Source organism: Helianthus annuus, chromosome 15 (genome assembly GCF_002127325.2).
Source record: "Helianthus annuus cultivar XRQ/B chromosome 15, HanXRQr2.0-SUNRISE, whole genome shotgun sequence".
Lineage (NCBI taxonomy): Eukaryota > Viridiplantae > Streptophyta > Magnoliopsida > Asterales > Asteraceae > Helianthus > Helianthus annuus.
Window position 1 is genome coordinate 17,378,105 of NC_035447.2, and position 71,877 is coordinate 17,449,981.

At 38.4% G+C, this 71,877-nt stretch overlaps 5 protein-coding genes across 18 annotated transcripts; 3 read left to right on the plus strand and 2 right to left on the minus strand.

Annotated features, from left to right (window-relative positions):
- Window positions 1-4,107: 4,107 nt before the first annotated feature.
- On the minus strand, window positions 4,108-8,129 carry LOC110910923 (trafficking protein particle complex subunit 12). Of its 8 annotated transcripts, none has more exons than XR_002576583.2 (5): window positions 7,729-8,129; window positions 6,783-7,576; window positions 6,323-6,377; window positions 5,405-5,453; window positions 4,919-5,157 (listed from the first exon to the last, which is right to left on the minus strand). XR_002576583.2 is itself a non-coding variant. In XM_022155501.2 (3 exons), exons 1-2 carry the CDS (start codon window positions 8,013-8,015, stop codon window positions 6,784-6,786), a joined length of 1,080 nt encoding a protein of 359 aa, XP_022011193.1. In that variant the 5' UTR covers window positions 8,016-8,129; the 3' UTR covers window positions 4,108-4,763; window position 6,783. The 8 variants fall into 8 exon arrangements, 4 of the variants coding, with proteins under 4 accessions (XP_022011193.1, XP_022011194.1, XP_022011195.1 ...); XR_002576585.2 differs by having other exon boundaries at window positions 5,400-5,453; XR_002576584.2 differs by lacking the exon at window positions 6,323-6,377.
- Window positions 8,130-26,409: 18,280 nt separating this feature from the next.
- LOC110910922 (short-chain dehydrogenase ptmH) lies at window positions 26,410-29,614 on the plus strand. The gene is made up of 3 exons (XM_022155498.2): window positions 26,410-26,851; window positions 28,793-28,952; window positions 29,091-29,614. The coding sequence occupies exons 1-3, from the start codon at window positions 26,512-26,514 to the stop codon at window positions 29,425-29,427; spliced, it is 837 nt and encodes a 278-aa protein (XP_022011190.1). The 5' UTR covers window positions 26,410-26,511; the 3' UTR covers window positions 29,428-29,614.
- A 1,450-nt stretch (window positions 29,615-31,064) lies between these two features.
- Window positions 31,065-38,121, minus strand: LOC110910921 (calponin homology domain-containing protein DDB_G0272472). Of its 6 annotated transcripts, none has more exons than XR_004881737.1 (6): window positions 37,740-38,121; window positions 36,162-36,765; window positions 35,801-36,061; window positions 33,739-33,936; window positions 33,483-33,634; window positions 31,065-31,876 (listed from the first exon to the last, which is right to left on the minus strand). XR_004881737.1 is itself a non-coding variant. In XM_035984207.1 (6 exons), the coding sequence occupies exons 2-6, from the start codon at window positions 36,747-36,749 to the stop codon at window positions 31,439-31,441; spliced, it is 1,692 nt and encodes a 563-aa protein (XP_035840100.1). In that variant the 5' UTR covers window positions 36,750-36,765; window positions 37,740-38,121; the 3' UTR covers window positions 31,065-31,438. The 6 variants fall into 6 exon arrangements, 3 of the variants coding, with proteins under 3 accessions (XP_035840100.1, XP_022011188.1, XP_035840099.1); XR_004881738.1 differs by having other exon boundaries at window positions 36,162-36,780; XM_035984207.1 differs by having other exon boundaries at window positions 35,801-36,505; window positions 36,551-36,765.
- Window positions 38,122-38,655: 534 nt separating this feature from the next.
- LOC110913361 lies at window positions 38,656-39,983 on the plus strand. Its single transcript, XM_022158198.1, has 3 exons — window positions 38,656-38,992; window positions 39,128-39,861; window positions 39,975-39,983. The coding sequence occupies exons 1-3, from the start codon at window positions 38,656-38,658 to the stop codon at window positions 39,981-39,983; spliced, it is 1,080 nt and encodes a 359-aa protein (XP_022013890.1).
- Window positions 39,984-63,859: 23,876 nt separating this feature from the next.
- Window positions 63,860-69,931, plus strand: LOC110910920 (autophagy-related protein 13b). 2 transcript variants are annotated; one of them, XM_022155492.2, is made up of 4 exons: window positions 63,860-64,128; window positions 64,662-66,049; window positions 67,798-67,982; window positions 69,345-69,931. In XM_022155492.2, exons 2-4 carry the CDS (start codon window positions 64,706-64,708, stop codon window positions 69,673-69,675), a joined length of 1,860 nt encoding a protein of 619 aa, XP_022011184.1. In that variant the 5' UTR covers window positions 63,860-64,128; window positions 64,662-64,705; the 3' UTR covers window positions 69,676-69,931. The 2 variants fall into 2 exon arrangements, with proteins under 2 accessions (XP_022011184.1, XP_022011186.1); XM_022155494.2 differs by having other exon boundaries at window positions 64,666-66,049.
- Window positions 69,932-71,877: the final 1,946 nt, after the last annotated feature.

The following is a 71,877-nucleotide window of genomic DNA, read 5'->3' on the forward strand; positions in this document are numbered from 1 at the left end:
GACAGGTTTTGCCCTTTATAAGGAATTTTGTTGCACGTTTTGTTCTTTAACCCTAACTCAGTTAGGGGCTGTTTGGTAGCCTCTGAATGGTCATTAAGAGGCTACCTCTTAATGGAACCATTAAGAATTTTACCAATGAGAAGGTAGAAGAATGTGACATGTAATGATTTACCATTCAGAGGTTACCTCTTAACCATTCAGACTTGAGGTTACCTCTTATTCATTCAGAGGTTTTAAACCATTAAGAGGTAGCATCTGAATGGTCATTAAGAGGCTACCAAACAGCCCCTTAGATTTTTTTGTTAAATCTGGTTACCCAATGATATTTTAGTCTTTTTACCCCTTTATTTAATATTATTTAATAAATAAAACAAAACATTTTTAAAAATTATATTATTATTATATTAACTCTCTTTCTCTCTCTCTCTCTCTTAGTCTCTTTACAACGCGCTCTCTCTCTCTACCACACACTATCCCAGCACCACCTCCCACCTATCACCACCATCAACCGACTGCAACCACCATCAACACACCTGCCACCGCCACCATCATCAACACCTCCACCAAAACCTTAGATCCGCCTAACCACCACCGGACTGAAACCCCAACCTAGAAACAACGGCGGCGGTTCACCACCATCTTCACCGCCTTAGCGCGCCACAACAACCACATACTTACCCTCAATTCTCATCTTACTTGTTAATTGATCATTTAGGTATTGATTAACGTTTGTTTGGTGAATGAAATTGAAGGATCGAAAGCCATGGCAAAAGAATATTGAAGCCTTACCAACTGATATCTGAGTTTCAATCCATTGTTCTTCCAATTTCCGGCCTGTCTTCTTCGTCCTCTTTTTTCTTATCCTTCTGTAATTGTTTTGCCTCTAAAATGTGTCAAGAGAATTGGTAAGAAACTTGATGTTTGTAGAGCAATGGTGCAACAGACTAAAATGTGTCAAATTTCAACCTTGTTGGTTTTATAATATTTATGATTTATGGGGATATTGGAATTTGTTGATTTTTTTTTGTATAGAGGAGTTGTTATTTAATTCGGTTATGTGTAATTGTGAAAATTATGTGATTGGTAGTTTGTTTATAAACCTTATACAACTGTATGATATAGAAGAAGGGGTCATGTTTATATGTCGCAGAGGGGTTTAGGTGTGGCGGAGGTTTCCGATGCGGCGGGGTTTCCGGTGGAAGTTGTGTCAGGGTTTCAGGTGCGGCAGGGGTTTCAGGTAGGAGGTTGCGGCAAGAATTTGGTGGCAGTGAAGGTGGGTGTTGTGGTAGTGATAAGGATGAGGTGTTTAAGAGAGAGAGAGAGATAGAAAGATGAGGGTAAATTGACAAAATTACCCTCATGTGCGAGTCATATGACTAGATTTAACAAAAAAAAATCTAACTGTGTTAGGGTTAAAGGACAAAACATGTAACAAAATTGCTTATAAAGGGCAAAACATGTCAAAATTCGTTGAAAAGAACACCGCCTGAAAAGAGTATCAAGAAAAAAAAGGATAAAACGTGTAATTTTTCCTAAAATCAATATAAACTCAAAATCTCAACAAGAAATACTATGAACTTATAAGTAATCTTATGTGGTTCAAAAATTACATTTTAAAGTATGTTCATCTTTATTTTTCTTAACAAGTTTATGTAAACTTTTAGTTTATACAAAAGCTTATGTAAACTTGTTTACATATTTTCAACACTTTATTTTTGTAACATGATTTTTATGTAAATCCATTTATTACATGTTTCATGAAAACTTTTTTAAGTGATATTACAAGTTGATAATATTTATGTTAATAGATTTTGCTAGATCTAAACATGCGTGCGTTTAGATCATACTTCAAAAATCTTCAAGAATCATAAAAAAACAACATATAATCATATTAATTTGTTTAGTTTTTGGTATTGTTTCATGTAATTTTTAGATGAACTTCAAGATGATTACTTGTACATTTATGTTTAAACATAAATCACAAAAGTGTAAGTACAAGATTTAGATCTTACAACTAGCTCTTGAATAAGATCGTGAACCAAGAAAAAGATGATGAAAAGATGAAGATGTTGATGAAGATCATAAGCTCCTAATGCTTCCTTCCATGTAAATGTTCTTGATCATCCTTCTTTAGCCATGCATGAGTGTATTTTTAGTGTGTAGGAAATATGAAGATGAATGTTGAAGACAGTGTTCTTGAAGATATGAAGGTTTGAAGATGTTGGTGATGAAGATGAAGAAAGTGTTATGAAAAGATGAGTGGAAGGTGAAGTAATTTGTTTAGGTGTCGTTATAATCTTCCATCCACGTGTCCATACACTAACAAAAGTTATAATGTTACAACACATTCAACAAACATGGTTAGTTGGGGGGGGGGGGGGTTGGTTTTTGTTTTTTTATGAACGATGTTATATTTTATAACTTTTATAAACTTGTTGGGGGGGGGGGGGGGTTGGTTTTTGTTTTTTTTATGAACGATGTTATATTTTATAACTTTTATAAACTTTAGTTTTTCGAGTATTGCGTTTTTATAATTCAAGTGTATAAATGGTAAATTATATAATGTCCGGTATGCGAAAACACGTTAACTAGTTCACTAGACTAGTCGTTTTGTTGTGTGGATAAGAGATTCGGCTCATGTTTCGTTATCGGGTCAATTACCGGCAATTTATACCACTTACACCAAAATGTATACATATTCATCTTAAAGATATTTTTGATGTCCAAAATCTATTAACAAGTTCGCTAGACTAGTAAATTTGCTATTTTGGTTATAGTTTTTGTACCGGTTTTGTTATCGGATAATTACCGAAATGAGTTGTGTTGTTTAAACGGTAAATGTTTATATAGGGATTTTTATGTTGTTTTCAATAACCCATATATGGTTTATGATAAATAACATTTATTTTTGGATTTTAGACATTACTGAATTGTTCTGCGGAGTGTTGTACACTTCTGCAGAATTATTGAATTTGTCTGCGGGCAAGACAATTACATGTTTATATAATTTTTCCGGAAAGTATTATTTATAAGTTATTCATAACTAATGTTTTTATGAATAAATTGATGTGGATATGTTTCCATATATTGTTTTTGCTATTTCGAGTTGTACCACAAGTAGCCTGGCATGAATAGTGTGTTGGCATTTCTGCCGCCAGTCTAGGATATAGTTTTGTACTGTTTTGAATTGTGACGAATTTGTTATCATACTACACTATGATATTGTAGATTCCTAGACTAATAAGACTAAAATAAAAATTTAGTCTTAAGCGGGAAAAATATATTAATTTAAATATTGATAAAGTTGTACGAAATTACCTAATATATTTTGCCATTTATCACATCAACAATCACACAAGAAGAAGCGGTTCAAGCGACGTGGACATCATAACCGCCGCCCACAACGAATATAGAATGTATCATGGGCATCCGTTTACGATGATACCTTCGTATGAGCTTCTTCACAAATCTCCAAAGTTGTATCTTGTACCACCATCTGACCCTACAGCCCATAGGTCAAAACGGTCCAAATGAACGACTAGCGAATCATCCGAGTCTGATGCTCGTACCACTATTAACTTAAACGACGACTTGGATATATTGCATTTCGAGGAACCGCAAGAGCTGCCACGACCAAGGGAAAGGGATAGAAGCAAGGCGGCAACACGAGCACGAGACACCTCCTCTTCGACGCCATCGGAAAGCCCAACAAGGTTGGACGAGTTCGATGATAGACTCATTCGGCTTCTCTCGATCAAGGAAAAGGAACATGAACTTAAAATGGAGAACAAATCGAGAAAGATATGAAGTTTCTCGAGAAAGACTTGACCCACCTACCGGAGGAGGACCGAGTCATTTTAGAGGCTCGTAAAGCAAAAATCCAAACAAAATACATGTAGTTTTTTAGTAGGTTTTTATTTTTATTTTTAAGCCGGTTGTTTTTTAAGTAACTTTGTAGTTTTTATTTTTAAGTAGTTTGTAATCTTTTATTTATTTTAGTGATATAATGTTTTTTTTTAATTTTGTTTTAAATAAACATGGTATATAAATTAAAAAAATACAAAATAAAAAAATTAATAATTAGATAATAATGAAGGGGGCTTTAAACCAATGCATGCAAGTTAAAGGGATGGGCTTTAAAGCCCCCTATGTGACATGAAGCCAACGTGACGCCGAAGTGGCGTGATAAAACCCCTAGGGGCCTTATACCACACCCACTAGCCTTGGGGTTTGGAGGGGGGGGGGGGGAGGTGTTCAACCCACATACTCTAAGTCCCCGCCAATCCCATTACGCGACATCACTTGGTCCATCCATTACCCGATTTAGTGACACCCCCCTCCCTCCGTCTGGCGACAGCGTTTGGTCTGCAGGTAGGGGGTACCCGAAGGCAGGGGACTGAGCACCCCGACCACACATAACAAATTCAAAAGTAAATCATTGCAGAATTCTAATGTGACCCTGCAGTTAAATGTTCTGATTCCACCAATGCACGCACAATCTGATCTCACCTAGTCTCTTCCTTTTTCCCTTCTTTTTTCTTACCTGCAACTCAACACCTCCATGAACATGCAACTCAACACTCCCTAATGTTTCAAAGAATCAAAGGTCTGGGAGCTCAAAAATCCAACCCAGTTCATATTGCGCGCAACAGACCGCATCATGCGATGGGTCACATTATGCGATTTCGCCACATCAATGTCGCATAAGGGAATCTCAACGAATCGCTACACTTGATGTGTTATCAGCATCCCATCATGCGCATCTGCATGAAGCGTACATTTTTTAGAACCAAGATGTCTTTGATGTAAGTATGCACCGACAACATTTAATGATAAACATCCTCATCTTCTACTCAGTTGATAAGGAAAGAAAAGGGTAGAAGATAAACAAAAAACCTTTATAAAAAAAAAATAGAGCTGACATAAAAAAAATGTATAAGAAAGTATACTATAAACAAGCAGACATGGTTATCATGCTCTTACTGATTTTGGAGCTGACATATCATAAAATAAATAAAAAACCAGCAATTCAACACTTATTCACTAGATATCCTCTAAAATTCACAATCTTAGTTGAATGTTGAAGGCATTATTTGATCTAACTTCTAACAGCAATTTCGACTTGTGAAAAAACAGCATCGTAGTGATAAGCCAAACCTATATCGAATAAACATAACTTTAGTCTACCATCAACAAGAAAATTGTACAGAAAATATAGTTATGACATTAACCCTTTGCATGTTTAAGATACTTTCAGCTATCCACCCTTCTACTGGATTATGTTCATATGCGCACAAGCGCGCACACAAATGGTATTAGCCATTATGCTAAAAAAACCTAATTGTCTTGGAACAAACGACAACAAATACCCAGTATATTCTAGTGGGATGTAGACAAACCTTACCTCTCTCTATCCATGGGGATCGAGAGGTTGCTTCCAGAAAGACCCTCAGCTACAAAAAAACAGACAACACACAAGCAAACAACCTTAACATTGTAGCACCATTTCCAAAATGGCTAGGGAGTAGCTAGAGAGGGTAATACTCCCTAGAGACTTAGTTATAGGTGTATTTGGACTTTTAATGTAAGAATATGGGATGTTTTGGGTTAAACATAGATTTTAAGGGGTCTAACTAAGTAAGAGAACACACTGATTTATATTTTTATTCCTCAAATATTGGAGTGTGCGTAAGCCACTGAGACTGATAGTGACCAAACTGAAGCAAATCAGCAGGTGCAAGACTTATACAGTTCGTTTCACGGTTTAATAAACAGGGTTTAACAGTTTGATTCAGAGTTTGGAACTAGGAACCGAGTGTGTAAACCAAACCAGGCGTTCACCTTTATTATTTTAATTTTAATTTTCATTTTTTGAATATGTAGTTATCCATATGTATAACATTCATCTCTGTCATTTACTAAGACTTAACACAAACTGCAGATTTTAAATTTAAGAAAGAAAACCGGTTCAAACAATTAACCCAACCCAACCCAAACCAAATCGTTTTGTCCGGTTTTGGTTGGTCAGCCTAACCCATCCGGCCGATTTGATTTGTCGTTTTTTGAAACCATAGTTAGTGATTCGGACAAAGATTTTCGTCAAAACCAGCCAAACTACCTCTTCTCGGATAATCTTCTCTTCTTTGTGAATAAGGTTTTGAGTTTATTTCTTTCATCTTTGCCCTAGTTAGAAATCTCTTTCTAGGTGTTTCTAGAGCCTCAATCTTACATTTGGAGAACTTTCACATTTTGGAGAGTTCTCTGATTTTGCAAAAAGAACTGATATATAAAAGCACCCTTTTCAAATGAATTAGGAACTAACCTTTTGCCATCTTATTAATGCTCATCACCAGTCCAGTTCTCACTTTCCTACAGTCCTGTTTAATTATACAGGTTTCTTTATTTCAATCTAAATCAACCCAAAACATGCATTGTGTGTTGGATATATTAATATTATCCTTAGCTGTGATTTGTAAGATGTATAAAATAATATTGTCATTGTTAAACCATAAGTCATTCAAAACTAATATATTGTTAACAAACAGATATTTTGCCAAATGTGTTTTAACAAAATACAATAACCTATCCACCCTCTTGGTTCTTACAACATCTTTTGTAACTTCCAAATGTAAGTTTCTATGCAGTACTTCCTCCTGAAACCACTAACTTTTATTCAGGAATTCGAGTTGCTCCTAAAATGCTAAAGAAATCAAGAGAGATTGCATGTGAGATAAAGGATCTTTCTTAAATGTATTGGCCAAAGAAAGAAAGAATGTAAGTACCTCATATTCGAGTGCACGAAGTATCAAAATCATCAGGCGCAACACGAGCAATCCAAGTACCAAGCGTTTTCTTAATATCCGAGTGATTAACATAAGCCAACTCATACATACTACACAAATTCACCACAAACGTCTCATTTAACGCAATCGTCGGTATCCTCTCCAAAGCATTTTCCATCACCTTAATAGAATCTGACAAATCACGCATATACATCAAACAAAGCGCCTTATTATTAATCGCAACCACATCCTCACCATCTCTATCAATACACGTCTGATACTCCCTAACCGCCGACGCATAATCCTTCTCAACCATAAACACCAACGCCTTATTCCTATTCACAAGATTCGCCATCTCAATCTCAATCTCCCCTTTCATTTCCCTCACAATCCCCTCAATCACACCGAACGTCCCCTTCGCACCTTCCAAATCCCCAAACTGCATCTGAACATACCCTAGCTTCGACATCAAAACCGCTCTCGCAACTGGACTCAACTCACGGTTAACCAAATCCTTCATCAACTCCAAACACACACCAAACTCCTTATAACTCAGATGATGACTTATTATCGAATTAATCACCAAACACTCGCGCTTTCGCCACACCTGACGCGCCTCATCCGCCAAATTCTTACTCAACTTCTCCTTAATAAACTCTAACAACATATAGAACCTATCTAGAGTCTCCTGACGCTTACCTAACCTAGCAGGCAGTTCAGCATGTAACCAACGGAGCACGAACGGCGCCATAGATCCATGACAGTTAGGATAATGATGCGGATAAGTTTCATACCTGTAAATAGAGGTGAGAAAATAACCGAATTAACTGACTTAACCGAACCGAATGAACATAATCGAAGCCATAACCGATAAACCAAAAATTGTGGTTCGGTTAACCTAAAACCGAACCGAACCGTCTCTATATTTAAAACCGAACAAAATTACCTGTAAATGTTATCAAGACCTTTTTCGACTAGATCTAGCTCAGCAACGGCTTCAGAGAAACGACGTAGTTTGGTGAGAGCTATAGCATTATAAGACAAATAAACAAGATGTTCATGAGGTTTAGATAGCAGAGATCTGGAACGTGCTTGAGCTACTTTATCGAGAATGGATCGCCAGGCGCCGCGGCAGGCGAGGTCTTGGAGAGATGATAGATCGTAGCAGAGATCGTTGTATAGTTTGACGGAATCTATAGTTTCGCCGGCGTTCATCCGTTGCGATGCGGACATTGTTTAACGAAAAACAAACGGAGGGGAAGTTTATTGTAAATACGAAGGAGATTATTTATTTGCTTACGGACGTAGTGGAAGGAAGAATGGATGAGTTACTCGCGGGAAAGGCTTGGTTGCCGTGTCATCCCATGGCATTTGTATAAATACCAGTGTGGTGCCCCGCACGCGTTGCGGGGCGATAACCGAATAATGAGCGAGTGTTAGTCAGCTCATTGATACGGGAAACAATTAAATCGAGTCAACCAATTAAAACAAAACACTTTTATAGTTTTGATAAAAAAAAAAAACTAAAACAATGGCAATATTGTAATTTTTAACTCAGGGAAAGTTGTATTTTTTGACTGTGATAAAATCGTAATTTGACAAAAGATAAAGTAATGGTAGTACTGTAAATTTGAACCTGAGGCAAAATTGTAAACTTTCACAGGGGCAAATTCATAATTTTTAACTTGGGGGTAACAACGTAATATAAATTTGCACTAAGGGCAAAAGCACAATTTTATTTTGAATCGAGGGAAAAATCGTAATTTTGAGGTGGGGGCAAAAACATAATTTTCTTTTGAACTGAGGAAAAAACGTAATTTTGAATTGAGGGCGAAATCACAATTTTTAAACGGGGAAAAATCACATTTTTGAACAGAGGGCAAAATCGTAATTTTTAAGTGGGGGGAAAAACAAAATTTTATTGTAAACTGGGAGTGAAAAGCTAATTCTGAGCTGAGGGCAAAACCACAATTTTATTTTGAATGGAGGGAAAAATCGCAATTTTGAGCTGGGGACAAAAGCGTAATTTTATTTTGAGCTGGGGGCAAAACCGTAATTTTAGAGAGGGACAAAAACGTGATTTTAGAATGAATATAAAATAATAAACTGGTTGGTCCAATGGGAGAGTGCTAGACAAAGTCGTAATTTTGAATTGAGGGCAAGATCGTAATTTTGAGATGAGGGCAAAAACGTAATTTTATTTTGAGCTGGGGCGAAAACGTAATTTTATTTTGAGCTGGGAACAAAAACGTAATTTTAAAATGGATATAAAACAATAAACGTGTTGGTCCAATAGGGGAGTGCCAGGCAGCTGCCTGCCTGGCACTATTCCCCCACTTGGTTTTTGTATATGTTGGAAACTAGTTGATGCCCCGCCCGCGTTGCGGGGCGATGGCCGAATAATGAGCGAGTGTTAGGTAGCTCATTGATACGGAAAACAATTAAATCGAGTCAACTAATTAAAACAACACTTTTATAGTTTTGATAAAAAAACTAAAACTATGGCAATATTGTAATTTTTAACTGAGGGAACGTTGTATTTTTTTGACGAGGTAAAATCGTAATTTGCCAAAAGTTAAAGTGATGGTAGTACTGTAAATTTGAATCCGGGGCAAAATTATAAATTTTCACAGGGTCAAGTTCGTAATTTTGAACTTGGGGTAACAGCGTAATATAAATTTAAACTAAGGGCACAATCGTAATTTTAAACTGGAGGCAAAACCATAATTTTATTTTTAACCGAGGGCAAAATCGTAATTTTGAGTTGGGGGCAAAAACATAATTTTATTTTGAACCGGGGAAAAAACGTAATTTTGAACTGAGAACGAAATCATAATTTTTTAAACGGGGAAAATCACATTTTTGAACAGGGGGCAAGATCGTAATTTTAGCTGGGGGCAAAAACAAAATTTTTTTGAACTCGAGACGAAAAGGGAATTCTGAGCTGAGGGCAAAACCACAATTTTTTTTGAATCGAGGGAAAAATCGTAATTTTTAGCTGGGGACAAAAGCGTAATTTTATTTTGAGCTGGGGGCAAAAACGTAATTTTAAAGAGGGGCAAAAACGTAATTTTAAAATGGATATAAAATAATAAACTGGTTGGTCCAATGGGGGAGTGTCAGCCAAAATCGTAATTTTGAATTGAGAGCAAAATCGTAATTCTGAGATGGGGACGAAAGCGTAATTTTATATTGAGCTGGGGGCAAAACGATAATTTTAAATGAATAAAAAATAATAAACTGTTTGGTCCAGTGGGGGAGTGTCAGGAAGCTGTCTGGCACTATTCCCCCATTTGGTAAATGTATGTATAGTTGTCTGGCACGATTCCCCCATTTGGTAAATTTATGTATAGTAAATTTTGTTTGTTTTTTTTTTTTTTTTACATTTCATTTTATTCAAAAATAATATAAGTCTTTATGCACCCTTCAACTTTTTGTCAATATAAATTAGGCAAAACATGCCTTGTGTAGTTAAATTAGTTCCGTCCGTGTTGCGGGGCGCTAAGCCGAATATTTCTTAGTTTCATAATATGTATGTTTGTATTTCGGTTATTTGTACATATTACTTATAATACGATCTCAATAAAAAAAATATATCGAGTCAACCAATTAAACTTAAACACTAACATAGTTTGTTAAAATAAAAAGTAAAACCATGGCAAGCATGTAATTTAGAGTCGGGGCAAAACAATAATTTGTTTGTACCAATGAGCGAGTGCTAGGCAACTGTTTGGCACGAATAAAAACTATATTGAGTCAACCAAGTAACCAAAGTTTTGCAAAAAAAAAAAAACAAAAAAAAAACCCTAAACTAAAAGGTTTTATATCCCCAATGATATCGATAATGTTTCGACCGGTGTTAGAAAAAAAACATTTTCGTTTCTAGCTTTCCAAATACTCAAACACATAACGATGGCCAAACCGTGAACTGTCTCTTCTTGTTTCTTATCCAACCTTGAACCCTAGTGAAACTCCATAAGATCTCTAAATGGAAATGCTTATATTGGCGGAACTTTGCACCAAACACCAAACTGGTGCCAAACCTCCGAGGTGCAATCCGAGAACAGGTGAACAACCATCTCTAGGGAGTCTTCACAAAAAAACACAAGAGATTGATGGGACTAGGTTTTTTCATGTATTGAGTCTTTTTAGGGATGTCCGTTAGTTTGACACTAACCATGATCAATCGACATTGATATTAACATGAGTGGTTCCGACGTTGGAGGCTCCGCTCACTCGATTGCTAAGAGCCCTCAGACCATTAGAGGTAAAAACGATGCTGATTCTTCTACGACAACTGTGAAAATTGTTTTTGAGTGATCCCACACGAATAGAACCATATAGATTCCGCTAGTTTAACACGGAACTTAATGTCCTAACATGTTCACCGTACAATTTCTTTGTTTTATTGAAAGCTGACAGTCATTTTTAGGAACTATTATATTTTCTCATACCTAAACAATTAGTATGGTATAGGAGTTGCATCAACGATAGGTGATGTAACAACTGTCACTAAAATCCATAATTCGGATAGTAATTAGCTATTAAGGAAACCCTAATTGAGAAACCCAAATAATTCTGCACTAACCCTAAAATTGTCGTAACAATCGGAATCAGGATCAGGGCCCCTAAAACTCAGGGGGGTTAAACCCTATTGGATATTTATCTTGAAATACTTGCTGGAGAAGTAAAATTCGTTTGAGTAACAACACATCCAAGCTACTGGGACACGAAACAACCTAAGCTACGAAATAGACCCGTCGCGCCACGCGACGGGTACACAGGTCTTCTTCGCGTGGCGCGAGGGAGGCCAAATTCCAGCTATAAATAGAGGGTCGTGGGACTTAGTTCTGTGCTTTACTTCGACGTCCAAATTCTAATTGAGCTCTGAGTTATAGCAAATATCGTTCACACAAAACACACACGATCACAAACGCTGCCGCAATCAGGGTAATAACTCGATCGCTATTACGATTCAACGTCCGATCGATTATAACTATCCAACGATAGTCCATGTGCTGCTCAATTGAGCTTGTACTTTGATTAATCGTCGTGATTTCAACTTGAATATTAGAGTGCTGTTCGAATTCGGACTATGCTCTGTTATTCGTTGTGAATCCGATTGAATTATCGAGTATTGCACTGATTAATCGTTGTGAAGGTTTAATCTCGTGAATTGTCGTAACTGCTGTATTAGTTACTAACCTGTCTGTGTGTGCATTGTGTTAAACTAGGTGTAATCAAGGCTAATCAGTAGGCTTATATCTATTGCTCGTTAATCTGCAATGTGAGTCATTCCTCTTTTATAAACTGTTTTCTCACAGTTTGTGAGTAAGTATTACAATACCTCAAATTATTTTCAAGGTTATAATTACAGGGATTAAGTCTTTGTAATCACCAAATTACAGCTGGTATGTGGGGTATTGTGCACATTACTATTATTATCACTCTATGTGAGTGAATATTACTCTATGTGAGTGATTATTACTCTGTGTGAGTAAACCGTCACTATTAGGGCAACGGGACCAATAGTGATATGACCACAGTCACAGATCCGGTCGAGTGACAAATACCCATTCTTGATAATTGGTTGATAGAAACATTGTAATCGCTCTTAATACTGTGATTTATAACTAACGGGTCGTTTTAGAAAATGGAATGATTCACTCAGTATTTCCCCGCTGACAAAACTATTTTTCAAACATGTTTCAGGTGATCTGTGTGATCCAGGAAAAGTGCAGTAAAGCACTATCAAGCTCAGAGAAGTGGCTCAGTGTAAATAAATGAATAAAACATGTTTTGGAAAATAAAGATTTCTGTGTGAAATCAACTTATTGTAAATTATGGGATTTATCCCTTAAACTTTGTGTAATATATTAAACGAGCATTTTCCGGTGAAAAGATCTTGTTGTAAAAAGACTTCCGCTGTCGCATAAATTAAATACCACGGGTACCACTGAAATCTGCATCGCGGGCCCCGACTCCGTCCAGGGTGGGTCGAGGGCCGCGACAGAAGGTGGTATCAGAGCTAATAATTAAATTGAGCCACTGATCGAGCCACTGATAAAGCCTAAATTAAGTATTTTGTCCAAATGCTTAATTTTACTAATTGTTATTCGGTGATTATATGTTGTATTAACTGGTTATTTTAGTTACAGTATGGGTAAACAAAAGCTGTCTGTTATCTACCACAAACTAGATGTGGCATCTTCTTCTAAAAACCCAGTAAACTTAGAAGAAGGAATATTTGTCCGCAAGGCAAACTATGAGAATCCTCTTTCCCCAGAGAAAAGGGATTCGATACTTAAAAAGAGTCAGGAGAAAAAGAAACCCCGAACTAAGAGAGTTAGGTTTAACCCAGAAGTTCAAGAATTGGGTAATAGTGCACCTTGGGAAGATAAAATAGACAAGAAATGGGCAAATCTCTATATGCTAGCTACTGTAGCAGAAAATGTTAATCTCTAAATATCCGATAAGTTGGGTCTAGTAAGAGAAATCACAATTCCGTAAATAAATAAAATCCCAGTGTGTTTATTTCCGTTATTTCTGTACAAAAAGTAATACGCAATAAAACTTCAGTGTTTGTTTGTTAAACTTTGTTCCAAAGTTTTAACATTGCCTTTTGCATATATGCTATGCAGCATGAATGAGATGTCGGAAGCCTTCCAGAATCTCAACTTATATCCAGTGCCTATCGAAGTCTCGCATGACTTTACTGGTTACATTGCTGACATAGAAGAACCTGTGGAATTCAAAGCTCCACCGCTGGAAAAAGCCAAACCTAAAAAGAAGAGAAGATACGTAGGATGGAGGAAAGTACGCCGTAGGAAACCTGCCACTAGGAGACTCCCTAAAATAGAAAATCCTGTGAACGTGAGCAAGGGAAAGGAAATAGAAACTGGAGAAAGTTCAAAACCACCCGAAAAGGAAATAGGAATAGATCTGAAACAAAAGGGAATAGAGATTGGTGAAAGCTCTAAACAGTCTGAGGAAATCACGTTCCAAGACGAAATAGATCGCCTACTGGAAAATTGTGATGTTTTAGAGCCTATCAACGATAATCTCTTCTCTTACCCGGCTACAGTGCAATTCCCACTAAACCTAGGACCAGCTATTCCAGACCCACTAGTTCATACCAGACCATTAGGCCAAATGGAGGAATGGTGGACCAATGACTGGCAATTCCAAAACATAGTCAACAGTCCTTATAGTTTCCTTCCACAATTTGACCCAGAACCACTCCCAAATCCTCCCATGAGTAATGAAAACCTAGCTGAACTCCGTCAGTTCGGTGAAGAACTGATAGGTACAGGTAATAGGATCAGGGAAATGGGGGAGCATCTAACTTGGAAGTACGATGAGAGGGAGCATCGTTACTAGAACAGTCAATTAACCCACAGAAAGACGTATTGTATGATAGTAACTTAAAATTCTGTAAAATGGGCAATAAAACTCTGTAAAATACGGTGTGTATGGATGCATATACAATATACCATAACAAAGTAAAAGTCGAGAAATCGACAATTTTGGTTATGCTTGTATGTTGTGATAATCTATGTGTTTATCTATGTGAATTTTGTCATTGATAAGCTAGACACTAATAATTTTTACCAATTAGCAGATGGAAAACGCTAATAATGAACCAATTAATGAAGTAAATCAATCTGAGCAAGAACAGGAAGATCAATATATAACTCGACAAGATATCGAGCACTTTATCGCCCAAGGGATAGCTCATGCTATTCCAGAAATTGTAGCTGCTGTTCAGAAACCTGCCGAACCACAATTAATTCCTAGTAAACGTATTCCAGAAGATAACGGCAGTAACAGCATAAATGGAGGCGGCAATCATGACAATCATGATCCGCAACAGGCCCCACTCCCTAAAAGAATGAAAGCTGCAACACCTGGTTGCACTTACAAAGAATTTCTTGCTTGCAAACCCGCTGAATTTGCAGGTAACGAAGGGGCAACTGCAACACTGCGTTGGTTAGAGAAAACCGAGGCAGTAATTGCAATAAGTAAATGTGCTGAAGAGGATCAAGTGATGTATGCATCAAATCTGTTCAAAGAAGGAGCACTCGAATGGTGGAACACGGTCCTCCAGGCAAAAGGAAGAAGGATAGCCTACGCCATAGGTTGGGAAGAATTTAAGAGTTTGGTAGAAAGAAAATTCTGTCCCGAATACGAGAAGGAACAGATGGCAAACAAGTTCCTGAGTCATCGTATGCTAGGTGTAGATTGCCGGGGCTATACTTCGACATTCTTTGAATACGCAAGGGTAGTGCCATCACTGGCTTCGCCAGAACCGGTACTTATCTCTCGTTACATCTGGGGGTTAATTAGTGAAATACGAAACATCGTTAAAGCTGCGAGACCTCGTACTATTGACGATGCGGTAGAATTAGCTAATACCCTAACAGATGAATTGGTACGCACAAGAGAGGAAGATCGCAAGAAGGAATTAGCTCAAAAGATTACCCAAGGATTTCGTGCGGGTAATACCAAGAAAAGAGGAACAGGGCAATCCTCATCATCTCCTTTCTGTAAAATTTGCAAAAAGAAGCATTATGGACAATGCAACATGGTTTGCAATTTTTGCAAAATGAAAGGACATCGAGAAGAAGACTGCAGGAAGAAAACAAGAGTTTGTTATAACTGCAGAGAACGGGGACACTTTCAATCTGAATGTCCTAAGTTAGCTAAACCTGTAGTTAATCAAGCCAAACCAGCTGAAGGAACAACCAAGAGAAATGCGCGAGCATTCCAGCTAACCACTCAAGAGGCCGAACTCATTCCAGATGTGATAGCCGGTACGTTCCTAGTACATGACGTATTTGCAAAAGTATTATTTGACTCTGGTGCAAACCAAAGTTTTATTAATACTTCATTTTGTCAAGCTCTTAAGTTACCTTTAACCACTCTTAGGCAAATTTTCACAGTTGAAACCGCAGAAGGAAATTCTGTGAACATAGATAAAATCTGGCACGAAGGAAAAATAGAACTATTAGGCCATAAGTTTTCTGCAAATTTGCTACCAATGAATTTAGCAGGATTCGATGTAGTATTAGGAATGGATTGGTTAATAGCCAACCATGCACGAATCCTATGTGACAAAAATGCAGTAGAAATTCAAACCCCTACAGGAGAAGTAATCTTGATTACTGGAAATAAACCTCGAAAGCCATTGAAATTCATATCAGTAATGAAATTGGCTAGCTATTCAAGAAAACAGGAAATGGTGTATATGATTTCCGTAATCATTAACACTAAAGATAAGGAACTCCAGGACATCCCCGTAGTCTCAGAATACCCAGACGTTTTTCCAGAAGAGTTACCTGGATTACCACCTGATAGAGAAGTAGAATTTAGAATTCATTTAATTCCAGGTACTGCACCAATAGCTAAAGCACCTTATAGATTAGCACCTACCGAAATGTTAGAATTGAAAAAGCAATTAGATGAATTATTAAGCAAAGGATTCATACAACCGAGTTCATCCCCTTGGGGTGCACCGGTACTGTTTGTGAAAAAGAAAGATGGATCGATGAGAATGTGTATCGATTATAGAGAATTGAATAAGGTTACGATTAAGAATCGATACCCACTACCTAGGATTGATGATCTTTTTGATCAACTACAAGGAGCTAGGTATTTCTCAAAGATAGATTTAAGATCCGGATACCATCAGTTGAAAGTACAAGAAGAGGACATACCTAAAACTGCTTTCAGAACTAGGTATGGTCATTATGAGTTTACAGTCATGCCCTTTGGATTAACGAATGCCCCAGCAGCATTCATGGACATGATGAATCGCATCTGTAAACCATATTTGGATAAATTTGTAATCGTTTTCATCGACGATATACTTATTTACTCCAAAAGCCAAAAGGAACATTGTGAGCATTTACACGTTCTCTTAACTCTGTTAAGAAAAGAAAGGCTTTATGCCAAATTCTCAAAGTGTGAATTTTGGCTGCAAGAAGTACAATTCCTAGGTCATGTGGTAAATCATGAAGGTATCCATGTAGACCCTGCTAAGATAGAAGCCATTACGAAATGGAAAGTCCCACAAACAGCAATGGAGATAAGAAGTTTTCTAGGCTTAGCTGGATACTATAGACGATTTATCAAAGATTTTTCTAAGATAGCCGTACCATTAACTAAGTTAACCTGCAAAGCTGCTAAGTTTGAATGGGGACCTAGACAAGAAGAAGCCTTTAAGATTTTAAAGCATAGGTTGACGAATGCACCAATCTTAGCTTTACCCGAAGGAACAGAAGATTTTGAAGTATATTGTGATGCTTCAAAATTAGGCTATGGATGTGTGTTAATGCAACGCAAGAAGGTAATTGCGTATGCTTCTAAACAATTGAAAAAACACGAAGAAAATTATACGACTCATGATCTAGAATTAGGAGCCATAATTTTTGCCCTTAAGATCTGGAGACATTATCTGTACGGAAGTAAGTTTACTGTCTATACAGATCATAAAAGTTTAAAATATATATTTGGGCAAAAAGAATTAAACATGAGGCAAAGAAGATGGATGGAGATGCTAAGTGATTACGACTGTGATATCCAATATCACGAAGGAAAGGCAAATGTAGTTGCAGATGCCTTAAGTCGTAAGTACCATAAGAAACAGAAACGAGTCCGTGCTCTGAGGTTAAATCTACAAGTAGATTTAATGGCACAAATTAAAGAAGTTCAGAAAACAGCAATCCAAGACGATGCTGAAGGAATGAAAGGTTACCTAAAAGAATTAGAACAAGGAAATGATGGAATTTGGAAATTCCATAAGAAACGAATTTGGGTACCTAAGCAAGGAGAGTTAAGAAATAAAATTTTAGAAGAAGCTCATAAATCTAGGTATACCATGCACCCAGGAAACAATAAGATGTACCAAGATTTAAGGAATAATTTCTGGTGGATAGGAATGAAAAAGGATATAGCCGAATACGTATCCAAGTGCTTAACTTGTTCACAAGTTAAAGCTGAACACCAGAAACCTTCAGGACTACTACAACAATTAGAAATGCCTATATGGAAATGGGAACTCATAACAATGGATTTTGTTACCAAGTTACCCAAAACCAAAAGGGGTAATGATGCGATTTGGGTAATTGTAGACCGATTAACCAAGTCAGCTCATTTCCTACCAATGAAAGAAACCTTTAGCATGGAAAGGTTAGCACAACTCTACGTGGACGAGGTAGTATCCCTACATGGAGTCCCGCTCTCCATTGTATCGGATAGAGATAGTCGTTTTACATCTCATTTCTGGACAAGTTTTCAGAAAGCAATGGGAACTCGACTAAATCTAAGTACTGCTTATCATCCACAAACAGACGGACAGAGTGAAAGGACAATACAAACGCTAGAAGACATGCTCCGAGCATGTGTAATTGACTTTGGTGGTAATTGGGATAGCCATTTGCCATTAATTGAATTCTCCTATAACAATAGTTATCATTCAAGTATCAAAGCTGCACCATTCGAAGCATTGTACGGACGTAAGTGCAGAACTCCAGTATGCTGGGCAGAAATCGGAGAAAGTCAATTATCAGGACGCGAGATTGTACAAGAAACTACTGACAAGATAACTCAGATCAAGGAAAGATTAAAAACAGCCAGAGATCGTCAAAAGAGCTATGCAGACAATCGTCGCAAGCCGCTCGAATTCCAAGTAGGAGATAAAGTACTTTTAAAAGTTTCTCCTTGGAAAGGAGTAGTACGATTCGGTAAGAAAGGAAAGCTAAATCCAAGATACGTTGGACCATTCCCCGTAATTCAACGAATAGGACCAGTAGCTTATCGTTTACAGCTACCAGAAGAATTAGCCGGAGTGCATGATGTATTTCATGTATCCAATCTCAAGAAATATCTATCAGATGAGTCCCTGGTAGTACCTCTTCAAGATGTAGAGGTGAACGAAAAGTTAAAGTTTATAGAGAAACCACAACAGATCGAAGATAGAAAAATCAAGTTTCTTAAACACAAACGACTGGTGTTGGTTAAAGTCAAATGGAACTCCAGGAGAGGACCAGAATACACTTGGGAGCTAGAATCAGAAATGAAGCGCAAATATCCTCATTTATTCCAATAAATCTCGAGGACGAGATTTTTCTTAAGGTGGGGAGGATGTAACAACTGTCACTAAAATCCATAATTCGGATAGTAATTAGCTATTAAGGAAACCCTAATTGAGAAACCCAAATAATTCTGCACTAACCCTAAAATTTTCGTAACAATCGGAATCAGGATCAGGGCCCCTAAAACTCAGGGGGGTTAAACCCTATTGGATATTTATCTTGAAATACTTGCTGGAGAAGTAAAATTCGTTTGAGTAACAACTCATCCAAGCTACTGGGACACGAAACAACCTAAGCTACGAAATAGACCCGTCGCGCCACGCGACGGGTACACAGGTCTTCTTCGCGTGGCGCGAGGGAGGCCAAATTCCAGCTATAAATAGAGGGTCGTGGGACTTAGTTCTGTGCTTTACTTCGACGTCCAAATTCTAATTGAGCTCTGAGTTATAGCAAATATCGTTCACACAAAACACACACGATCACGAAACGCTGCCGCAATCAGGGTAATAACTCGATCGCTATTACGATTCAACGTCCGATCGATTATAACTATCCAACGATAGTCCAGGTGCTGCTCAATTGAGCTTGTACTTTGATTAATCGTCGTGATTTCAACTTGAATATTAGAGTGCTGTTCGAATTCGGACTATGCTCTGTTATTCGTTGTGAATCCGATTGAATTATCGAGTATTGCACTGATTAATCGTTGTGAAGGTTTAATCTCGTGAATTGTCGTAACTGCTGTATTAGTTACTAACCTGTCTGTGTGTGCATTGTGTTAAACTAGGTGTAATCAAGGCTAATCAGTAGGCTTATATCTATTGCTCGTTAATCTGCAATGTGAGTCATTCCTCTTTTATAAACTGTTTTCTCACAGTTTGTGAGTAAGTATTACAATACCTCAAATTATTTTCAAGGTTATAATTACAGGGATTAAGTCTTTGTAATCACCAAATTACAGCTGGTATGTGGGGTATTGTGCACATTACTATTATTATCACTCTATGTGAGTGAATATTACTCTATGTGAGTGATTATTACTCTGTGTGAGTAAACCGTCACTATTAGGGCAACGGGACCAATAGTGATATGACCACAGTCACAGATCCGGTCGAGTGACAAATACCCATTCTTGATAATTGGTTGATAGAAACATTGTAATCGCTCTTAATACTGTGATTTATAACTAACGGGTCGTTTTAGAAAATGGAATGATTCACTCAGTATTTCCCCGCTGACAAAACTATTTTTCAAACATGTTTCAGGTGATCTGTGTGATCCAGGAAAAGTGCAGTAAAGCACTATCAAGCTCAGAGAAGTGGCTCAGTGTAAATAAATGAATAAAACATGTTTTGGAAAATAAAGATTTATGTGTGAAATCAACTTATTGTAAATTATGGGATTTATCCCTTAAACTTTGTGTAATATATTAAACGAGCATTTTCCGGTGAAAAGATCCTGTTGTAAAAAGACTTCCGCTGTCGCATAAATTAAATACCACGGGTACCACTGAAATCTGCATCGCGGGCCCCGACTCCGTCCAGGGTGGGTCGGGGGCCGCGACAGGTGACAAGGAAGCTCAAGGCACACCGTTTCAATACAATGATGGACTATGTATGTGATACTCTCCGGGCCATAGATTCAAAATGAGCATCATATAAAACCTGATTGAAACTAGGCAATTAACAATGACATCAATGAGTTTAACTAGTCTACGATATTCATCGTGTATTAGATGGCAGTGTGCCTACATGCAATTTCATAGGTAGTGTTTGGTATGCATGAATGGAATTGACCATTGTGAGGCAATGAAAAAAGAATGTTTGGTTAGTCAATAGAATGGAAACACGTATCACATAAGGGATCTCATTCCCTCTAAACACCCCAAATTCATTCCATTCCCCCTATTTTTTCCATTCCATTCTCTCTTTCACCCTTCATCACCACCACCATCACCACCTTCCCACCATTCACCACCACCACCGACCAATACCACGACCACCCACCACTAACCACAGATTTTATTCCTTTGTCTTTTCCTGCCTACCAAACAGGACAATGAAATTATAATGATATGTTTCATTCCTTCTCCATTCTATACCCTCGTTAATTCTATTTTACAACCGGTATATAAAATGAATCGGGTACAAAAATAAAAAAATTACACATCCATACGGACCCGAATATGATGAATTACAAAATACAATATGAGTCAGTGACGTGTGCGAGCGTGTACGGATTTTTTTATATATTTTTTAGTACTTTTTACTCTTTTTATCAATCTTTACATTTATAAAACACGATATAAACTATCACTCTCTACAATACGTTAGGGCAAGTGTACCCATTTTTGGCGTAGTGTAGTGATGGTAAGATACTGAGGTCGTCCAAGGACACAAGTGCTTTTAATACCGGTTTATCGTCAACGTCTAATCGACCCAAATTTTGAGAAAAAGGTTTTTAAACATGAAGAAAGAAAATAAAATAATTGAAAGAAATAAATAACAAGAAAGAATCACTTGGTTTCGACTCATCTTTTATGTATTCTTTGATGATTTCCGCACTTTGGGTTTTTTAAGAGATTATCTTAGTTATAGTGGACTGTCCTTCTTTTGGAGGCAACGCTACCCTCGGCCATAGTGGTATGAGTCAGCAAGGATACAGTTCCGCAAGGCCGGATTATTGAAAGATAATTAAGTAAGTTATTAATGCAAAATGTGGCATGTCTCTCTTTTAGAGGCAACGCTATCCTCGGCCATATTGGTCTGAGTCAGCAGGGATACAGTCCCGCAACGCCGGTTTAAAGTTTTAATAGTAATTTGTTTATAAGGGATTACAAGCCGTTCTTACTTCCCCTGATTTGATGTTATATGTCTAAAGGGAAGTCCTAATAAGCTTGAACTAGGTCCTCGCATGATCTATACACTGAACGAGGCAAGAACTTTACCCAAACCACCTTTCTGACCCCCTTCCAGGTAATTAACGTGCTTTATATAGACCGTAAAGACACAAATGAGTGAATCAATAAAACATGAAAAATGATAGAATAGAAATTCACCTTTAATATAAAAAAAAAAAAACTTGTTATTAAAGTCATTAATACATACCCAATTAAAAAGTGACCAAAGGTTGGAAATCAAAAGTAATACACAAAAGATTTTGTCTTCACCAACTGATGTAAGAGATTAGCCAAGCATGGCCATAGTTTGACAAAAGCTCTTACTATTGATCTTGGATCCCGAGACTACTCTAACTCTAACTAAAGTGCTAGAAGATGATGGTATTGTGGTGGTGGAAGTGAGAGAAATGGTTTGCCAAGGGATGGTTTGCAAGTGAGTCAAGCACCTATAATTATAGTTGGAAACAGGAGACTCACACGGCCCCATATCCTTCATCTTCTCTGTCTTCATTTAATGCTCTTGTCAGCTCTTCTACACACACGGCCCCGTGGCCCATGTACTTGTTGTACGAACCCAAATATGTAAATCTGAGAGTTGACCACGGCACGTGCTGAAGTGACACGGCCCCGTGTCCCTTGTCCTTTTCTGTTTGTCTTTATTCTCTAAGGAATCTTGACTGGGGCACGGCCCATACCTGGTAGGCACGGCCCTGTTTTGGGCTTCTGATTTGTTGTTTTTATTCTTGGGGTGAAGCTTGGAGGGTCGGTATAGTATGTTAACTTCCTTTCTTTGTATTTATGTTGGTTTTGTCGTTAGTTTGTTCCTTTCGTTCATTTGAGCTCCTGAAATTCAAAAGTAAACAAAGAAACGCATTTTTTCCAACATTAGTACTGAAAAGGGTTGTTTTTATACCGTATTTGATACAATTTATATGTTATATTTTGTGTATGTCAAATATATAACGTCCTGCTTTTTCGTAACTTTTCTTTATTAGAAGGTGTGTCTTGTATTTCTATTTTTGGGAAGCTTGTTCCTCTTGTATTCGTATTTTGTTGTATCATTGTAAATCCGAGACTTTGATTGTAATAAAATTCCTATTTCATACAAATTATACCTTACTTATTCATTTATACGTACCAGTTTTGATTCGTTATACATTTGATACCTTATTCGTGATTCTTGTAAACGTGTTTAAACTTGCAAACAAACAACGTAACTACGTGACTCAATCGTCCTCTGTGCATAAAATACTTGATCACTTATCATACATTACTTAACCTCGATTAATATGCTTGTTTATATGCTTAGATTACTTGGAATCATCTTATAATATACCTTGTACCTTAAAACGTAACGAATATGAAACAACAAAGGCTAAATATGACAAAAATCGAACAAAATACATGGCCAAAGGTCGTCGCGCCTCGCGACCGCCACCCACCTTTTCTGTCGCACCCCGCCAGAGGGTCAGATCCGCAGAAAATTATAATTCAGCTCCTTATTGGTCCGAAATGTGTTTGTTAGTTGTGTTTTCTCACCTAATTGCGTTAAAAACCCACCTAACTCAAAACCCTAAACCTCAACTATAAAACCAACACTTCTTACACTCTTTACCACTTTGCAAACACTCTAATCCTCTCAAAATCACTCTCAAATATCATCAAATTCTCAGAAGTTAATCAGAAAGTTCAAGCACTTCTAAGTGAGTTCTAGCACATTTCTATTACTAGTTTCTACTCATTTCTTCTTTCTTAGCACTTGGATAACCTCTAGAAAGGTTTTCACAATATTACTTGGGTAATCTAAGGTGAACCCTCACCACATTTAAGGTCCAATGTGCAATAAACTTTCTGTTTTGTTCTTATGTTTTTGTATGCTTATATTTCGTTAATAACTTTGTGGAATCTTATGCCCACCAAGCTCACAATCAAGCCTATGATTGTGGGTTTGAGTTGAGGTGATTACCATCAAAGTTATGAGTTCAAATACTCATTTAAATTAGGTTCTTACATTGTAAATCACAAATTCACAATGATGAAAACAAGCACAAGTCATCATCTTCCATATGATGAACTTGTGACTTGTGAAATGTGAACAAATGGAAGCTTGGGCTTTCCAAACTAAGTTCCACTCCTTCATTGAACCTTGTTTATGAACACTCTTGTGACTTACTAGAATCAAAGTACCTTAGCCCCGTCTAGCCTCTGACACTTAGGATTACCTTTCCATGTCGTGTTGGCACACTCAGGTTATAGTGTACTTGGTCACTTGAGCATTGTTAGATAGGTTTATTTTCTTGTTATTCATGACCCTCTGAACCATCTTCATGATGGTTTGTGTAGTGGTGAACCATATAATGAGGTTTTAACCTCCATGCTTGACAATACATGATACTACATGATAATCTTGATAGGACTTAGTTTAGGTCATTATTATTATAACTATATACGTATATAAACTATATAAAACATGGCTGAATTTGTGATGACAATCAAGCCATGATTTATGTGTGTGTATTGTCTGTATGTTTGATTTGTGGATAATGTTCTCTTTAATTTGTGTGTTGGTATGTATAATCAGACAAGAAAGGATTGAGAGGGAAAAAGAAAGTGATAAGCGGCTGGTAAAAATGAGGGTGATTAGGGTTTGACCACCTTTAAATAGGTAGGGTTTGTGAGTAGGCCGGGCCCAAGGCCCGTTAGTGCGTGTGTGTCTCCCGAGCGGCCCAATCCCCTTTCTAAATCTCGTTAACGCACCCGATCTTCGTGAAATATAGTAACGTATAAATTTAAAGTCGAAAACACGTAAAATGTACGTCGGAAGTCAGTTTTGACGCATTCGTCCGTCGGTTGCGTTAAATCGCGTAAAACGCGTCGTTGGTCGTTTTAATCCGTTTTTCGATCCGGTTTCGACTGCTATTATTAAAATTTAATTACAAAGAAAAATATATAGTAAAATTTCAGTTTTGAAGGTAATACGCTTACCCGATGCTTTCGTTTCGTTGCCGGTGCGTTCTTGCGGTCGCGTTTTTCGTTCACGTTTGCGTTTTGTGACGTTCGAAGCACGATAAATTTGTAAAACTAAATTCATATGTATAAAATATATGCATAAAATTTGCATTTGTCGGCGTTGTCGGTATTTTGTTCGGTTTCAGTTAGTTACCGTTTAACATTCAGCAGTTTTCCCATAAACCACCATTCGCGCATTGTAAAGTCGGTTAGACGTTCCTAGACACTCCAAAGGTCTAATTAAGTTAATTTGCGTCTTAACAATACTTATAATCGTCTTAATGTCCGTGTTGCGCATAATTAAAAGCTGTAAATTACCGGTTGTCACACTGTTGTACAGGGGGAGTACATCACGCGTATTGCCCACTCGTTGGGCCTTGTTCCCCAGCAGGACCCACAGTTCACTAAGGGGAGCACGGTGGAGCCGACCAGGTTGACACGACAGACCCTGATCGGCATGCACATGACGCGTGACTTCCTTGGGCTCGGGCTTCGATTTATAGGAGTGGACGGGCTGCTGTTTGTCCCCGCCGACCTCCCAGCCGAGTTACCAGAGGAGCTACCAGAGCCGGCAGGTGGTGATGCCACCGTGGACGATGACGATGACGTCGATGGTGACCATGCTCACCTACCACCTCCGCCACCGCCACGTGGAGCGCCACCGCACCCGCAGCCACAGGGGTGCCTCAGTACCCCCAGCACGTTCTTTACGAACAGCTCCATCCAGCTGTGGTGCTTGCATTACAGCAGATGGAAGACCAGCTGCAGGCACGGATAGACTCCCAGGCACGACTCAGGGGGCGGGGCCCTCATGCACGACTCAGTCGCCTCGCCCTGGACAGTATGCGAATCAGGGGGCGGGGCCCTCTGGCACCAATTAGGATGATCAGGATCCAGCGGTTTAGGATCGTTGTACCTTTTTTTGTTTTCTGACAGTTTGTGTATTTTGGACGATGTCATGTATATATACAAACTTATTATGTAATTAAATTTGCAGTTTCAATTTATTTGTATTTATATTTGTGATTGTTTATTTTGACTGTTTAGATTGGTTTGCTTACGTATAATGTAAATATCACACGTCGTGAATACGTCAACATAAAAAATAATGCAAAATACAACTACGATACGACACGATACGGTACAAGGATGATACGATATCATACGACACGTCACGATGAAATATTAAAAAGTTAAAAATGTGATACAATAGGCTACGATACGTTATAAAACGATACATAACGATAAAAAACTAAAATTTTAAATTCATTAAAACAAAAATAACTAACAATAAACACCAATAACCAAACCCAAAACACCAAAAGCCAAACACAGCACACCAAAAGATCAAACCTAAAAAAAATCAGGGCTTTAATACGTATCGTATAGGCCTATACGATGCCGCCTGACAAGCCCTGTACCTATCAGTCTACCATGTCTTAACTTTATTCAATGCGGATCATATAGGCCTATACGATCTGTATTATACTTTCAAAGTATGCCGATAGCCTAGCCGATGTGCCAATAGAATCCCCTTATAAAAAACATAGGTTTTTACAAATAATAAATATTCTTTATGTTTGGCATGTAGTTATGTACTTCACAACCGAATCCTATGCTAAACTAGTTACGGTCCCACCTAAACAAGCTGGGCGGCGGAACTTCCAGATAGACGACCATATTAACACCTTTGCATCATAACTTCTTCTCCATTGAATAATTTTCAATGGAGACTTTTCACAAACAGGTGGTGCTCATCACCGGCTGCTCCTCCGGCGGCATCGGAAACGCCTTGGCCCGCGCCTTTGCCGCCCGGGACTGTCTGGTTGTCGCCACCGCACGCTCTGTTTCATCCATGGCTGATTTGGTCGGTGCCCCTGATGTCTATTTTCTTCAAGAACTTGATGTGTTGTCGGATGAGAGTGTTCGAGAAGTTGTGTCGAATGTAATCGATAAGTTTGGAAGGATTGATGTGGTTGTTAATAATGCTGGAGTTCAGTGTATTGGTCCTCTTGCTGAGATGCCTCTTGGTTCTGTTGAACATACTTTCAACACCAATGTTTATGGTATTGTGTTCTGTTTGTTTGTTTGTTTGTTTGTTTAGGGGTGTTTATCGGTTCGGTATTGTTTTATTTGGTTTTGATATATTTTTATCTTTGGTCCTGACTGAAAACGAAACTGATCGGAATTAGAAATGTGTCTAACCGAACGGATTAGACAGATTTATTTGGTTTATTCGGTTAGAGATTGTTTTGTTTTTTTAGGCGATTTGATTGAACAATTTTTTATTTTGGATTGTGTTAAATTTGGAGAATTGAGAGATAGGGCCATCATAGACATAGTCAACTAGGAGCAGGTAGATATCTGGTATTAGTAATACCATTTCTAGGGGAAGGTTCATTGAGAAACACTAAAAAAGTAGGGAACAGTGGGGAACCGACTCAAATGAACTCCGATTGGACTCATTTCAACGGTGTTGGAACCGGTTCGTCGAACCCTAACTAAGATCTCTTAACCCTAAATCCTAACTCCTAAACTCTAAACCCTAAATCTAAAAAATAAGGCTAAAACCTAAGTTAAACCGTAAAATCTAAACTATAAACCCTAAAAGCTAAACCCTAAAGGCTAAACCTAAAGCTAAACCCTAAAGCTAAACCCTAAAAGCCAAACCCTAATATATTTAGGGTTTAGGGGTTATGATTTAGGGTTTAGGGTTAAGAGATCCTAGTTAGGGTTCGACGAGCCGGTTCCAACGCCGCTGGAATGAGTACAATCGGAGTTTGTTTGAGTCGGTTCCCCACTGTTCCCCACTTTTATAGTGTTCCCCAATCAACCTCACACTACCATTTCTATCCCAGATTATAAAGTTGTGTATGTATTAAACCTGTCGGGTACCCGTTACTCGTTACTCAATGGGTTTGTGGGTATACCTGTTTATGGTCTTTTCTATTTAAAAGTTACCAGTTGGGAACCGGGATGCCCCACTACCCGAATACTGAACATAAACTCACCTCAAAAACCTACTTGAAATATCAAATACTCAAACCACATTTTTAATAATTTTGTAATCTTAATGATTTCAAGTTTATAACAACTTTTAACAAACTATGAATTATATTTTTTAAGATAATGTACTATCTTAAAGTGCTCCGTTTTTATGTGGGTAATCAGGCAAGGTCTCACCTAATAACATGCCCGTCTCAAACCCACAAAAAAAAGGGAGACCTCATATGACCAAACCAACATATTGCCTATAGTCTTGTCTTCTACTTGGATTATCTAGTTTGCCTTGCTTGCAAATATTGTGTGAAGTTAGGATGATTTAGCTCGAAAACTAGGTGTTGCATGGAAGCTTGCAGAGGCAAGTTCATGACATAAGTCTCAAAACTAGGGACCTAGAGAAGGCAATATTGACAGCTAGACTTAGGGAAAATGCACAGCCAAAATAATGGACATTAGTATTTAACACTTAGGGGCTATTTGGCAACGTTTGAATGGGTAAGGGGCTGTTTGTTTACCTCTTAATGAGGCTCTTAATGGTTCAGACCTCTTACTAGTTCAACACTTAATGGTTCAGACTGTTTGTTTCGCGAGCTGATGTCTGAATGGTTCAGACATTTAACTCTGAATGGTTACGCATTATATAGAGTCTGAATGGTTAAGACCTCTAATCTAAATTGGTCAGGCATTTGCCTCTAAATGGTTAACCATTATACCGGCTCTTAATGGTTCAGACCTCTTACTTGTTCAACACTTAATGGTTCAGACCTTTTATTGGTTCAGACCTTTTATTGGTTCAGACCTGAATGTGGGGTAGTATGAGAGCTTGTTAGGGTGGATTGTCACTTGAGACAAGACCATTAGTTTATTATAACTTCTTTTCTGTTTCACTTTTATGCAAGTTTCGCCTAAAATGCTTGTTCTTGTCTTCCTTTTCTTGACCATTTCAAGAATTATATATCATAGTAGGATCATGTATTAATGTTGACTATCTGGGATGCATGTAGGACCCATGAGGTTGATTCAAGCTGTTGTTCCTCACATGGCATCAAGAAAGAAGGGAAAGATTGTCAACACTGGAAGTGTTACTGTTATGGGACCCGGACCATGGTCAGGTGTCTACACTGCATCGAAAGGTGCTTTACACGCGCTAACTGATACATTAAGGTTAGTTACTTGACTTGTACTCATATCATAATACCGTTGTTCGGTTGTTCCACACTTTAGAGATATATAAAACATCATCAAATCCAAATTGTATATATCTCTCGTGGTGGTGATATAACTAAACTCAAAACTGCACAGGTTGGAATTGAAGCCGTTCGGTATCGATGTAATCAACGTCGTACCTGGAGCCGTAAGATCAAATATCGGAAACTCGGCTATAGCCAGCTACAACAAGATGCCCGAATGGAAATTGTATAAGAAATACGAAGGCGCTATCAAAGAGCGGGCCTATTTCTCACAGGGTCCAAAAGCAACACCAGCAGAAGAGTTTGCAAACAAGACAGTAGCTGCAATCCTCAAGGAAGATCCTCCTTCTTGGTTCTCTTATGGGCAGTACTCAACTATAATGGCTATTGTCTACCATTTGCCTATTTTTATTAAGGATTTTCTTCTTAGAAAAGCTATGAAATGCTGACAGTTTCTGTGTGTTTAATAATTTACAGAATTGGCATAAATGAAACCAAATTGATGTTTAGATGGTGTAAAATGTTGTTTTCAAATTTAGGCGGTTTTAGTGCGACATTTTCGAAAGCTGTGTATATTTAACATTTGTAATAGTGTTTTGGACACTAGTATGTTTGTATATCAAAGCCTGCGCATCACGTTTCAGTGCTTGATTAAATTTCATCGGCACAACTTGACCAGATACAGTTCCTTGTGACCCAAGTTGCGTCTAAATCATATTTCCACAAGCGCACGGTGGCGTACGATCTTGTCGGATCGGCAGGTTGAGTTAAACATGACTCATACATTTGTTTGTGTTAAAGTTATCAACTTTAACTAGACATGCCAAATTATGTAACAATACAACCCATGGAGCCTAATTATCCAAATAAGTTGATCTGTTGTAAACACTGGGTGAGGAGAAAATCGAAAAAACCGATTTAACCAAACCGAGAATAACTGAACCACACAAAAAAGGGAACCGATTTAACCGAACCGAGAATAACTGAACCACACAAAAAATGGAACCGAAACTTGCAGTTCAGTTACTGTGTTGCATTTTATGAAAACCGAAAAAACCCAAGCCGAACCGAATAACCTAAAAATAGTCTTTTTAATGTTTGTTATATATTGATTTAGAAATTATTAATTTTATTCTTATATGTTAATGATTTACAATTATATAAGAAAAATAATATGTTTATTTATCTTTGAAATGATTGATCTTATAGGTAGAGGATCCTGTAAAAAGTGTTCAAAGTGTGAGAAGTGTAAGAAGTGTATTATAACACTATATATAATACTATATAACACCATATAAACACCGTATAACAATATGTAACAACATATAATACCATATAACACTATGTTACACTATATATCATTATATAACAAATATAACACTATACATCTATCATAGACATGCTATCAGACAACCTATAGTGTTATATTTGTTATATAATGATATATAGTGTTACATAGTGTTATATGGTATTATATGGTGTTACATATTGTTATACGGTGTTTATATGGTGTTATATAGTATTATTTATAGTGTTATAATACACTTCTTACACTTCTCACACTTTAGGCCCTTTTTACACTATCCTTACCCTGATCTTATATGTTAATGATTTATAATTATATAAGAAAAATAACATGTTTAATTATCTTTGAAATGATTGATCAATTGCCTAAAATATATAACATAAGATTAAACTATTTTCAAAGTATTACAAAAGAAAATGTCTTAAAGAACTTTAGAGAAACAAAAAAAATAAAATAAAATAATAATAATGATGAAGGTTAGGCAACGTAGACAATATTAATTAAAAACCTTAAATATATTGACTTAAATGTAAACGTTCTAGAAAGATTATTAAATCTTGAATTATACTTTTTATCTTTGAATCTTACATAATTTGTTCCAAAAACCGAAATAACTGAAAAAACGAACCAAAACATTGCTAAAACCGAAACGGAACGGTTTTTAAAACCCGAAAACCAAACATTTCGGTTACGGTTTTGAGGTTACCCTAAAACCGAACCGTACACACTCCTAATAAACAGATCCATGGAACATAAACTGGTTGTAATTAACAATTCATAAACAGGTTGACATGGGTTAAAATTGTTATATAATATATTCTTTTTTAATTTTTTTAGTCCAACTTTTATATAGATTGCATTTTAACCGTCTCAACGGTAAAGCAATGTGCACCTCTAGCCAACAAAAAGCTAAACCATTTTGCACACCAAGAGACAATTACACAACTAGATCCTAAACCAACATAAAATGGGTCCAATAAAAAATCCCAATATAGCGAGACTCCCGAATCCAAACTCGGTTTGGCCCAAAAACCACCGAGCACATCCTGGGGCCCACCTTTGCTCGATCGTTCCTTCCTAAACGCATTACCTGCAGACCTGCAAACACGTGATTATATAATACTACTACCAGTATCTTTACATTGATCTAAGCCCTACGCATTCCCAGGTTTCGGTTTCCCCTGACCCTTCAGTTTTGCCGCAACTTGTTCGTCAGAAAGCGGTAAGTAGTAGATACGAGGGGTAGCTCTCGTCTTTTTAAAAAGATCATCCAATGTAACGATCGGTGGATCGACTTTTTCGAGAGGTGGTGGTGCGCGGTTTCTTGCTGGTGGTGGGTTAGACAGTGGTGGCGGAGGTGGAGTAGGGAGCGGTTGTTTCAGGCGAGGAGAGGGTTGTGGCGGTTGCACAGTGGCAAGAGGTGCGGCGGTGGTGGTGGACGGAGTTTCTGGAGATGGTGGAGGTGGGTCGACCCGATTCTTAACTTCTTGTGGGTCCACAAAGTCGGCCATCAAAAGACGTCCACCGTTCACGGGCCATTGTAGGTTGCATACAGCGTTTCGTGTCTCTATAGCTTCTTCCACTGATGCATACTGCAGAAAAAAGCGTATCAAATGATAATTTCTTGGCTTCTTTTTGCACCATTTGCATAATAATTAACAAAGATCTTAGAGCTATGATTATCAAAACCCTAAAAATAAACCTCTCAAACTGAAAAGGTAAACTTTTGATAACCTGTGATCCAAATATGCTCCACAAACAGCCGTTCTTAAAAAAGCTCCACAAATACACGAGCGAAAGGCTGATGTGGCAATTTCGACCTACTTATTTATGAACATGTTGATTCGAGATGTGTTTTATCTCAAACAGGGGTGCAAACGAGCCGAGCGGCTCCAGAAAAAGCTCGAAACGAGCCGAGCCTTATCGTGTCCGAGCCGAGCTTGAGCCTAAAATAAAGCTTGTTTATTTATCGAGCCTGAGCTAGAGCCTGGTATGTGAAGCTCGCCGGGCTCCCTTAGTGTAATATTAGTTTTTATTAATATGTCTAGTAAACGAGCCGAGCGAGCCTAGCCTAGCCTAGCCAAGCTTATTTAAACTTGTTTACAAGCCGAGCCCGAGCTTCACTTATCGAGCTCACGAGCCTAAACGAATCTATTACTTATATTATTTAGAGTTAATTGCCCGGATGGTCCCTGTGGTTTTATGTTTTTTCACGTTTATTCCCCACCTTTTGAAAATAGCAGGTATGCTCCCTATGGTTTGTCATTTTGTTACTCGGATAGTCCCCTAACTTTTACTCAGGGGACTATCCGAGTAACAAAATGACAAACCATAGGGAGCATACCTGCTATTTCCAAACTAACTGACATCTAGTCAGGGGACTATCCGAGTAACAAAATAACAAACCATAGGGAGCATACATGCTATTTTCAAAAGGTGGGGACTAAACGTGAAACCACAGGGACCATCCGGGCAATTAACTCTATTATTTATATTTAATTAATTAATTAATAGATAGTAAACGAGCGGAGCTCGAGCTTGAGAAATTACCAACAAGCTCGAGCTCTCATAAGTTAACTGAGCTCGAGCCTGGTCGAGCTCGGGCTCGGCTTGGCTCGTTTGCACCCCTAATCTAAAAGGCCAATGATAGGAATCATAATCAGGGTTATAGTTAATCGTCATTTGTCTATTCTAGAAGGGGGTTAAGTGCAACTTATAATTCTATAAATAAGGATCAAGAGTCATTTAGGAGAGGAGGAGAGATATTAGTCAGTTAGTTAGGCTCATTGCTACGTGCATGAGAAGGGCTTTGCCCTGGGACCACTCGTGGTTGTTATTGTAGATCCTTGTGATCATATCTTTCTATTCAATACAATTCGCACTATTTGATTTCATCATCTTTGTCATCCGATTCAATATCTATCAGCCAAACACATCAAATAAAAAAAAAAAACCCAATTAAAAGGAAAACGGATCAAAAAGGTTATAAGTCTCCAAAAGTCTATTGTATATGCATACAACTTCCTAAACTGTTTTTTCTTCAAAATTCAAATATAGTCTTTGTAAAAATCCTGCTCTTGGCAAAAGTTTCTGCAGGCAAACTCAACCAGACATGTACTAAGATGACCCAAACCCGTTTACATGTTACCCACCCACCCGAGCCACCTATCTTGCTGCTAGAGAAAAGTAAAGACTTACCGTAACATAACAGTGTGTTTTGATTTGATCCATCCAGAAACTAACAACCGTACCCGTTTTGCCAAGAAATTCTTGCACAGCCTTTAAAGTGAAAGGACGCAAAAAATTATCGATTCGCAGAGAAGTAGTTGGAGCCTTTGATGAAGGGGGAACTGAAAATATAAAAGAAACAAAATTAAAAGAGACCAAGTATGTATAATTAAAACTTACTACCAAAGCAAACAGAATAAACAACTGGTGAGTGATGACAGCTTACCGACGCGTGCTTTTGGCAAATCTTGACTTTTCGTTGACTCAGATCTCGAAAAGGCGGGTTTGGCAACAGTCTGAAATGCATCCTTAGGTGTAGTGGAAGTGGAAAGATTTGTTGGTTGTTTGGGTACTTCAAGGTTTTCGGAATTCCACTTGCGCTGCCGTTTTAGTGTTTCGCTGTTTTCTGCTGCCTTTTCCAGGTCTGCGATGGTAGAAATTTAAGAATTCATGACCGTAATTGAAGTTCATCGGCGATTTAAAATGTTTATGAATCTAGAAATTTAACATAGGAGAACAGGTTACATTTCTTTCACACTTTTTGGTGATGAAACTTCATATGATCATAACAATTAGGGGTGCAAACGAGCCGAGCCGCTCGCGAGATGCTCGAGATCGGCTCAAGAAAAAGCTCGAAACGAGTCAAGCCTTATCAAGCCCGAGCCAAGCTTGAGCCTAAAACAAAGCTCGTTAATTTATCGAGCCCGAGCTTGAGCCTGGCATGTGAAGCTCGTCAAGCTCGTCAACTATTAGTTTTATTAATATTTAATAACATTTACCCCTTATTTAAAGTTATAGTAAACGAGCTGAGCTTATTTAAACTTGTTTACGAGTTGAGCCCGAACTTAAAAATAAGCTTGTTTAGTAAACGAGCCCGGGCTTCACCTATCGAGCTTGCGAGCCTATCGAGTCTATTATTTATATTATTTTTATTTAATATATTAGCTAAAAGATAATAAACAAGCCGAGCTTGAGAAACACCGACAAGCCGAGCTCGAGCTCTCATAAGTTAATCGAGCTTGAGCTTGAGCTCTTATAAGTTAATCGAGCTCGAGCTCGGGCTCAGCTCGGCTTGTTAGTCATCTGCACCTGATGTTTCTCGATTAATATATTCTTCGAAATTGCTTTCATAAATTAAGTGAACTTTTTATCAAAAAGATAAGAAATGCTAACATGAGAAAGGAATAGACAATCAGAGAAGAACTTAAACCATACGCTTCAGTTTTTTATTCTAACAGGTCAAATTAGTAACATAAAATACATTTGACTTTAAAGGAAACAGGTCGAATACGTTGAATCGGTCAAAAGTCATCCAAAGTTTGTTTTTATCATTTTATCCGTAAAAGCTCCTAAATCGTTTTATATAAAAAAAATTAAAATATTAAGTATTCTCGTAATTATATGACAGATTATTTGTAATTATATTTTATATTTGACACACTGGCAAAAGATCAAATACAAATAATCTTAACATACTAAACATACAAATTGAAGGAAAACCCAAAAAGACAAGGTGGCATTTTTGTAATTACCACCAACTATCAAAGTTACAACCAAAAATACCTAAAAAAACACAATTTTTTTTTTAACATTTTTTATTAAAAAATCGCTACATTTCGTTAGCAAAAAAAAAAAAAATTTTTTTTTTTTGGCTACTACTAAAAGTAGCGATTTTTTAATAAAAAATGTTAAAAAAATAAAATAAAATAATTTGTGTGTTTTTTTTATTTTTTTAGATTTTTTTAGGTTTTTTGGGGGGTTTAGTTTTTAGCATTTTAGCTTGGGTGGGGGGGGGGGGGGGGGGTTAGGTTTTTGGGGGTGGGGGTGGGGGGTTAGGTTTTTTTAGGTTTTTGGGGGTGGGGGGGGGGGGGGGGTAGGTTTTTTTTTATGTTTTTGGGGGGTGGGGGGGGGGGGGGTTAGGTTTTTTTAGGTTTTTGGGGGTGGGGGGTAGGTTTTTTTTAGGTTTTTTTTTTTTGGGGGGGGGGGGGGTGGGGGGTTTAGGTTTTTTTTGGGGGTGGGGGGAGTGGTTAGGTTTTTTTTAGGTATATTTGTAGAGTAACTTTGATAGCTATTGATAATTACAAAAATGCCACCTTATCTTTTTGAGTTTTCCTTCAATTTGTATGTTTAGTATGTTAAGATTATTTGTACAAGAACTTTACCCTTGACACACTAAACTATTCAAAAAAAAAAAGTTAACCTTCTGAACAGTAACCGTTTCGGGCCTACTCATACCAAAAATACCCAATTTTTCAACTCTAATTACAGGAGCAAGTTACGAAACTTACCATTAGGCTTTCTTTTTGTAGATGTCACGCTAGGAGCAGTTTTATCTTCAACAGCCACATCTCCACTATCGTTTTTCTTAGAAATATCAACATTTTCAGCACCGTTGACATCTTTCTCTTCAGCAATAACCTTTTCCACTAGTGATTCATTCACAAGCTTAACATCGTTAGCAATTACATTATCTTTATCGTTGATAAAACCAGTACTTTTAACGTTGTCGATATCTTTCTCTTTAGCAACTTTGACCGCTTCTGATTTGACTTCATCACCAATTACATTATCCTTTAGTTCATTCTTTTCAATAATTGAGATAGTATCAACAGAAATAGAATCAGATTGTACTTTGCTGACCTCATCTACCTGTTTGCCACTTATGAGATCTGACGAACCGGGCTCGGCTGGTTCTTGTTCAGGAGACCGTGATTCCGGCTTCGGCTCACCGTTTCTTGGTTCCTGGTTCGAACCACCACCAGACGCTTCAGATACCATAAAAGCGGTTTCCACTTCAGTAGAAGCAATGCCACCATGATCTTTTGTAACCGTTTTTTCGGTTAATGACTGCAAACCATCATCAACATGAACCGTATTCGTTCCCATTTCGACATCTGTATTCTCATCGCTCTTGTTTTCTAAATCGTCTACCCTATTATCTTTCTCTAATTTCTCATTTTGAATCATGGTGTGATCCATGGCGTCTACGGTATTCTCTGCATCATTGTTCGAGTCATTTTCAAGATTTCTTTTATCATCGTCATCATCATCCATTTCGGCCCGTATGGCTTCATCCAACCTCTTAACAAGCTCTTCTTTTAATCCCCTTGTGATTAATTTTCGCTTCTTGAGTTCCTCTTTTAACTCGGTTACTTTCCATTGATCTAGGGGTCGGTTTTCAAGAACAACATATGGTGAAGATGCCTTTTTAGTTTTACTATCTGATTTGTCACCCATTTTTCACACCTGGATCCTAGTAAAAGATTAACTGCGGAAATAAATAATACTGGAAAATGTAACCTCGTATCCAATAATCAACCTTTTTATGCAGTAAGACAGCAAACTATATACTTACACTACATTACAAAAAGAACATTTATATTGGCATAAAGATGAAAAAAAAAGATTTCAACATGAATATCTAAAACAGCAAGAAAAACCGAAACCCCTATCTACTTCCCTCAATCAAGGGTTTTCATAAACTGTCAAAACCGACCAAACCACCCTAACCAAAGAAAGTTGGCTGATTTGGACATTTGAAATATGTACACTCCGGTTCGTGGTTTGGAACTTGTAACCGGCCGTTTAACATTTACTATCTATTTTTTTTCATTTTAGAAATATAAAGTTACACATACAAATTATATTCATGAACAATCCTTTATCAGTTTTTTTTTAACATTTAATACAAAGTTATGCTTCTGAACAATAATATTATATTATAATTCTGTCCAAAACCGAACCATTAAACCGTGAAAACCGTCCTATTCAATTCGTCTTTCTCCTAAACCATAGTTAACAATTCGACCAAAAACCTTTTTCAAAACCGACCAAACCAGACCGCGAACATCCCTAACCTCAATTTCACTCTATACTTTAAACACACCTTCTAACAACTATTCATCCTTTAAAAAGGTTTTAAATTTACAATTAACCCCCAATTAAAAAAACCTAACACCATCAATCCCCAACCAGAACCTTTATACATACAATGGTGGTTGATAGAGGTTTAACATTTATTATTTATTTTTTATTTTTATTCACGAACAATCCTTATCATTTTTTTTTAAACTTAACACGAAGTTATTCTTTTAAAAAATAAAAATTATATTTTTTGTTTCACAACCAACCCCCAATTTAAAAACAACTAACAGCATATACCCAAACCAGACCTTATCCATGCAACAAAAAATGCAAAACAAACAATAATTAAATTAAATTACTTACAATGGAGGTTAATGAAGACGAATCCTGGGGAGAATTAAGACTGATTTAGTATGTTCCAAATTTGTGGAAAAAGTGAAACCCTAGCATACAAAAACAACGATCAGAAAAATCAACAAATTAGAAGCATAAAGAGGAAATGAAATCAAGGATAAGGGTTCCTTGAAAGCAAAGAAATTGGTTTTGAAACAGTTGAAAGTAAAAAAAAAAATTAAAAAATAAAGATGTATGATTTTGAAACAATTTTAAAGGAATTGTGTTTGAAAAAAGTGGAGTGAATTAAAGCAGCTTGAATGGTGGTTCTTCCTTCTTCGATGGAACAGGGTAAGATGAGAGTCGTCGTTTGGGTAAAATTAGGGCTTTTGTTTTTTTTTTTTTTTTTTTACGTTCGGTTACTGGATATTTTTAATTTTTATTTATCTCTTCCGAGATGGATAAATAGTACTTGGCACAAGTACACCGCACGAACATAACACAAAATAACAGAGAAATACATGTCAAAACACAACTGGTTTGATAAAGGGAATGAATCTGTTTATGTAAGACTAAAGGGTACGGGGGCTCGTTGAGGCCCGGCTAGGACCGGCGCCGGTCTTCCACACCACTCCCTGAGCTCGGTTCGGCACAACCGGCACCCCACAGCCGGGGAAGACGGGCCCATTTGAATACAACTAGCCGTTGTAACGGCTATTTTAATAAAAAAAATTACTTTTTCAATTTAAATAAATACCTCTATCTCATCCATTTTTATACAATTCTCTCCCATTCTACTCCCATTCTTCTCCAATTCTCTTCTTTTTTTATAAAAAAACACTTCATATTTTTTATACAATTTGCTCTAATCATGAATCCATTCAACCCAAACAACCCCAATCCGAACCAACCTAATTTTTTTTCGACTCCCGCTTACACTCCGACTATGGATCCTTCGTGGGGGGCTTCGCAATTTCCGTTTTCGGGTTTCCAACAAACACCCAACGCCTTCTCACAAATGTCTCAACTTCAACAAATGCAACAATACCAAGCACTCCAACAAATCATGCAACGCAACACGTTTGAACAACTCCAATCGCAACCGCCAACTTCCCAACTGCAACCCCCGGTTCAACTTGACGATGATGATGAAGAAGTCGTCCCCGAATCGCCACCGCAAGAGCTCAAGCGCAAAAAAACAAGGGGAAGGGAAAGAAGGTTGAAAACGTACCCGAAACCGCGCCAAAAAGCGGTTCGAGAGCAAAGGGGGGCCTTGGACGAAAGTAGAGGAGGAGGCGCTAGCAATGGCGTTTGTTAAGTCCTCTACTTGCCCAATAATCGGTATGAACCAAAGTTTTAATTTAAATTTTAAAACATTTATTTTTTTTTTTACTAATGCGATATTTTTTAAAATTTAGGAAACAACCAAACGGGTAGTAGTTTTTGGAAGGCGACAACGGATAGATTTAACACGATTATGGAGCATGGTCCGGCTCGTGATGTCGAATCCGTCTCGGGCAAGTGGCGTAAAATGAGCAAGGTCATCAATAACTTTAACGGGATTTATAACCAAATTTACACTTCCCCTCCTAGCGGGAGTAACGACGAGGACATTCTTAACCTTGCTATCGCCAAGTGGGACTCTCAAAATTCAACGCCTTTCCCGCACTTCCGAGCATGGAACGTTGTAAGGAAAGAACAAAAATGGAAGTCGGTTCCAAATGAGGTCGCAACGGCCAAACGGATTAAAACTTCCGAGTCCGGAAGTTATAGTGCGGGAGGCTCCACCGCTCATTGTCAAATCGACATAAACGACGACCCGGAAGATGATGAGGATGTGTTGCCCGTTCACGAGTCAGAACGTCCCACCGGGAGGGACAAAGCAAAAAAAGACGCGGCCGGAAAGCGAAAAGGGGTCGGCTCGAGTGGAGGTGGTGGCTCGAGTGGAGGTGGGGGCTCGAAGGCATCGTCGAAAATGGACGAGTTGATAAACGAATTTCGTTCGTTCAAAGAGTTCGCGGCCGAAAAATATACTCACAAGAAAACCGTGTCGGCCGACTATGCTCGAGCGGAGGATTTTAGGATTATGAGGTTGGATCTCGACTCGGTTCCGGAGGATGAACGCGAGGTTTATCGGAGGATGAAAGAAGAGGTGAAAAAAAATGGACGTCGTAGGTTGTCTAGTTTTTTAATCGTATCGTATCATAATTTTTTTTTCCGTTTTTTATGTTATTCGTTTTTAGGATTACCAATTTTTATTTTTAGGAAATGTAATTTTTTTAATGTTATGAAATGATTTTATTTAGGTTGTTTTATGTTGTAATTTTTAATGTTTTTAAAGTTTTTATTAAATTAACAAAAAAAACATAGAAAATTATAAAATAAAAGGTGGGGTAGGCTCATCCTCCACCCCCCTCAAAATGCATGGAGGCCCATCCTCCATGAGTTGGTGATGTGGCGCCTACGTGGCGGCCCATCCTCATGGGGATGAGCCTCCCCATACCCTTTAGTTTAAGTAGTTGTCAAACATAACTCGTTTGATAAAGCAATATGCTTATGTTATGTTACTGCTTAAGGGTGGAAGAGGTCCTCACCACATGAGGTGTAAAACCCGTAAATTTCCGTTCAGTTACTAGACGACATATGTCCCGAATTTCCAACTGAGGAAAGGGAATTTATCGTTCCACTATGAAACGATACATATTTAATCCTCCGATTATTCCCGAATATGTGGAAGGAGGAAGAAATTATATTCTATGTTCAGTGAAACGTATTTTGTATCTCCGGATAATCCCGATTATGGGAAGGAGAGAAACTTTTACCGTGCGTTAACTAAAACGCGTTCCGGATCTCCGACTAATCTTAACTACGAGAAAGGAGAGGGACTAAAAGTGCTAAATGGCCAAAGATATAAAATCTAAGGACATGAGCTACACATACCCTAAATACCATTTACATGACTTAGATATAAATTTTGAAGGGTTGATATGACAAAAACACATTTATACAAGTCCAGGGGTTATTTTTGACAAACTGCAAAAGTCTGCCTAAACCCCAGCATACAGACCATGTGTACATATCCGGACATTTTGTATTCAATAAAATCTTGTATTTTATTGATAAGAATGCAAAATTATCAATCGTTGCGAAATTCGATCATTTTCTTGCTCGATAAAGCGTTGTGCGTTATTTGCGAAACGCGTAACCGTACAACCGAACGAACCGACATCAACGATATTTCCAGGAAAAATCCAAGTTACATATGCCTTAACACCTTTATATAACCTAAATATTAGGTTAAAAGGGGTTAAAAGTGACAATACGCGACAATACAAGTCCAGGGGCTAAACCTACCAAAAATGGAAAGTTTGCCCCAGCCCATGCTTTGCGGACCGTAAAGGGTCCCCCTTATGGTCCGTAAGGGTCCCCAGCAACTGATTTAAGTTTGGGCTCCAAGCAAACCACCTAAACGAAACCATGAGCTTCTAGGTCGGTTATGACACATCCCAAAACACTTGTATTGATCCTAGAATGATGCTAAACACTTGGCATCATCTTGTTCATCCTCAATTGTTATAAATAACAAGCATGATCAAACTTTTCAAGTGCTCATTTCATACTTTCGCTTTTATCTTCTGCTTTGAAAGTTCCTAATCATTGTTGGGAGTTTCCTTGAAGTTCTATACATTCCTCAGATCACTTGTAAGTGCTCCTTATCAGTTCTTTTACATTTTATATGCTTTAAAAGCCGAAAGACAAGCAAAATCGTAATTTGCTTTGACTTTCGGTTTAGACCATTATGGTCAAGCCAATGTTCGAATCGAACATGGCTACATGATCATAATTAGGTAGGTGTTAATCCCTCAAAAATGGCACCTCCTGAAAATCACGTTAACTAGGTCAATTGACAGGTCAAAGTTTTATTGTTTAAAAAGTTAAAAGGGCAGTTTTCATAAATGTTATAATATGATTATATAAATGTTATAATCAGTGCTTTGACACTTAAAAAAGTTAGTAATAAATATTAGGACATGTATGAACATGTTCCGCTCGTCAATTCCAGTTTTAAGGTCGGTTCGCAACCGAAAGTCGAGAAGTTTGACTTCTGCTTTGACTTTCGATTCTGACCCTATTTAGGTTAGTTAGCTACTGAGTTTAAGTTATATTATGATCATATTATAGTGTAGGATAACCCCCTGAGGTTATACTACATGATCATAATCAAAATCCGAGTTTTCATACAAGTCTCTATATCACGCCTAACTTTGACCAAAATGCCCTTTTCGCATAAAACTTGGTTTTTAATCAATAATGGACTTGTAAACCAATTACCTACTGATATGTTAATGTAATTAATATATTTTGGTATTATAAATTAGATCATAACCTGAGTTTTGATACACGTTCGTAAATTATGTCATTTAATGACTAGAACGCCCTTTTGGCGCATACTCATAGTATGGTTTTAAACCGTAACTGTCATTCAAAACTTAATATCTACTGATGTTATAACATGTTTAAAATGTTTTCACAATAGTTACGTGATCATAACTCAGATTTTATGCAAGTTCCAAAACTATGTCGTATAAATGACTAAAATGCCCTTACGGTGCATATTTTGGTTTTAGACCACATTGTTTATAAAACATTAAAACCTTGGTTACCTACTGACTTGGTAACATATTTAAGCCATATTGGCATATCGAACTTATTTATGACTCATCTGGTTACCCGATATCGCTTATACGTGTACGGTTGAGCTTGTGTAACGAATTTACATAAGTTTACCGAAACGGGTCAATTCTTATCATTTTCGTTTCAAATTCCAGAATGTAAATTATTTACCCATATTATACAAGTCTTAGTACTTGTTGAGTTTAAACCACATTCTATTTGGTATACGCTTAATTTAGCGAACCCATTCTTAAGTATCGGGTCATATCTAAAGGGACTAACCTTTGGCCCGTATACACTCTGACGGACAATAAATCTGTTCATTCCAGACTATAGTACCCCCAGATAATCGGACTTGGGTCAGTAATACTTAGACTTGCAGCTTTTTGCTAATTTAAAATCTTATTGATTGGAAGCTAGCAAAAAGGTAAATACTCTTAATTTATTTTAGTTTTTAAACTTGGGATGGCTATTAAGCCACTTGGAGCGGGTGCTACATAATGGGTCGTCTATGTTGCGCATAAATGTAAGAATCCGGTTTATTCCGTTTTACTTGATAACTTAAATGATTGGGGGTTAATGGTACCGTGTCTGGACGTCCCGACTCATATACTTATATGTCCATATGGAATAGCGTGCATGGGTAGGCATACCGACTGTAAGACACGTTTTATTCAACTTTAGTGAGTACCTTAATCATAATAAATGACTGGCTCTGATCTATGGTTCCCAATTGTAACGCAAGTATGTAAATCTGGTAACAAGAATAAATCCCAAAAAATATTTAAAAGATCACCTACAGGTTTTCTCTATGTATAAAACTCTTCTAGAAAAACTGTTTTCCAAAGAGTTAGTTTATTGTATTTACCAGCTTTGGCTGACGTATTTTCAATAGATTGAACCGCAGGTACCGAACCTTATTATAGGCTGGGAATCCGGGTCGGCTAGAATGAAGGTTAAGGAATTTGCAACTCCTGATGCTTAAGGCATATGATGTCTAAAGCTCTGTTTATTAGATCCCGCCTGTGGGCTTGTACTGAACGCTTGTAATACTTTTGTATACATTCAAGCTTTATTGAAATTAATAATTTTACTCCTATACATCTGTTGCATATTATTATATTGTGATAACTGTCATCCAACCGTCACGATTATACCCATCCGGGCCCACCGGGAATCGGGGTGTGACAGGTTGGTATCAGAGCTACAATTTGAGTGAATTAGACACTATCCTTTTGTGTATAATCTCAAATATCACAAATGTAGATTTCTTGAGAAACTCCAAGTCTAGACCCGAACACGAGACTACTCTTAATTATATATAGTAGTTATTAATTTTATGCCGCCAAGATGTCACGGACAAGATGAAGAATCTATGATGGGTCGCGGACTCGATGATCTCAACCTCTGAGTAGCTTGAAGTTCCATATGGTGAACTACATATGTTTTGGGGACGATGACTCCGATACGAGGATACTGAGCCTCACTGTCACAACCCCCAAAATCCACATGCGGAGTACCACCGCTTGGAGGTGTGACTGACCAGGATCCAGCCACCAATTATACTGAGCAATGTAATTAATAACATAAGTAATACTCACTAACCACAAGGTTAGCAAACATCATAGTCAAAGTTCAAAAGTTTTAAGTTCAAGTAGTAGTTTAGATAAGTAGCGGAAGCATAGACAAAATGGTTTAACACAAGGTTCTTAGTTCAAGTTTGTTTAGAACCCAACACACGGGTTAGACGACCACTACACGTCCACAAGCTGCAAGCTCCTGAGTCACTGGGTACCTGCAAAGCATGCAGTAGGGTATCAACATAATGTTGGCGAGTTCACGAGTTTGTCCAGTTTTTAATTCCAAAAACTTGTTGCACCAGTTAACTTATCCGTTTATACATGCCATGGGGAGCTACCCCAAAGTAAGCAACTAAACTGTTTTTCCAATACCGAATACTAATTAACCCCACGTTTCCGCAGTGCCCCGTTTGTTAATGTTCTATAATCATTGACGGTTGTCAGAGTCTATTAGTTCACGCCCGTTCCCAGTAACAAGGGTCGGTGTGAGGCTGGTTAGACCTAAATAGCGCTATCAACTAATAACCCGGTCGCCAGACCCCGGCGACTGATCGGTATAATGTAGTAGGGACTTAAGTGATAGAGTTTCGTTTAGTGTTGCTCGTTGCATTCCGTATAAACTGTAATTAACCAAGAGTTCCCAGTAACAAGGGAAGAAAAGTAAGTTTGTATCCCTCACCAGCGGATAGTGTTATTTTTAGATCCGTTTCCCAATCCACTGGGAGTGCATGCTTTAAGTTGTGAACTCACCTTGGGTTGCTCGGCAGACCGTTTACTTGGTCAAGTACGTTGGTGACCACGTCCTAACATGGTTACCAGCATAGGTCAGGTTTGGGTACAGGAGGATCACGTATATTCTACACATAGCTAACACATTGCAAGCATATACATATACACCAAGTTATCGAGCCTGTTCTAATACTTAGGCAGTTAAACAATAACCGTCAACACCTAACATACAAATCATAAGTGTTATTGGGCCTAGCCAATCGTACTAACAGTTAACGGCATCACAGAGTCCAAATAAAACAGTGTGCACAGTCCACACACTTTTGGCCCAATACCGGAGACAAGCAGCCCAGTCTAGCCTAGGTGGTCTCGACTCGAGAACATGCGGTCTCGAGTCGTAACCAGGAGATCTCGAGTTACGAACATCTGGTCTCGAGTAGTGTAGGCATGGGTCGCAACCTCAGAGGTCTCAAGTCCAGTCTCGAGTCGAGATCATGAAGTCTCAAGTCGAGACCTTGCCGGTCTCGAGTCCTTGAAGTCTGTCTCGAGTTGTCACGTGTTGGTCTCGAGTCGCAACCGGGGGTCTCGACTCGCAACCACGGATACGTGCACATGAAGTTCTTCTAGAACCTGTCCAACTCGTACTATCCAATAGAATTGTGATTTCATGAAATTGTGTACTAACCAATAGGATTTCATAAACATGTTTTCTTGTCTAAATTCTAATTAAATTAGATCAAACATCACATATTCAAATGTTTATCTCATATTCAACATTGTTCATCATACTCAACATTTGTTCATCATATGTTCATATCATACTTAACACATATTCATAATGTTCTTCATGAGATCATTCAAGCATGAAATGTTGTGATCAAGGATCAAGTAAATCTTGCATTATCTCATCAAACACACATTTGTCCTAGAATATCTAACATGAATCGGATAGCAAAAATCATCCTAAGCTATTAATCATTTACCATCCAAACATCTTAGCAAAACATTATCATACAATAGTTCACACACATTATTCATCATTTAACCATTACAAACTCACTAATCATACAAAAATCATGCAAAAGACCTCTAAACTAGTCATGTTTCTTATTCATTAAGCACACATAACTCTTAACACACATTAAAACACTAACCGGTTGTGTTCCGAGGTGTGAGGGTATGGAGGATCGATGTACGGCTTCCGAATGATGATTCCAAGCTTGAACCGAGAGTTCTAGTGTTGCCGGTTGGATCCGAGAGAGGAAGAAGATGGTTTTTGTATTGGTGCTCTAGGGTTTTAATGATGGAAAGAGTGTGTAGGAGAGTGTGTGTGGAAATGTTGCAAATGGTGAAAAGTGGCAAGGTTGGCCACTCTTATGGGTTTTATACCCGGACCGAGTTGGTGCACCCTAGTGGGTTTCCGAGCGGCATGGCCCAATCCGGCCCAACTGTTTGCTGTTTACTCGAGACCAAGTGGTCTCGAGTCGGGTTCATGGTCTCGGTTTACCGCATATGAAAATATATATATTTAACCATTCGTTAAACGTACACATAATTAAACACGAGGATCAGATAGCATATCAAGATCAACACCATTTTTCATTTAATAATATATACACATGATGTCAATACAAGATAGTTGCTCGGGAAAGCCTAGAGTGTCACATTATCCCCAAGTTTTAAACTTTCGTCCCGAAAGTTAAGGCAGCCACTGTCAAGCTTAGTATGAGTGAGAACGTCTCAACGGGGTGTCACATCATCCCCTCGTTAGTTTGGAATTTCGTCCGGAAATTCTGTTGTAGCTTCAGTGCTGGGAGTTTCGTTAGGACAACTGGGGATATTTGCACTTCATCTGGTCTTCCCGCTCCCAGGTAAAGTCTGGGCCACGTTGCGAGTTCCAACGGACTCGTACAAGAGGTATCTGGCTACGTTTGAGGGTTTTGATCTCTCGATCCATGATCTCAATCGGTTCCTCAGTAAAGTGTAGTCGTTCATCAATAGTAAGCTCCTTGAAGGGAATTACGAGTGTTTCATCTGACAGACACTTCTTCAGATTAGACACGTGAAAGACGTTTTGCACCGCACTCAGCTCTTCAGGCATTTTCAATCTATAAGCAACCTTACCGATTTTCTCGGTAATTTCGAATGGTCCGACATATCGCTGATTAAGCTTGCCCCGTTTACCAAAACGAACCACACCCTTCCAGGGTGAGACTTTAAGTAGAACCCGGTCACCGACCTGGAATTCTAGTGGTTTCCTACGCTTATCAGCGTAACTTTTCTGACGGTCACAAGCTGCCGCCATGCGTTGTCTGATCTGGGCAATCTTTTCCGTTGTGTCTACCACCAGTTTTGGGCCTGTGATCTGGTTGTCACCAACTTCCGCCCAGCAAAGAGGTGATCGGCATTTACGCCCGTACAATGCCTCAAAGGGTGCCGCCTGAATGATGGTGTGGTAGCTGTTGTTATATGAGAATTCCACTAGCGGTAGATGTTTCTCCCAATTCTTGCCAAAATCGATCACACATGCCCTAAGCATGTCTTCTAGGGTTTGGATGGTGCGTTCAGACTGTCCATCCGTTTGCGGATGATAGGCGGTGCTCATGTCTAAACGTGAGCCAAAGGATTTGTGCATAGCTTGCCATAACTCAGAAGTAAAACGTGCGTCTCGATCGGAAATAATGGAGGTTGGCACTCCGTGCCTTGAAACCACTTCCTTTAGGTAAATGTCTGCCAAGGTAGAGAACTTGTCTGTTTCTTTAATAGCCAAAAAGTGCGCAGACTTGGTCAATCGATCTATTATCACCCAAACAGTGTCGTTTCCGCGTTGAGATCTAGGTAGGCCAGTAACGAAATCCATGGAAATTTGCTCCCATTTCCATTTCGGGATTTCTGGTTGTTGTAACAAGCCTGGCGGCTTCTGGTATTCAGCCTTAACTTTAGCACATGTCAAGCACTTACTAACATAAGTGGCTATGTTGGCCTTCATACCAGGCCACCAATAAGTAGTCTTGAGGTCGTAGTACATCTTGTCCGAACCAGGATGTACTGAGTAACGGGACTTATGGGCTTCGTCCATCACAAGTTCACGTAGATCTCCATAGAGTGGAACCCAAATGCGCCCTGTTACATTGTAAGCGCCGTCTTCTTTTTGTTCTAACCGTTGTCTCGATCCTCATAGGGGCTCAGCCCTGATGTTCCCTGGTTTCAATGCTTCAACTTGAGCATTTCGAATCTGAGTAGGGAGGTTAGACTGGATGGTAAGTTGCAACGCTCGCACGCGCTTGGGTGTAGTGTCCTTTCGACTGAGGGCATCTGCCACGACATTGGCTTTGCCCGGATGGTACTTGATTGCACACTCGTAATCATTCAAGAGTTCGACCCATCGACGTTGTCGCATGTTTAACTCCTTTTGCTTGAAGATATGTGTCACACCCTCAAAATACCACCTAGGGAGTGTCCCTGATAGGCGTGTGACGTACCAATAACGAGCCACCAATTACATTGAACCCATACAAATTATAAATAAAATCCCCATTATTAATAAAAATATACTCAACAAGTTAAAATGAAAATCAATAAGTTCAGCGGAAGCAAATAGTAAACCAAGTTAAATTGTTTCATAACCAAAGTATGGTCTCATGAAATCAATCACATAATCCTTCCAGTCGACCCATGACCACTCCAGCTACTCCAGACAACAAGTTCCCCAAATCCAAGATACCTACGACCTGCGAGCATGTAACAAGTGTATCAGACAAAGCTGGCGAGTTCACAGTTTTAGAAAACGTTTGTTACCGGTTGTATGTAAAACAGTTTACTGACAATGCAAGTAATATTGTTAATATCTCAATTCCGAACAAGACGGCTCCTGAAATACATGACTGCCCTTCCCACGTACTCCTATCTAGTACTGGGCCACGACTGGGTCATTAGTTCACATCCGTCCTCTCTAGGAGCGGTGTGAGGGTGCCAAACCTAAGTAGCGCTACCAACTAATACCCGTTACCCTCCAGGTAACATAATAAGGGACTTACAAAAGATGATAGGTGAGAATATTAACCAATATACCCGTTTTTACCCAAAAGACTTATCCCTCCACGGGATACCCACTGACTGTCCCCAACCACTGGGACGCATGCTCGAGTGTAGTGAACTCACCTTTGGTTTGCTCGGTTAGACTAAGTGCTTGTTTAACAGTTGATCAGTCAAACCCTACCGTGGTTACCAAAGACAGTCAGTTTCAAGAATTCACAGTTCACACATCCAGTCACACGTATTGTTCAAACAGTGAGCAATGAAGCATATAACATCACGTATGTCTTACAAGCATTCTGGGCGTAGTATATTTACAATGCAAGTTCGCATAGCACACCATTCGCATTCAGATAACATAAATTCCGTATCCCAAACATCATTGCCTAACAACCCAATGCACTATTAAAATGCGGTCCATGCATAATTCCCAACCCACCGGCCCAATAAATAGATAACATAAAATCATCACACTATCATTCCATCCATTAAATCTATTCGGCCCACAATAAAATAACCCCGTTTCCTTTATGTGGCCGGTTAGGCCGTCCAATTCGTCTAACCTTAGCGGCCCAGTTTATAATGTGTTATGCGGTCCACATTTCGGTTATTTTGTTTTGTTTATGTGGCCCGGTTACTTGATCCGTTATCATAGGCAGTCCACTATCATGTAAGGCCCCCTAATAAAAACATATAATCACTAACACATATTCAGTTAACATAGACCTGTAACCCACTGTCATGCTTCACGAAAATTATAAGTTGTTTGATCATAAGTGATGTGCATTATCAAATCGACACAGTTAACTCCTTGGTTATAACTTTCTTTGATACTCAACCCTTCTAATCCCATTCGATCCCCTCCCTATGCCATATGATCTGTTAGAGTTTTATTCAACATCGATTATAACAAAACACCCTAAATCAAAGTCAAGCATCGATAAGTAACATCAATCATCTGCTCAACATGTGGCCAATATAAACACAGAGTTTTCTTATTTATAATTCAAACCAATCGAGTTCTTTGTCCACTTTCGTGTGTCTATCACAATTTGTTTTTCATATAATCAAAATAGTTAGTTTCATCATCATCATTTAATGTCTTGCACATGGTTTGTTGATATCAAGATTACAAACACATGGGCCGTCATTTACTCATTCAAGATTATCCAGACTTATCAAATCATTATTACCATGGCACACTAATCGTTTACCAACATTCTAATCATCCATAATTTATTATCATATGAAAACAATCAAATCCTATCACTTCTGATCACTAGATTATAACTCGATATCATATAACTCTTCTAACAGTCAATTACTATGAACTTGTGCGATATCATGCAACATGGATCAATAGTTTATCAACATACAAACCCTATGCACTAAACAATTAACCAAACAGTTACAATACCATGCGATCCATGTTATCAAAGAATGAGGTCTAGCAACATAAATTGTACACTAACCGAGGGCTCGACTAGATCAAGATGTTGACTGAATAAGGTGTTGCGCCAATGAGGAGAGGGAAAGTCTCGAGGTCTGCCGTCGCGAAGCAAAAGAGGAGTAGGGTTTGGTTTAAGTCTAAATAGTGAAAACATCGTGCCTGGGCTACCTTTGGGCTAGAAGCCCACTTCGGCGAATTACAATCCCGGCCAAAGACCATATCTTTCATCGTGCTTAAGGTGATGGCGAAAGTCTATCTTTCGTCAAGCAATGTGTGGTGATGAAAGGGTTTTGTCATTTTTTTTTATAAAGTGTTGGCCTTATTAATAATCTACATCAGAAATCACGTGATGCACTGTCCACAATCCATTTAATCTTTTAGAATATATGGATTCATTTTAAAGGTCCAATGAGATGAATGGGTCCAATGAAATGAATTGTTTAAATCTTTTTGTCGGCCACTAACCAAATTAGCTAATGCTAACCTCATAAGACCACCATAAGACCACCAACTAACTAATATCATTCCCCAATAATATACATGATGAAACGTACAACGAAATGTAAAGCAGGATTGTAAAACAGGTGACGCGTAAAGGAAGGGTCTTGAAATCTCGGGTTGTCACAATATGCTCGAGACTCCTGTGATCGGTGTAGATGGTGCATTTGGTACCGTACAGGTAATGTTTCCATATCTTAAGAGCAAAAACCACTGCTCCCAGTTCCAAGTCGTGCGTAGTGTAGTTTCTTTCGTGAGTCTTAAGTTGTCGAGAAGCGTAAGCAATAACTTTCTCGCGTTGCATCAGCACGCAACCAAGTCCATGAATAGACGCATCGCAGTAAACCACGAAGTCGTCGGTACCTTCAGGTAACGAGAGAATAGGAGCACTACAGAGGTTATCCTTTAGCTTTTGAAAAGCGGACTCCTGAGCTTCATTCCACTTGTAAGCAATACCCTTCTGAGTGAGAGTCGTGAGGGGTTGAGCAATCTTCGAGAATCCCTTGATAAATCTACGATAGTATCCTGCCAATCCCAAGAATTGACGAACTTCGGTCGGAGTCTTAGGTGTAGACCAATTCTTTATGGAGTTGATCTTTGCTGGATCAACATGGATTCCATTCTTGTTGACCACGTGTCCAAGGAAGTGGACTTCTCGAAGCCAGAAGTCACATTTCGAGAACTTGGTGTACAATTTCTCATTGCGAAGGAGTTCGAGAATAAGGCGTAGGTGCTGTTCATGCTCTTCTTGACTTTTCGAGTAGATCAGGATGTCGTCGATAAACACAATTACGAATTTGTCGAGGTAAGGCTTGCACACTCGGTTCATGAGATCCATGAATACCGCAGGCGCGTTGGTCATTCCAAAGGGCATGACAAGGAATTCGTAATGACCATAACGAGTTCTAAATGCAGTTTTGGAAATGTCTTCGTCACGGACTCTTAGCAGATGATAGCCTGGTCGTAGGTCAATCTTATAGTAGTAGCTCGATCCCTGCAACTGATCGAATAGATCGTCGATACGTGGGAGAGGGTAGCGATTCTTGATGGTAACCTTGTTCAGCTCACGATAGTCGATGCACATTCAGAATGTGCCATCCTTCTTCTTAACAAAGAGTACTGGTGCTCCCCAGGGTGACGAACTAGGGCGGATAAATCCTTTATCCAATAGTTCTTGTAGTTGCGTAGAGAGTTCCTTCAGTTCTGCGGGGGCTAGTCGATAAGGCGCTGCTCCGGGAGCTAGCGCGATTTGGAATTCGACCTGACGGTGGGGAGGGAGTCCAGGTAGTTCTTCAGGGAACACCTCGGGGTAGTCGCGTACCACTGGAAAATCTTCAATCCTCTTTTCCTTTTCCTGTGTGTTGGTGACAAGTGCTAAGATAGCGGTGTGCCCCTTTCGTAAACACTTCTGGGCTTTCAAGAACGAGATGATGCCTGTGACTTCTCCGCCTTTGTTACCTTTTACGATGAGGGGTTTGCCAGAACGGCGGGGAATGCGAACCATTTTCTCTTGACAGAGGATTTCAGCGCGATGTTTGGATAACCAATCCATACCAATGACGACGTCGAAGCTTCCAAGATCGATAGGGAAAAGATCGATGCTAAACGCCTGACTAAACAATACTAGCTTGCAGTCGTTGATCACATGTGAGGCCTCGATGTTCCTACCATTAGCTAACTCGACGATATGCTTAGAACTTAATAACGCAGGCGGGTGCTTAAGTTTCTTACTAATACGTAGGGATACATAACTAGCATTGGCTCCGGAATCAAACAATACAGAAACATAACGATCATCGAGTAGGAACTTACCCGCTACGACGTTGGGGTCATTCCTTGCTTCTCCAGCTCCAATAACAAAAGCCCTTCCTCTTGCACCATTCCCAGCATTGTTGTTGTTTTGATCGTTGTTTCCAGCTCCCTGGTTGTTGTTGCGGTTCTGGTTCAGTTCAGGGCAATCCTTTCGCATGTGCCCTGTTGCCCCACACTTATAGCATACACGGTTGTTTCCCTGCTGTTGTTGTTGATCCTGTCTACCCGGAAACTGGCTCCTGCAGTCTTTGGCTTCATGCCCCATCTTGTTGCATCGTTGGCACTGACCTTTGTTACATGCCCCATTGTGGTGCCGGTTACACTTGTTACACTTGGGGTGGTTCCCTCGATAGCCACCCTGTTGCTGAGGGCCTTTGTTGTTTTCAGTTTTCCTTTGCTGAGTTGGGGCCTGAGTGGGGTTAGCATCCTTGCTTTGGTTTCCTTCCCACTTACGCTTGTTATCACCAGAAGTTCCATCAGTAGCACTGATCCTTTTGGGCAACTTGCCCTGTTCCATAGCCTGATCAGTGAGTTTGTGAGCAAGGCGGACGATTGGCTGAATGGTATTGAGGTTGGCTGAGGTCACATGGCTTCGAATTTCTGGGGCCAAACCCTTGATGTACAATTCGACCCTTCGGTACATAGGTCGAGACATGTTTGCTCAAAGAGCAGCATAATCGTTGGACAGTTTGGTGTAGGTCTCAATCTCTGACCCAACCATCTTAAGCTCAAAGTACTCGTTTTCGAGTTTGTGGATGTCATCCCTGTGACAATACTCTTCTTTGATCATATCCTTGAAATCTTCCCATGCAGTGGCATTAGCGGTTTCTAAACTGAGCATCTGGATTTGTGCTTTCCACCATGAAAGCGCGTTTCCTTCAAGTGTGCCAGTAGCAAACTTCACCCAATTAGCAGGGGGACACTCGCAGACAGCGAACACAACTTCGACCTTCTCGATCCAGTGCAGAAGACCTATGGCACCCTCAGTGCCATTGAAAGGGAGGGGCTTGCAATCCATGAAGGTCTTGAAAGTACAAACACGTGGTTGCGCAGGCGCATGCTGATCTATTGTGAGAAGTGAAGCGAAATAGGTTTAGGGGTGAAAAGACGATGCGGGGGTAGGACCTAAACATCCTAAAATAACGTGTTTACCTCCAGGGTGAGCTGCGAAAGCTGCAGCCACCGTGTTGATCAGGTTAGTGAAATGAGCCTGAGTCATGTTAACGTTTCCTCTTCCACGTCCACTCATTGTCTTCATAATCAGAAAACATAGTATGAGTGTGATGTCGTAATGCAGCGAGAACGAGATAGAAGAGGGAGGTGTATCTATCTGACTAGGCACACTAGTACGTATAGCAGAACAGAAAGCATAAAGTAAGCAAGCAAGTAAACACTAGTCCGAGTTATGAGGTATAATGTGTTGAGTCTTGCACTTGGAGTGTAGTGTCGTCACGAGTCACGGGTTATAGTCTGGTTTTTCTCAAAAAGATTCCCCTTTTTAAAACCATGTTCACTATAACCAATGGCTCTGATACCAATCTGTCACAACCCCCAAAATCCACATGCGGAGTACCACCGCTTGCAGGCATGACTGACCAGGATCCAGCCACCAATTATACTGAGCAATGTAATTAATAACATAAGTAATACTCATTAACCACAAGGTTAGCAAACATCATAGTCAAAGTTCAAAAGTTTTAAGTTCAAGTAGTAGTTTAGATAAGTAGCGGAAGCATAGACAAAATGGTTTAACACAAGGTTCTTAGTTCAAGTTTGTTTAGAACCCAACACACGGGTTAGACGACCACTATACGTCCACAAGCTGTAAGCTCCTGAGTCACTGGGTACCTGCAAAGCATGCAGTGTGTCAACATAATGTTGGCGAGTTCACGAATTTGTCCAGTTTTTAATTCCAAAAACTTGTTGCACCAGTTAATTTATCCGTTTATACATGCCATAGGGAGCTACCCCAAAGTAAGCAACTAAACTGTTTTTCCAATACCGAATACTAATTAACCCCATGTTTCCGCAGTGCCCCGTTTGTCAATGTTCTATCATCATTGACGGTTGTCAGAGTCTATTAGTTCACGCTCGTTCCCAATAACAAGGGTCAGTGTGAAGCTGGTTAGACCTAAATAGCGCTATCAACTAATAACCCGTTCGCCAGACCCCGGCGACTAATCGGTACAATGTAGTACGGACTTAAGTGATAGGGTTTCGTTTAGTGTTTCTCGTTGCATTCCGTATAAACCGTAATTAACCAAGAGTTCCCAGTAACAAGGGAAGAAAAGTAAGTTTGTATCCCTCACCAGGGGATAGTGTTATTTTTAGATCCGTTTCCATATCCACCGGGAATGCATGCTTTAAGTTGTGAACTCACCTTGGGTTGCTCGGCAGACCGTTTACTTGGTCAAGTACGTTGGTCACCACGTCCTAACATGGTTACCAGCAGGTCAGGTTTGGGTACAGGAGGATCACGTATATTCTACACATAGCTAACACATTGCAAGCATATACATATACACCAAGTTATCGAGCCTGTTCTAATACTTAGGCAGTTAAACAGTAACCGTCAACACCTAACATACAAATCATAAGTGTTATTGGGCCTAGCCAATCGTACTATCAGTTAACGGCATCACAGAGTCCAAATAAAACAGTGTGCACAGTCCACACACTTTTGGCCCAATAGCGGAGACAAGTAGCCCAGTTTAGCCTTGGTGGTCTCGACTCGAGAACATGCGGTCTCGAGTCGCAACCAGGAGATCTCGAGTCACGAACATCTGGTCTCGAGTAGTGTAGGCATGGGTCGCAACCTCAGAGGTCTCGAGTCCAGTCTCGAGTCGAGATCATGAAGTCTCAAGTCGAGACCGGCATCCTTGAAGTCTGTCTCGAGTTGTCACGTGTTGGTCTCGAGTCGCAACCGGGGGTCTCGACTCGCAACCACGGATACGTGCACATGAAGTTCTTCTAGAACCTGTCCAACTCGTACTATCCAATAGAATTGTGATTTCATGAAATTGTGTACTAACCAATAGGATTTCATAAACATGTTTTCTTGTTTAAATTCTAATTAAATCAGATCAAACATCACATATTCAAATGTTTATCTCATATTCAACATTGTTCATCATACTCAACATTTGTTCATCATATGTTCATATCATACTTAACACATATTCATAATGTTCTTCATGAGATCATTCAAGCATGAAATGTTGTGATCAAGGATCAAGTAAATCTTGCATTATCTCATCAAACACACATTTGTCCTAGAATATCTAACATGAATCGGATAGCAAAAATCATCCTAAGCTATTAATCATTTACCATCCAAACATCTTAGCAAAACATTATCATACAATAGTTCACACACATTATTCATCATTTAACCATTACAAACTCACTAATCATACAAAAATCATGCAAAAGACCTCTAAACTAGTCATGTTTCTTATTCATTAAGCACACATAACTCTTAACACACATTAAAACACTAACCGGTTGTGTTCCGAGGTGTGAGGGTATGGAGGATCGATGTACGGCTTCCGAATGATGATTCCAAGCTTGAACCGAGAGTTCTAGTGTTGCCGGTTGGATCCGAGAGAGGAAGAAGATGGTTTTTGTGTTGGTGCTCTAGGGTTTTAGTGATGGAAAGAGTGTGTAGGAGAGTGTGTGTGGAAATGTTGCAAATGGTGAAAAGTGGCAAGGTTGGCCACTCTTATGGGTTTTATACCCGGACCGAGTTGGTGCACCCTAGTGGGTTTCCGAGCGGCATGGCCCAATCCGGCCCAACTGTTTGCTGTTTACTCGAGACCAAGTGGTCTCGAGTCGGGTTCATGGTCTCGGCTTACCGCATACGAATATATATATATTTAACCATTTGTTTAACGTAAACATAATTAAACACGAGGATCACATAGCATATCAAGATCAACACCATTTTTCATTTAATAATATATACACATGATGTCAATACAAGATAGTTGCTCGGGAAAGCCTAGAGTGTCACACTCACCACCTGATATTATATCTTTTGATATTCCTGTGATATCCTAATATCATTTATCTGAAGTCTATCATATTTGATAGACATTCCGGTGATATCTCACCAGCTGATTGAAACAACAACAACTATGGAAAGCCGTATCATGGCAAGGATATCCGTGCACTTTTGCACCAAATTTCTATTCTTTGATTCAAAAATTCTCTCATTCTAGAGAATAAGCAGAAAAAGGAATCGTTTTTTCTTATTCATGCTTAAAGCATATAATCTCGAGTCTTGGAACTCGATTATTCAAACCCATTTGGGTATATTATATTATATAAGTTCAACAACTCTTGCCGGCAAATTTCTCCAACTGGAGTACGACAATGATTTTTATTTCATTGATTTTTAGCAACTACGAATGCCAAACTTAGTTTGATAAAGCTCCATATGATAATTGGCAGTATCTTTGTGCATCCCATAGATTGCTTTCATGCCTGGCTAGTATGAAGGTTTAATGGATGGAACCACTAAGATCTCCTAATGGTCACATTGTATTGATATCAGCTAATAGTAAGCATCTAATATATTTTGGCAATATCACTGCCATAAGAAAAAAATCATTGATTTTATGGAGCCCATTTTGTTGTTTTCTTTCAAATGCTATGAAGATCACATTTATTGCTCCTACCTTATCAAACAAATCTCTTGATTGCGCAATAGACGAAGGGTAAAAACACATGTTCCCACCAATGAATGGTTGAGAAAGTGCAAATTTTCGTCAAACTATGAGACGACTTATCTCAAATCTCCCACTGAGGAGAACGGCATGTATTTAAACGTCGACTGAATTGAGATGTATCCCAAATCTCCCACTGAGGAGAAGAGCTTATATTTAAACATCAACTAAGACGTGTCCTGGAATCTCCGATAGAGGAGAAGGACTAGAAGTGCCAACTATATTGGGTGAAGACAAATTTGTCGAAGGATCGCTAGCAATCAAGCAAATATATATATTTTTTTAAATTTATTCGGTCTACTAGTTCTTACATAATTAAGACTAGTAAATAGACCATGATAAAAGACTCTGTCTTAAACGTATATTCCCACCAATGGTAGTTGTTGAAAAAGGGTGATAGTAGTGGAAAACTGATTCCCTCACACCAATATAAGTGATTCTCGTCCAATTGTGTGACGACACTTATCTCAAATCTCCAACTAGTTCCCGACTGTGTGGAAAGGAGATAAAATTTTCAGCCAACTATGCGATGTTAATCATTCCCAAATCTCCAATTGCGGAGAGGGACTTATATTTTAAACGTCAACTGCGACGTATTCCCAAATCTCCCATTGAGGAGAGGGACTTATATTTAAAAGTCAACTAAGACGTATTCCCAAATCTCCCACTGCAGAGAGGGATTATATTTTAAATGCCAACTGCGACGTATTCCCAAATCTCCCACTAAGGAGAGGGACTTATATTTAAACGTCAACTGAGACGTATTCCCAAATCTCCCACTGCGGAGATGGACTTATATTTAAACGCCAACTGAGATGGCCATGAGCTAGGCGATCCTCTTATCGGCGTTTCTTCTGGCCTGACGTCGCGAGTTGGAAGCGTTCGAGGACATCTAGACAAAGAGATTTGGAATGAGATTCGGTCATAATGATTTTGAAATTGCGATGCAATTTAGCGTATTAAAACTTGTTATAGTTGATATAGTAACACATATTCACATAGGAGACACGAAATTTCTAGGTTCTCACGTATTCACATAAGCACATGTAATTATATATATATATATATATGCACATATACTTGTATAAATAGCGCTAGGACGTGTTGAAGAGAGTTGTTATGGTTTAGTTTTATTGAGGATATTTAGCTCTTGTTTTAGATTGCGATGGCTATGCGAGTTGTGCATATATTCGGAATGCAAAAAGCGGTAAAACGAGAAATCGATAAAGCATAAAATCTCCAATTCAAAAATACATAAACATGATAAAATTCGATGACGCGTAAAAACGACGACTGCAGGCTTAAAACTAATAAAGTGTCTTGGGTGTTGAGACGTCGACTACCCAAAGTGATTCAACTATTCCCACAAGTTCGGGCACACACTTTGGCCTAATGGAGTCATGGTCTCACCGTAATACGGCTAACGACATTCATCGTTCCAGTTACTACGTGCTTCGAATCTTTGGAACAGTTGAGACTTTGGTGAGATCTTTTGAAAATCAGTTTAGGGAGTGGAACAGGTTATTAACATGCGGGTTTCGCCCCTAACTTAACAACTTCGCTCCTAGTTGTGATTGTTCTCTCCGAATAAATTCGGGAGTTCCACCAGATAGAGATGGAGATTTTCGTCGAGATATGGATATCACTCCTAACTCAACGAAAGATTCTCGTGCTAGAGTAATGCGCGGAGTGAGTGATCTTATCGAGAGTTCTTGGTTTTCACACCTAATCTCGACACAATCACTCGGTTGTGTTGTGCGAGTGTCTTCAAACGTGTATATTGTGTTAGCCTTAGGAAAGGCATGTATATTATGTTAACCTTAGGAAAGGCAAATACTTAAACATTTCAAGATTCACAAAATAGCCCGTTCGTACGAAGCCACAGCATGGGGGTTCGTACGAAGCTACAGCGTGTGTTCGTACGAAGCGACAGCCTGTGGGTTCGTACGAGCCTAGCAGGTTCATACACGTCTGTTGGGTACTTAGACTATAGACTACGTCTGTTTTGCATACTTAGACCCTAGACTAGGTCAAATCATGCAAATTTTACCTAATTCCCTATAGTTATGGCTCTGATACCAACCTGTCACACCCCAACCGATGGCGGAATCATTGGGATGTGGCATGATGCGAATAGGTTGCTCGAGAGAATCCATAACGACTAATTTAGTGACAATATTTAAAAGGTTCAATATCCCATACTATTAAACAAATATCTCAACAAAAGTCATCACATATTACGAGTTTCTCAAACAACAAAACAATATAACATAACAAAATTTTAGTTTGATTTAGGTGGGTTTCTAGACTCCTAAACCATTTCCAGCAGAATCCATCAACATGTTACATACGTTAAAATAAAGTCAATACAATAATGTAAAGGTGAGTACACAAGTTTGCATAAGTATAGTAGTAAAGCGTTTATGCATAACCAACATGTAACACGTAAAGGGTGAATCAAGTAAGCTATAGAATGATACAAGCTAAGCAACATAACTACGAGTAGGGTATACGCGATACGTGTTCGCCGAAGCGAGCACGTAAAGTAAGTAAACCTTAACAACCCCTGAATAAACAGGTGTTGAGTCCAAACTATAGTACTATCGTGGCTAAGGGTGGTAAGGCAAGTCATCACTGTGTAAACATAGCAAACAAGCATTCAACTAGTCACGTATAACATGCGAGAGCGGTTAGCGTTTATAAAAGAGTTTAAGCGTTGTGTGCGTTGTGTTTTGATAGAGAACGTATGTAACACCCAAAAGTGCGTTAAGCGAAAACGGGTTCGAGTATACTCACAGTGCATGCTTATCAAGTAAACACGGTCTGGAATGGAGTGGAGAGAGCGCCGGATCAGCCTGCGTACGGGAACAGAAGTGCATAAGTCTTCCAAAGTGCTGAAACGGTCGAAATCGGAGTGTCGAGTGGGAAACAGAGGCTTCGTACGAAGGCAGTGTCTTCGTACGAAGGCGTGCCTTCATACGAAGGGATGCTTCGTACATGTGTTGCTTCCATTGTCCAAAATCGAGTGTTCTTCGCGTCTTGCTTTGGGAAATCGAGTGTTCATCCCTCCAGCCTTAAGCTACTGATTAACTTAGAGCCGGATAGGTCTTTGTTTGAGTCACAGGTGGGAACTTGGGCTGTGTTGTGCGAAGCTAGTGTCTTCGTACGAAGGGAGTGCCTTCGTACGAAGCCGCGCCTTCGTATAGAACATACCAGCTCGTACAAGTGGTTGTTTTTGCGTTCGGAGCTGTGTTTTTGCCTGAATCGGATGTATTTTCGAGTCCTTTTCATGACGGTTTCGACACCACTTCGCCCCACTAACCAGTGAACGAAATATATGTCAGTCTTGGTCCGGTTTCGTGTAAAAATCGAGTTTAAAAGGGTTTTTACTTAGATCTAACACTTGGTGAGTGCGAGATACTCAGATCTCCATCTTCGGAAGCCAAAGCTAAACCTAAATCACTCGTTCAAGTGTGGATCCGTAGTAAAATAAGAAGTTTTGATGAAAAAGATGAAGGTTTTCATAAAAACAAAGAAGTTTAGATGAAAAAGATGATTAGCTTACTTAGTTGTTTAACTGATTAACTTACTTACCTGTTAAGTTTCCTTAACCACTAAGTTTTTCTTAACCGCTAAGTTTTCTTAATTGCTAAGTTTTCTTAACTGCTAAGTTTTCTTAAAGCCTCTGGGTAAGTTCTAGTTAGTTTAAGAAACCAAATCAAACTTTAACGATAATCACGATATCAAAACCGCAACGTATAAAGTATCAGCTTATTTAGGCGGAACTTTACCTTTTCGTTGCTAGGGTTTCAGATCAATCGGACAGGGTATCGTTTCAGCGATTAGGGTTCCGTACACTGGAATCGAGATATAGATTCGAGAGTAAGGATTTTCGGAATCGAAATTGAGCAACTGAACTATCCCTTGCCTGCTCTATTTATAGCTGGGTTTTGATGCCGTCGTGCCACGTGACAGAGTCTGGTTTCCCCGTCGCGACACGCGAAGGGGTGATGTTTATCCATTTGGAATCTAGCTTCGTCGCGCCACACGACAATCCAGATTAACTCTTGTCGCGACACGCGATGATGCCAAATAGGGCTGAGTCATCTGGAGGCGACACGTGTCTCGCAGGAATCTTATCCTGTCGCGCCATGCGACATGCTTCAAAGCTTTCGTCGCAACACCCGACGAGGAACAAAACTCAATTTTATTATTTTTCGACCCGGTTTTCGTTGCGCGCGTTCGGGGTTTTGGTTACGGGTTGTTTGGGACATTTTATAGGGTTGTTACTACTGATTAACTGAAAATCAATTGGTTAATAAAATAGACTAACCGATGACTTCAATTTCGATTAAGGATAATAACAGAACCAAACGAACGATACACACACCGTCAGTGTTTGTGTTTCCCGCCATATCAAACGGGCACCCTTCTAGTACTACTAATGTACTTCTTTAAAATGAAGGTTAATTTGTCTTTTGTTAAAAATTTTCCACGGAATAATGCGATTCATTTAATTATTTTATATTTTTTTCTAGAATAAAACATGTTAAAACATAATTTGTCTTTTGTTAAAAATTTCCCATAGTATAATGCGATTCATTTAATTATTTTACATTTTTTTCTAAAAAAAACATGTTAAAACATAATTTGTCTTTTGTTAAAAAATTTCCACGGTATAATGTGATTCATTAAATATTATACATTTCTTCTCTAAAATAAAACATGTTAAAACAATGTGTTGGAATATTGTTGCATACGATTTCCGATTGTAACAAATCATAAAGCATGTGAGGGAACATGGGTTGGTTTTACGGTCCACATTGTGGGTCATAAGTCTAACTTGTCATTATTTGAGTATAAATTTTTGAGCAATCTCACAAATTAAGGTTATTGAAGAATAAAGGAAACAAGATACATACTTAAAATAAATTAAAATCAGATAGTGCTTATAAATAATTTAGAATATGATTCCACCTGAGTTTTCTACTACAGTTGGAAATGATGGGGAAGGGCTCAGGTTCGACTCTTGATCCCACCCGAGTTTTCTACTACAGTGCATTTACTCCAGAGGGTCGGCTCTTGTGGAGGGTGCAACTCCTGTCATGTGGCAGGAGACTAGAAATTTTATCGGGGACAGCGTAACGCCCCTATTGACCAGGCGTGGGTCCGGTTAAGACAACATAGTCCTGATAATGAGTGGTGGTGGACCTACGTCTAACGGGTGTGAATTAGCCGTCTGTTGTAAAGTTCACCTGTAAAAAAAAATTAGAATCTGATACACATTTTTAGATATTATTTATTGTTAGGACATAAATCACATGAAGGTTGCTAGATAGGGGTTTTAAGGGCCTGTATATACTATATACATACTAAGGTGCTGTTTGTTTTTGCAGACATAAACTGTCTGCAAGCTGATTTCATCTGTTCTCATGTCTGTAACTGAAGATGTGATTATCTTGATTATAACATTTTAACATTATTAAAGGGTGCTCATCTTTTTGAAAATTCTAGAATAATAAGTTGTTTTCATGATCTTTCCAGTATTTTTTTTTTTTTTTCAAATTGCATAAGTAAATTATTTTGAAGTGTTTGTTTCATAAAACAATATAGAGATTTAACAAACACCCCCTAAATCTCACATCTAATCTAATAACTTTAATGTTTTAAAAACTAGATTAACCCGTCTAACTAATCTAATAACTTTAATATTTTAAAAACTAGATTAACCCGTCTAAAATTAAACCAAAAATTATCAATGCCACTAATTCACTTACAAGCTAATAAAATTAGACATAAATGAATCATATTAAACTAGTTAAATCAAAGTCGATCCTTTTTAAGACGTAATAAGTGAGTAATGAATCAAAATCTGTATTTTCAAACTTTTTTATGATCAACCTGGTTATAAAAACAATGATAAGATAATATTAGTACTTAGGAGCATTCATTTCAGAATCAAAGATATGTTGAGAACTATAAGAAACACATAATACACTTGTAATGTGATATATAAAACGGTTACATAAATGTCATCCTTTTTTTTTTTACAACGAATCCCTTTTTGGGGCACCACCATGATTCGAACCCCCACCCACATGGCTAGGGACAACACCTTTACCACTCCATTGCCTTCATTGTCATTGTCATTTCTCTCTTCCACTACTTTGATTTTTTATACTCTTTGCATACATGAAACATACAACTCTCACAGTTCTAAACATATTATTGGTTCCGAAAAGAATACATTCTCATTCCGGTTCCAATAATAATAATATGATAATATATTTTGGCAACATCTGAATAGTTAAGACTTAAGTGCTGAGCCAGTAAGAGGTCTGAACCATTAAGTGCTGAATCAGTAAGAGCTCTGATCCATTAAGAGTCTGCATAATGTTTAACCGTTTAGAGACAAATGTTTGACCAATTCAGATTAGAGTTCTTAACCATTCACACTCTGTATAAATCTTAACCATTCAAAGGCAAATATCTGAACCATTCAGACCTCTGCTCGTGAAACAAACAGTCTGAACCATTAAGTGCTGAACCAGTAAAATATCTGAACTGTTAAAAGTGTCATTAAGATGTAAACAAATTGCCCGTAGGGGGATAAACATGTTTTTATGATAAACCGTGGGCCCATTTTACTTCCAAGATCCCGCAACCTCAATCAACCCCCTCCTCATCATCTTCTTCTTTTCTACTCGAATGGAGTCGTCTTCTTCTTCTTCCTCCGATGAATCATCATCTGTGGATCCTGCAGATCACCATTTCAACTCCATACACTTCATCTCTACTCTCTATATTTAACCTTCTTTCACTCCACATCATCTTCACTTGCACATCCTTATTTCAAACCTCTACACTTTTCACCTAGGGTTTTTGTCTCGCAACACTCCATCTTCATGCCGCAGGTTCGATCGTATACGTGATTCTAATATTGATTTCTTTTAATTTTTCCTGCTGTTGCTTCGATTACTGCGATTTCATCGTTTATTTTTGTTACTGTTGATTGTGTTTACTCATCAGATTGCTTGAAATTACTGTGATTATATTGTTAATTGTTGTTGTTGTTGTTAATCGAGTATAAACAACAGACGGACTGTAGATCATATATGCTTACTGCTAACAATGATTTATTCGCTATCGGTGTGTTTGAATATTTGTTACTGTTGATTATGCTTGTTCATCGGATTGCTTTGAATTACTGCGATTTTTTATCGTTTATTATTGTTATTATAGTTATTGTTGTGGTTTGTTATTAATCGAGTATAAACAATAGCCAAGCTGTTAAACATTTACTTACTACTAGCATTGATTCATTTGCGATCAGTTCCTTGAATATTTGTTCCTCGGTTTGCTTGGAATTACTGTGATTTTTTATCATTTATTATTGTTATTATAGTTATTGTTGTTGTTATTGTTATTAATTGAGTATGAACAACAGACAGACTGAATTAGGGTTTAAACGGAGAACTCAAGCCTTTGATCATGGCGGTTAATCCTCACTCGGAACTTGCTAAGATGGAACAGATAATCACTGAATTCTTCGCAAAAAGTTTGCATATAATACTTGAATCTAGGTGTCCATTTGTGTCGTCGCGTAATTACAACAGTGAGAGGTTGTATTCGCCTTCATCATCTACATCATCGTTTTCTAATATGAGGCCTAGGGATAAGTGGTTTAATCTGGCTCTGCGGGACTGCCCTGCGGCACTTGAAAACATCGATTTCTGGCGTCAAAGTAACCTCGAGCCGATGGTGGTGGATGTAGTTTTGGTTCAAAGACCGGTTAATTGGGATTCTGCAAGAAGTTCACCCAAAGTAGCGCTTGAAAGGAACTTATCGTCGAAAGATCGGTTCCCGGTTGTGTGGAGATCAGATTCTGACGAGTTTGGGTGTGATGGATACAGTGAAAAGATCATCGAGAGATGGATCGTGCGGTACGATAGTAAAAAGGGCGGTAAAGAAAGTTCTTCGGGGAACAAACGACCAAACTCCACAAGCTCACACGCGTTATACAAGAAATCAATTTTGCTTCTGAGATCGTTATATGTAACTGTTAGGCTTTTACCTGCTTACAAGATTTTCCGTGAAATCAATTCTTCCGGGCAGATTCGATCGTTTAGTTTAATCCACAGGGTATCTTCATCTGTTGAGCCGCTCACTCGTAGAGACGGAGCTGAAATGCAACCGTTTACGTTCACTCCTGTGGATACATCTAACGGTAAACTTTGTGTTTTGCTATTATATCTTCCTTCGATTTCTGACACCACTTCAGAGTCATCTACGCCGATGTCCCCGCAATTCATACCGGATTATGTCGGTAGTCCATTGGCAGATCCGTTAAAAAGATTACCATCACTTCCAATGCCACAACATTCTCCATCGTCTTCACCATTCGGAAGACGTCATAGTTGGAGTTACGATGCAAGTCACGCGTCACCACCATCAGCATTGCCATCTCCGTCACCTACATATTCCGAATCGCGAACTTTGCACGCTAAATATGGAATCCATAGACCACCTATTAGTCCACGACACCCTTCGTTAGAACCGGCTCAAGCTCATTTAAAAGATACGGGTTACGATGAGTATTGGCCGTCTCCTAACTTCTCACCCTCTCCGTCTCCGTCACCACCCGTTGGAAGTAATATGTTGAAGGTTTTTTTACGGTCTGATAGTGCTCCGGTTCACATACCTGCCTCTAGGCTTGGGGATGCACCGTCGTCTTCCAATAAGACGTTTTTGCCCTTTTCGCCTCCTCTCAGAGCCATTAAACCAAGTCTTTCTTTAGTGGAAAGAAGCTCAAGTATTCCCACTAGTGCTGGAAAGGTACGTACTTCTATAATGCAATTCTTGTGTGGTTTCTTGTTAGCTTTCTTCATGAGTTTGAATCGCCTCAAACGGTGCTCAAATGAATGAGATGATCAAAATACCACAAGGGTGTTTGAAAGGCTGTTTTTTTTAAACTCCATTTAACTTTGTAATTTGCCATGTACAAGAACTATAAATATTTACTAAACCATAAGTTGTAAGCTACAATATTTTTTTGTCATTTAATAGAATTTTCATTTACACACTAATTTTTAATAAGTTTATCATACGACTTTTCAACTTTAGTAATAACATGTTTAGCCCCTTATTTTTAATACTTTTTTTTTTCATTTCTAACCCTTAAACATTATTATAATTACTATTTAAACCTCAACTTTAGTTTTTATCTTTACACTTTATTGTAATTACTATTTAGGCCCTAAACTTTTAGTTTTTTCCTTTTAAATATTTATTGTCGTTTCTTTTTAGTTTTTTTCTCAAGATGATGTTTTTCTAAGTTTCTTATGTACCGCCGTAAGTAGGTTATTTCATTCACGTTCCAAACCCATCACAGGTATTCGTTTTATGGTTATAATGAGTGTCGATACCATCACGGACTGAACCAATAACTTTTTTGTGACTTTCGAATATACCGTCGTGACGTGGTCTTTACCGTTACGTAAAAATGTCCCGTCACGATTGCTTTTCTAATCTATGGTTTGAACCCGACCATAGTTGTCAATAGCGATCGCTACGCTCGCTATAGCGAAAAGCGTATAGGTCTAGTCTTGCTATAGCCTCTGCGATAGATAGCGATGGTAGCGACCTTTAAATTGTTTTTTTTTAATTTAAATAGCAATTAAATATATCTATAAAATAGCTAGATTTTAGGTTTTTGTTAAATATACATGTAAAGTAGCATATATACCAGGGTATTTTGATATAATATACATGATTGTTTTCTAGTGTATCTCGATTTATTAAATAGCGACCGCTATATATCACTATTCGCTATGTAGCACATAGGTACCTTATCGGTATTTGTCGCTAGTCGCCATTAACAACTATGAACCCAATGAGAAGCGCGGGTGGTAACTCACTAGTTATGATTAATAGTTGTATTTACATGAGGAAAAAACAGTTAAACACATCAAATCCAGTAAATAAGGGCGTATATTTGTCGGTAATTGATTAAAATAATGACAAATGATGATGCTATCAGTACTTTTGCTTTTGTTCGTCCTCACTAGTACTTTTTTACTTTGGGATGTCCAGAACTTAAAAGTATTTTGCTTGTTCTAAAGTCATATACTTTTTTATTTCACGTCAAAGCCGCATAGAATTAAAGTGAACTGTATGGGCCCATAGTTGTCAATAGCGGCTATAGCGACCGCTATAGCGCGCTATGTAGCGAGGCGACCAAGTGTCGCTATTTGGGTCATAGCGATCAATAGCGTGAATAGCGACAATTAGCTTTTTTATGATGTAAATAGCAATTAGATATAGCTATAAAATAGCTGGATTTATAGGTTTCTGTTAAATATACATGTAAAATAGCATATATACCAGGATATTTTGATGTAATATACATATAAAAATTTTCATAATTCTTTTGCTAGTGTATCGCTATTTATAAAATAGCTGTCGCTATTCGCTATTAACAACTATGTATGGGCCACGTGTACCGGAGCTTACTAATTTCAATATGTTGTTATAATAAAGAATTATGCATTAAAAGGTCTTATGTTATTCTGCATGATTTTTAGCCATTATCCCTGAGGGAAGAAGAGATTGCAAGGATGTCTGGTGTGAAGATTTCATCCAACAGCTCCCCGCATAAATCTTATTCTAGAAGCTTCAGTAGGTTATCTTTTGAAGATAGTTTTGATGACTCGGAGTTTTCAGGTCCCTTTGTGGTGGATGATGATGACTTGATGGATCCTGGTAGCAGGTATGGAAACATAACATTAATTAGATCCTGTTTCTTGTATGGGGTTAACGTATTGTGTTGATTTGTGAACTTGTTATGTGTTTTGTTTCCTAACAATCTAACATCGTAAGAGATAAGGAAAAACAGGGGATCAGAGGGTGATATTTGTGAGCTAAATGTGGTTCTGTTAGGCGTACTCTTTTATGAATTTATGCTCATCTTTTTTGTTAAAAAGGCTAGTTGTTATCTATACATTATGCTGATTAGAATAGCTAGAATATAATCTTAACTTCTAAAAAACTAGTTGATTCTAGCTTTATTTAGTTATCGTTAGCTCAAATAGTATATTCAATCCGTGTGACACTGTGGGGCCCATTGCAAGGGTGATACAGGCGTCGGCTGGGGATATTCTGATTACTTTGTGCCATGTTAGGGTTCAAGCTCATAAAGGAAGTTAATATGGTTGGTTCACGGTTTGGTTTTCTGTTAGGTTTAGTAACTTAAGTTTTGTTTACAGCTGGCTCAAGGGGGATTTTAAATATATGTGCTTGTTTAAAATTTAAATACTTATATAGAATGGACTTGTTTATACATACCCTTATCTCATTGATTATGTTTGTTGGCACATCACTGGATCACTGGTTTCTCTGTTTATATAGTTATGTATAATTGTGTATGTATGTATATGAAGTGTAGTCATCTCGACTGGTGAAATAGATGCTTATCGAAAAGATGTAGAATGAATCTGACGTATCTCAGCCACTTGAATAATGCCTGTAATAATTATTTTTCAATAATCAGACTTACTCTGCCACTTGAATCAGTTTGTCCTGCATCATAGTCTATGCATACTTAATTCATATGTTTAATTTAATGAATAATAATGTGCAAATATCATGTTTATTTAGTTTGTTGACCTAAGAGATGCTTTAACTAAGTATCCATCTTCATTTTACTTGCCAGTATTTGTTGAATTTTTGTTAATAATTAGCGTGTTAACTATGCTTACAAAAGTTATTTTATCTCAATAATAAATCTAATATTCATATCTAACAAAATGATTTGTGAGGTTTTATGCATTAAAAAGAATACACTTTGGATGACTTTCTACCTGTTTGACTCATTGACCCACATCCTCCAACAGCTTTTTTATTTTTATTTTAGTAGCAATTTCATATATACCTATAAAAACTTGCATTACATCATATTTACCCACCCAAAAAAATAATGTCAAATATTTACCAATTTCATCAAATAGAAATTCTAAAGTTTTGAGGGGATGGATGAAATTATCCCTATAATTTACTAGTTCTGATACCAGTGTTTACCTTTTTATGATTTCATTATTTATAGTAATTTTAACAACACTTTATAATCTTCCAGACCCGGTTCATCTGATCGATCAGGAAATCTAGGCACACCACATGAACGTATAAAATCACAGGATGCTGCAGTTGGTGCTCTTGTTCAGATGTTAAAAAAGGCACCGCCTCTACAACAAGACCTGCATCGATCCCAACACGCGTGTAAAACCCCAAGGCCTGAAAACCCATTCAATCAAATTCAAATTCACGATCACCACCCGCCTCTCGCGTCTTCTAATATGTCATCCTCTAGGGTTTCTGGTATCAAGACCACATCTGATGCATTAGATGAGCTCAAAGTGTATATGGATGTGAAGCTAATGCTGTTGAGGCAATCGGGCAAGTCCTAGTATGATACGCGAGGAATACGTTGACGATGGTCTTGTTTTGGTTTTAAAGTCGGGCGTTGCTATATGATAAAAGTTGGTGATATGATTTTATTGGTTTTGTTATATGGTGTTGTCTTTGTACATATTTTGACTGTTGGTATATATGGTAGTTTTCATTACGGAACATTGGCTTATTGATTGGTATACTCCGTCAGAGTATTGTGGTGGTTCGGATTTAAGTTGCACAAAACCAATGAACTTCAATATTTTAGCGATTTAATCTCTTCAACTTTTATTATTACACGACTATATCGGTCACACGGTTAAATTTTGTTTTGAGAAAGTTTATATATATAGCTAACAGTCTTAATTTTTGTTAGAAAAGTTATATTGTTGTCTATTTTTTATATACGGTGGGCAGAAGGGCGTTCAAGGAATCATAAAGGGAAACTATAGAGTAGGATCAAATACAAACCATATTTCGTATACAAACTGTAAAAACAATTTAAAGTGCTAGGATCTGTTCTTACGGTTTGTACCGGAACCAACCCCGGGAAACCATAAGGTCCTTTTTGTCTTTGTTTTTTTCTGTGAAGACCATACTTGATTAAAATGATTACAAAAGTAATTATATACAGAGTCGCCTCCATTTTAATATAACCGAGAAATAAAAAATAGGTTTAGAAACTAGAAACTAAAGTTTGTAATTATGTAGCTTGGTTGTTTTGGCCGCCCCGTTTCGTGGGTTATCTGTGTTCTAATGAAGTTTACGTTTCAAAAAAAAAAAAGAAAGAAAGAAAGAAAGCTGGAAACTAATGTCATGCCGCGTCTTGCCGTCATACGATGTTATTATGGGTCAAGACCCTTCCACGTATGATAAGGTTCATTGATTTCGTCTTGTCTTAAAACTTATTAGGTTTAGTGATTTCGTCTTCATTAGATTAATGATTTCGTCTTGAACTTATTTGGTGACTAAAAACATATTTTAAATGAAAAAAGCATCGACTGAATAGTTAGATGTCCTTATCAATATTTATAATATGTTTGAAATAAGTATATGGGTAAATCTCGAAATTAGCCGTTGAGTTTGTCAATTTTTCAAAATAACCATCTGAAAACTCTCTCAGAGCCCTCACACGCTTAAGAAGAAGGCTTGGAGCCTTTTTAGTGATAACCAATCAAAACTAGCAACCTTTCCAAAAATTCTTGTAAATGCTTGGAGCCTTTTCAGTGCCACCAAACACCTTATAGCGGCTGGCTTGAGCCGTTCAATCGGCTCCTACCTGAGGATCATTACAGAACACTAATTAATGCGAGAACAAAAGGAAAAACTCTAAATCACTAAATTTTTGGGATTTAAGTTTCTCAACTCTCTGTATATATATAGAGGCTCATGGAGGGTTCTCAACATCCTAAGCCGTTTAAGCCATCAAGTCATTACAAGGTAGGAGCAGATCGAAGCGGCTCAAGCCAGCCGATACAAGGTGTTTGGCGGCCCTGAAAAGGCTTAGAGCCGCTACAGGGATTTTTGGATAGGTGGCGCATTCTGATTCGTTGTCGTTGAAAAGGCTCCAAGCCTTCTTGTTTTGTGTGTGCGTTGAAAAGTTGACGAAGTGAAGAAACACCAAGTTAATCCGAAGATTAGCTTGTAGTTTGTGTTTCGTCCTAATAAGGTTAATCTTCTTCTGAACTCGATGAACAGCTACGTCAATCCTGCAAAACAATCAACACACCGTGAAGCTCATTACAAGTAAGGAAATAGGGGGTTCTCCTTGTAACCAATCTCCGGCGGGTGAGAATAAGAACTTGTTTTGAGGAATAAAGTGTGTGTATAAAGTTAGAGAGCAAGAGAGTGATGATTAAACCTGGAGGTAAAGTTCTCTATTTATAGCCGATGTGATTTGTGAAGGAGATGGGCTGATGGGCCTTGGACCTGAGGTCGACAACAAGGAATATCCATTCTACCTCCTTTGTCACGACGTTAGTGATTCTAGACGAGAGAGTGGTTGGCACATGCTGAATGGATCCACGTGTCCTGAAGATTGTCCTTGTTGTCTAGTTTGTCATCAGCAGTTAAGTGGAGATCATGGAGGAGTGGTCGGCGCAAGCTGATTGGCGCCACGTATGTGTCGTTGTGTACTTCTTATCCCCCTCACGATTGTTCATCATGCAACATGATCTGATAAAACCTGTTGAGCGCCTATTGGCCCACTACTCTGCCAC

Bases quoted from the DNA above. Each gene is read 5' to 3' on its own strand.
- LOC110913361 (XM_022158198.1), top strand. From the start codon at position 38,656: ATGGATCCTTCGTGGGGGGCTTCGCAATTTCCGTTTTCGGGTTTCCAA. The intron at 38,993-39,127 runs GTAGAGGAGGAG...TTTAAAATTTAG, and splicing joins AAGGGGGGCCTTGGACGAAA to GAAACAACCAAACGGGTAGT.
- LOC110910921 (XM_022155496.2), bottom strand. From the start codon at position 36,749: ATGGGTGACAAATCAGATAGTAAAACTAAAAAGGCATCTTCACCATAT. The intron at 33,937-35,800 runs GTAAGTTTCGTA...CTACCATCGCAG, and splicing joins TACAAAAAGAAAGCCTAATG to ACCTGGAAAAGGCAGCAGAA. The intron at 33,635-33,738 runs GTAAGCTGTCAT...TTATATTTTCAG, and splicing joins TTTGCCAAAAGCACGCGTCG to TTCCCCCTTCATCAAAGGCT.
- LOC110910923 (XM_022155501.2), bottom strand. From the start codon at position 8,015: ATGTCCGCATCGCAACGGATGAACGCCGGCGAAACTATAGATTCCGTC. The intron at 7,577-7,728 runs GTAATTTTGTTC...CTCTATTTACAG, and splicing joins GGTCTTGATAACATTTACAG to GTATGAAACTTATCCGCATC.
- LOC110910922 (XM_022155498.2), top strand. From the start codon at position 26,512: ATGGAGACTTTTCACAAACAGGTGGTGCTCATCACCGGCTGCTCCTCC. The intron at 26,852-28,792 runs GTATTGTGTTCT...GGATGCATGTAG, and splicing joins TTTCAACACCAATGTTTATG to GACCCATGAGGTTGATTCAA. The intron at 28,953-29,090 runs GTTAGTTACTTG...AAAACTGCACAG, and splicing joins GCGCTAACTGATACATTAAG to GTTGGAATTGAAGCCGTTCG.
- LOC110910920 (XM_022155492.2), top strand. From the start codon at position 64,706: ATGGCGGTTAATCCTCACTCGGAACTTGCTAAGATGGAACAGATAATC. The intron at 66,050-67,797 runs GTACGTACTTCT...CATGATTTTTAG, and splicing joins TTCCCACTAGTGCTGGAAAG to CCATTATCCCTGAGGGAAGA. The intron at 67,983-69,344 runs GTATGGAAACAT...ATAATCTTCCAG, and splicing joins TTGATGGATCCTGGTAGCAG to ACCCGGTTCATCTGATCGAT.